The 71,305-nt window shown below is 44.3% G+C and overlaps 5 protein-coding genes and 1 pseudogene across 10 annotated transcripts in view; 4 read left to right on the forward strand and 2 right to left on the reverse strand.

Moving 5' to 3' along the window:
• The first annotated feature begins 1,366 nt into the window (after positions 1-1,366).
• Positions 1,367-13,710, forward strand: IFIT3 (interferon induced protein with tetratricopeptide repeats 3). The gene is made up of 2 exons (XM_043596161.1): positions 1,367-1,478; positions 11,770-13,710. The coding sequence occupies exons 1-2, from the start codon at positions 1,474-1,476 to the stop codon at positions 13,232-13,234; spliced, it is 1,470 nt and encodes a 489-aa protein (XP_043452096.1). The 5' UTR covers positions 1,367-1,473; the 3' UTR covers positions 13,235-13,710.
• IFIT1B (interferon induced protein with tetratricopeptide repeats 1B) lies at positions 1,379-24,601 on the forward strand. Its single transcript, XM_043596162.1, has 2 exons — positions 1,379-1,478; positions 22,001-24,601. Exons 1-2 carry the CDS (start codon positions 1,474-1,476, stop codon positions 23,418-23,420), a joined length of 1,425 nt encoding a protein of 474 aa, XP_043452097.1. The 5' UTR covers positions 1,379-1,473; the 3' UTR covers positions 23,421-24,601.
• A 1,659-nt stretch (positions 24,602-26,260) lies between these two features.
• LOC122492600 lies at positions 26,261-26,935 on the reverse strand (annotated as a pseudogene).
• A 6,636-nt stretch (positions 26,936-33,571) lies between these two features.
• On the forward strand, positions 33,572-41,625 carry LOC122492675 (interferon-induced protein with tetratricopeptide repeats 1-like). Its single transcript, XM_043596163.1, has 2 exons — positions 33,572-34,202; positions 39,901-41,625. Exons 1-2 carry the CDS (start codon positions 34,198-34,200, stop codon positions 41,315-41,317), a joined length of 1,422 nt encoding a protein of 473 aa, XP_043452098.1. The 5' UTR covers positions 33,572-34,197; the 3' UTR covers positions 41,318-41,625.
• A 4,291-nt stretch (positions 41,626-45,916) lies between these two features.
• Positions 45,917-59,105, forward strand: LOC122492677 (interferon-induced protein with tetratricopeptide repeats 5-like). 2 transcript variants are annotated; one of them, XM_043596171.1, is made up of 2 exons: positions 45,917-46,242; positions 56,121-59,105. In XM_043596171.1, the coding sequence occupies exons 1-2, from the start codon at positions 45,920-45,922 to the stop codon at positions 57,559-57,561; spliced, it is 1,764 nt and encodes a 587-aa protein (XP_043452106.1). In that variant the 5' UTR covers positions 45,917-45,919; the 3' UTR covers positions 57,562-59,105. The 2 variants fall into 2 exon arrangements, with proteins under 2 accessions (XP_043452106.1, XP_043452107.1); XM_043596172.1 differs by lacking the exon at positions 45,917-46,242 and adding an exon at positions 46,253-47,362.
• Positions 59,106-66,602: 7,497 nt separating this feature from the next.
• The window catches only part of ZNF248 (zinc finger protein 248), a 20,586-nt gene continuing 15,883 nt past the window's right edge, over positions 66,603-71,305 (reverse strand). For 4 of the 5 annotated variants that reach the window (XM_043596175.1, XM_043596174.1, XM_043596176.1 and 1 more), the window contains one exon: positions 66,603-70,863. In XM_043596175.1, coding sequence (XP_043452110.1) covers positions 69,365-70,863 — 1,499 coding nt within the window. In that variant the 3' untranslated portion in view covers positions 66,603-69,364. The remainder of the gene's footprint in view (positions 70,864-71,305) is intronic. The other variant, XM_043596177.1, reaches the window with a different exon arrangement.

Here is a 71,305-nt window from a genome sequence, read left to right on the forward strand (position 1 = left end):
TAGGGAGCCCAGAAATAAGGCCCCAATTTTATGGTCAATTACTCTATAACAAAGGAGGCAAAATATACAATATATAAAGACAGTCTCTTCAACAAATGGTGCTGGGAAAACTGGATGGCTACTTGTAAAATAATAAAACTGAATCACTTTCTTATACCATACACAAAAATAAACTCAAAATGGATTAAAGTCCTAAATGTGAGACCATAAACCATAAAACTCCTAGAAGAGAGCAAAGGCAGTAATTTTTCTGACATCGTCATAGCAACATTATTTCTAGCTATGTCTCCTACTACAAGGGAGACAAAAGCAAAAATAAACTGTTGGGACTACAACAAAGTTAAAAGCTTTTTCACGGCAAGGGAAACCATCAACAAAACAAAAGAAAACATACTGAATGGGAGAAGATAGCAACAAATGATATATCTAATAATGGGTTAATACCCAAAATATATAAAGCACTTATACAACTCAATACCAAAAAAACCCACAATCCAATTAAAAAATGGGCAGAAGACCTGAACAGTTTTCCAAAGAAGATGTACAGATGGCCAAGACACACATGAAAAAATGATCAACATCACTAATTACTGAAATGCAGATCAAAGCCACAAAGAAATATCAACTTACACTAGTTAGAATGGCTAAAATCAAAATGACAAGAAATAACAAGTATTGGAGAGGATGCGGTGTGGAGAAGAAGGAACCTGCGCACTGTTGGTGGGAATCGAAACTGGTGCAGCCACCGTGGAAACAGTATGGAGCTTCCCCCCCAAATTAAAAATAGAAATACTATGAGATCCAATAATTCCACTAGTGGGTATTTACCGAAAGAAAATAAAAACACTAATTTGAAGGGCGCCTGGCTAGCTCAATCAATTGAGTGTCTGATTTCGGCTCAGGTCATGAACTTGTGGTTCGTGAGTTGGAGCCCCACGTTGGGCTCTTTGCTGACAGCTGGGAGTCCGGAGCCTGCTGTGATTATCTGTCTGTCTGTCTGTCTCTCTCTGCCCCTCCATCACTTGTGTTGTCTATCTCAAAAATAAATATTAAAAAAAAAATTTAAGTTGTTTTGTTTTCAAACAAGAATAATAAAATATTCACTTGCAATTAAAAAAAAAAAAAAAAAAAAGCTGTTTCCTGGGACTCGCCCTGGACTGATGGTCAGATTCCTGCGAGCGCCTTCACGTTCTCTCAAAGCATCGTTAAAGGATGCTTCCACTGAGTTACCAGAGATTTCGACCTTCAGTCTTCTTTTCCTGAAATCTGATCAGTTTCACTTTCCAGTTCCCTTCCCTTTCACGGAGGCACTGGCTCGGAAGCAGGGAGAAAACATCAGCTGACGCGTCCCCCGCCCTCACGCCCCTTATATAGCTCCTTCAGCAGGGACTTGGGGCTCACTCGGGACGTTTCCCAAGAACGGATCAGCTTGGGGACCAGATTTTCAGAACGGAAGAGGAGCAGGTTGCAGACATGAGGTCAGTGACATAGAAATGCGTAAGCGCCCCTCCCCTGATCTTGAATGCAAATTGTAAACGGAGCTGCTGGGGGCAGGCAGGGTCCTGTGTTGTCCCGCGGCTTTTGGATGAACCGTGCGTTTATCGGTGTGGGCGCTTTTTATTTCCGGGTCTTTTCCCCGGTGTACACACACTGAGGCTTCCGGAGCTTCTAGAACTGCTCCTCTAGCTGGGAGCCCAGAAGAGGGAAGGGCTCAGCAGGAGTGTTAGACCCACTCAAGCACAGTTTGTGGATTCCAAGTTGGACCTGGGAGGAGTGATGGAATTACTCTTTATGGGCTTTTTTGTTGTTGTTGTTGTTTTCTTTGCAACGACTGAGAGGCTTTTTTTCTTGTCGTTTTAAAAAGAAGCATTTCTTTTCAGCAGATATTAAAGATGGAATTGGTACTACAAACTCCACTCGTGTGTTGAGGAATTTTGCCCTGAAACGTTGGGTCAGTTCGAGGTGGGAAGTGGAAGAAATAATTCTTCCATACGGGCATTTTCCCATTTTTTATATCAAAACAAAACCAGAAGCAGAGAGTGTGTTTTTATTTCTGTGATGAGAGCTGGGGAGCAGCAAACAATTTGCTCTTCAAAACAGAATGACCTAATCTCTTTTTTAGTAACAATCTAATCTCTAGTGGATGGAAAGCAGGTCGGTGGCTGCCTGGGATGGTGGAGGGGGCTGGGGCTGGGTAGGAAGCAGAGTGGGGAATCTTTGGGAATGATGTCAATAGTCTGTAGGGAGATAGTGGTGCTTGTTGCTTGTCAAAGCTCAAAGCTCATCAAACTCTACACTTAAAATGTGTGCATCTTATTGTATGTAAAGTATAATCTTAGCGAATTTGGGGTTTTGTTGGTTTTTTTTGTTAAAGCATGTGAACATGCTTAAGTTCTGCCATTAGAGCCTCAGGAAAGATAGAGTTGAGAGAAGGAGAAGCCATTTTCACTCAAACACCATGGGGAGGGAGGATCCCAGTGACCACACCCTGGGAAAGTCCCCAGGGCTCCTATTTGGGAGTGGGCCGGGTAAGAGGAAGTCACTGCCAAGTGCCTCAGGTTACCCTTTGCTATGTAACAGGTTCCAAGTTATATATGTGTCTCCATGAGTGGGGTTAACCAGAAAGCCTGGCCCTGCCCAGTGCCCTGTTAGCCAGTTTGCCCCAAGAGGTTTTACAGTGGCCTGTGCTTAGGTGTGTCCAGAGTCACTGACTTGAGGAAGTCTGGGGGGCGGGGGTGGTAAGGGGTTCTCTGGACTCTGCTGGACGGGTGCCCACATCAAGTTGCCCTGTTCCCAGAGGCTATATAGGGCCAGGGCCAGGTGGGTCTGCTCCTCCCTGGCAGGGCTAAAAATTGCCAAAGGGGAAAAACCACCTGGGGAAACACTTACTATCTTCGGGCTGGCTGATGGGCGCCCTCCTCTGCCCCACTCACTGAGGAACTCCGTTGCTGCCCCGTGCACTAAAACTTCTTTTAAAATTGTAACACTAATAGACCAGCGATTGTGAGGGTAACTCTTTCTGCGTGGTCAGCAGTTGGTAGTGTGCTCTGTGGAAGGCTTTCTGTGTGTTATTTCATATCACCTTCCCAATAGCCCTAGGAAGGAAGAACTGTGATTTTTATCAGCCTCATTTTCTATTGTTTATGAATATAATTTATTGTCAAATTGACTTACATACAACACCCAGGGCTCCTCCCAACAAGTGCCCTCCTCAATGCCCATCACCCATTTTCCCCTCTCCTCCATCTCCCATCAACCCTCAGTTTGTTCTCTGTATTTAAGAGTCTCTTGTGCTTTGCCTCCCTCCCTCTCTGTAACTATTTCTTCCCCCTCCCTTCCCCCAGAAGAAACTTAACTTCTGTTAAGTTTCTCAAGATCCACATCTTGAGTGGAACATAGAAAACATATAAAATCTGTCTTTCTCTGCCTGACTTATTTCACTTAGCACAATACCCTCCAGTTCCATCCACGTTGCTGCAAATGGCATGATTTCATCCTTTCTCATTGCCAAGTAGTATTCCATTGTATATATAAACCACATCTTCTTTATCCATTCATCAGTTCGTGGACACTTAGGCTCTTTCCATAATTTGGCTATTGTTGGAAGTGGTGTTGTAAACATTGGGGTACACGTGCCCCTATGCATCAGCACTCCTGTATCCCTTGGGTAAATTCCTAGTAGTGCTATGGCTGGGTCATAAGGTAGTTCTATTTTTAATTTTTTGAGGAACCTTCACACTGTTTTCTAGAGTGGCTGCACCAGTTTACATTCCCACCAACAAACAGGACAACCTGGAAGAAATGGACAAAATCCTACACACCCACACACTACCAAAACTCAAACAGGAAGAAACAGAAAATTTGAACAGACCCATAACTAGTGAAGAAATTGAATCAGTTATAAAAAGTCTCCCAACAAATAAGAGTCCTGGGCCAGATGGCTTCCCAGGGAAATTCTACCAGACATTTAAAGCAGAGTTAATACCTATCCTTCTCAAGCTGTTCCAAAAAATAGAAATGGAAAGAAAACTTCCAGACTTAGTCTCACTTTCTAGATGAGGAAAATGAGGCTCAGAAGGCAAGAGAGTAGGTGTCAGAGCAGAGTCATTAGTGAGGTACCAAACTCTAGGGCCGAGCATCTTCTAATTCTGTGGACCAAATCCAAGAGGGTGGAGGGTCTTAATGCTTTTAATTGTGCTCACACTAGAGACAAGGGGCAGGAGTTAAAGGACTGGGCCTTCGAGATCCCTATTTGGAGAATGAGGACCACTCTCTTTGATGGAAACTCTTGGAGTGCACAGAGCCACACATTAGAGGAAGGTAAAAGCAGACCTCCCCAAGACATAGTTTCCTACAATTTGGATGGAAGGAAAAAGGAAGATCATTCAGGACCATTTCCTCATAAGGAAATGAGGCTAAATAATGTGATTCCAGAAATATTCCAGACTAGGTCAAAGAGGTAACAGAACTCCAGGTATCTTGTGGTCATTTTCCTCTCTTCTAGATGGTCTGCCTCGCTCTTTGATATGCTACATTATCTCTGACAAGTAAGTGGGAAACTGCTTTTCAAAATCCCTCTAGAATAGTGCTTCTCAAAATGCGGGACGGGGGCTCCTCCAGGTACACAATTTCCCTGGTGCTTGTATGAATGCAGATTCCTGAGCCCGAGCCCACACCCAGATTTCAACAGAAGCTCTGAGAATAGGGCCTATATATATATATATATATATATATATATATATATATATATATATATATATATGTATAATGCCTTTTTCCAAACCCCCAGTGTGCGTGGAACCCTGTTCCCGGTGGGAATGACCTCAGCTCTGACAATTAGGTTTCAGTTTCTCCTCAGTGGGCATCCTGATAGCATTGTATTGGTCTCATTGTCCTTTTCTGTTTGATAAAAGCAGAGATCTCAGGGCTAGCTGGCATCCTGGTTGGAAGGCCCTTCAGCAGTTGCTTCTGATCCACAAGCAGAAAATAAAATCAGCCTGGACCCCAGCTTTTCAGAATTGAGGGAAATAGCCATCATGAGGTAAATGTTCCCTACTTTTCTGATAGGAAGTTGAGAATTTCCCACAAATCTTCAGCCTTGCATGCAACTTCCTGAAGTATGTTGATGCAGTGCTTGCTTATAGATGAAATACACAATTATCTAATTCGATCATAAATCTCTCTTAGTTTTGTGGCCATTTCTGATTTACAGACACTGAGGGAAGTGCTTCCAGGAGAGCGGGGGGGGGGGGGGGGGTGGGAGGAGAAGAGACTGGCAGGTGGAAAGGGGCAGAGGGCCTGGAGGGCACCACTGTCCCCCAGGAGAGTTCTGGAGGTCCCGGTCCCTCTTTTGTTTCTTTTGTGAAAAGACTAAGTCAGTGAATTTTGTTGTGGTTGTTGTGGGTTATTTCAAAAGTGTGGTTACTTCTCTGCTAATGACTAAGCCAGCACTGCATTTCATAATGAGGTTGCTCTTACCCAAAGTTTGCTCTTTCGGAACTGAGAAATATGATGAAGGGGCGGAAAATACGCCACCCCAAAATGTGCCGCTTTGGCATGTGGGTTATTTTGAGCCAAAGGCAACTGAGACCCAACAGACTCAAGAAAACGTTTACCTCTCTGTTAACTGCCTGAGAGAATTTAGATACGGGGCCTGACCCCAAAGGGAGCTGTTACCAGAGATAACTTTTTATCTGAAAGACTTACATGCACGGCAGGGCAAAAGGCTGAGTATCAACCGTCTACACTCATCTTTTTGGGAATTGCTGTCCACCACTTTGAAATTTCAGGACCCAATCCACTACTTAGCTGAAGATGGCATTTGAGCCTCAACTGCCTGACTGCCTTTGGGCCTCATGCTTTTATGGGGCTCCTACACCTACAAAATTAAATTTTTCTTCCCTGTTCATCTGTCTTATGTCAACTTAATTATTAGACTAGCCGAAGAACCTAGAACGGTGGAAGGAAATTTTTCTGAGCTGACAATGTCTACCTGACACGCCCTCTTACTGACCTGCTAGGCGCCCCCTGTGGACTACAAACTGTCACAAACTGTAGCAAATGTCCTATATCACAACTAACCTGAGTGCCCAGTTAGAACACAAATTAGCAGGCCCTGCATTCCGAAATCCAGATTGAATAGATCAGAAATAAGGCCTAAACTTCATACATATACATATAAAGAGTGTTTAGAGCAACTTTCACAAACATATACAAGCTAAATTAGTAAGTGAGGAAGCCATGGCATATGGGGTATTGGTTTTTAAAAAGGGAATTGTATTTTTTATATTTTTTAATCAGAATTATCTTCAAATGTTTTATTTTGATCTACTCAATTAATGATGTTAACATTATCATAAATATGTAATTACAGTGACATGTGTAAATATGTGAATTAACATATAAAAATATGTAATAAAAATCCAAAGAGGGGAGTGAGGAACAGAGTGTTTCATGTACCTAAACTACACAGAAGAAAAGGGATAAGAATTGCTAAAGTAATTCTATTCTTTTCTTTCAGCTTTATTGGGGAATAATTGGCACATAAAATTCTAAGATATTTAAAGGATACATCATAGTGATTCAATATACAAACACACTGTGAAAGGGCTCCCTTTTTCCATTAGGTCAGTTATCACCTCACATACTTGTGTTGTTTGTTTGTTTATTTTTGGTAAGAATATTGATGTTCTACTCTCTCCACAAATCCCAATTATATATACAATACCATGTTATTAATTATAATCACTATGTCATACATTAGATCTTCAGACCTTATTTATCTTACATCTGAAAGTTTGTACTTTTGGCAACCTCTACCTATTTCCACACTCCACCCCCCACAACCACTTTTCTACTGTTTCTATGAGTTTGACTTTTTTTTCCTTTTTTTTTTTTTTTTTTTTTTTTAAAGAATCCACAGATAAGTGACATCATGCAGTATTTCTCTTTCTCTGTCTGGCTTATTTCACTTAGCAAGATCTCCTCATATTCCTTCCATGTTGATGCAAATGGCAGGATTTCTGTGTTTGTTTGTTTGTTTGTTTATGATTGAGTGATGCTGATCAGAAAAGATGCCTGATATGATTTGAGTCTCCTTAAATTTTAAGATTTTTTTTGTGGCCTAACATATGATCTGTCCTAGAGAATGTTCCATGTGCACTTCAGAGGACTGTGTATTTTGTGCTGTTGGATGGAATGTTCTGTAAATGTCTAAGTTCACCTGGCTAAAGTGTTGTTTAAGTTTGATGTTTTCTTATTCATTTTCTGTCTGGATGATCTATCCACTGTTGAAAAGGGATAGAGAAGTCCCTTATTATTACTGTATTACTCTCTATCTCCCTTCAGGTCTATTAATATTTGCTTTATATATTTAGGTGCTGGTGTGTTGGGTGCATAAACATTTATAAACATTATATCCTATTTTTGGATTGACCACTTTGTTGTTAAGTAATGACTTTCTTTACCTCTTTAACTTGAAGTCTATTTTGTCTAGTATAAGTATAGCAGCCCCTGCTTTCTTTGGCTTTCATGGAATATCTTTTCCATCCCCTCACTTTCATCTATGTGTGTCCTAAAAGCTGAAGGCAGCATGTGTTAGGTCTTCTTTTACATCCATTCAGCCATTCTGTGTCTTTTGATTGGAGAATATAGTCCATTTATATTTAAAGCAATTGTGGATAGTTATAGACTTATAGCCTATAGACTATTGCCATCTTGTTCATTGTTTTCTGGCTGTTTTACAATTCCTTTATTTCCTTCCTTTTCTCTTGCTCTCTTTCTTTGTGATTTAATGCTTTTCTGTAGTAGTGGTGTGCTTCTATTCTTTTCTCTTTACCTTTTATGTATCTAGTACAGGTTTTTTCTTTGTGTTTACCATGAGGCTGAAATAAAACATCTTATATTTATAACAGACCATTTTAAGTATATAACTTAAAAGTTTGAATGCATATCTTTTTTACTCCTCCCTCCCCCTACATTTTATGTTTCAGATGTCACAATTTATATCTTTTTAACTTGTCTATACATTAACAGATTATGGTGGTTATAGTTATTTAAAAAAAAAACTTTTGTTTTTAATCATTATACTGGATTTATAAGCAATTTACCTATCAAGGCAATAGTGTTTTAAAGAAAATCTCCTGGACTCTAGCTCCAAGTTTCATGTTTCTTCTTATCAAGATATCAGGACTCATGGTCCAATATACTTTTCTCCAAATCTTACTTCAAGGGGGTATCAGGTGTCAAATATATAATCAAATTGGAAATGTACAGAGGAAACCTTATGAAAAGTCAACAGAACTTAATTAAAATTTTCAATAAGTCTTATAATCATGAAGCCACTTACACAGTTGGCTCTCTTCCTGAACAAACTGCCCTTTGTTAGCATACATTCGCTAGCATGGCTAGCTCTAGCATTTGGTGAGGTGGTGGTAGGGATGGAGTATCCCTAAGTGTTCCATCTTTGGGGCTGTCTCTCAGGTTCAGGAATATAGAGGGAGCTTTTCTACTTGCCCTACACTTCATGAGCCACTGACATCTCCTGAAGCTTATGTATAACAGGATTGGAATGTGTTTCATCTTGGAGAGTTGATGGAATATGTTTCATCTTTATCAATAAGTGCCTACACTTTTATTCTGGTAAGATCCCTCTGGTTTACTAATATTTCAGCCTGTGTCATCACCACGGGAAAAAAAGATAGCGAGATAGTGTTATCAAACTGGTGTTATAGCAAAAACAACCAAAGTCACCTGCTATTCTGCAGGCTCACTGAGAAGTTGGATGAATACACTCTATGGCTGATAGAGTGTTCACCTATTATTTCCAGGCACCTATATCTACAGATACATTCTACCGATCTGAAACTCGTGCCTTCCTCCAATGCCCTAACTGGGAAGTCAGCAAAGTTAACTAATGCTGAAACACAGAAATGCCTCTATTATGCCTTAGTTGCATAACAGTTATAAACATATTTGTTCAGTGATCATCTTTACAACTTGCTCTTAATGTTTACTTTCTAATACTTGCTACCTTGAGTTATGATCTGTAGTCCTTCAAACAGGGCAGCTAGAATCACCACATGAAGCCAAACTGGAAAACCCTAGAATGGAGATAAAAGACATTGGCATTGTGGTGCTCTACCCAGGGACCTAGAGAATGATAAAGATGGCCAGGAATAGAGGCATGCACATAAAAGGGTATCTAGATAGACAGCAACTTCCCCCTTTTTCCTTGTCTTGGGTCAATTGCCTTGCCTCTGTGTCTTTCACTATAAGGCATTTCACATGTGATCACATTGGGCCCAGAAATGGCCTAGATGAGCACTGCTGGAGAGACAGACAGAAACTAGAGCAGCAGCAGTAGTGTGTGGACCGGTGCTGGTCCTTGGGAAAGTACAAATAAAGTCAGTGGCTCCTCAGTGAGCAAAATGTATTTTGACAAGTTAAAGAACTTCCCTTTATTCTCATTATATCTTTCTTATTTCTTCAGGGATAAAAATGCTTCTTTCTTTTTGTTTTTTAATCCAGTGGTGGCAAGCATAGGTGGTTGGTGTCTTTTGGAATACATTTTCTCCCATTGTCATGATTTTGCCAAATTTAAGTTGGCAGCCGTATTTGACTCAACTTCTTTATGAAGTTGTGCTAGTCTGTGAAACCCAAAACTATGGACAACAACTGGGTTTAATGATTTCTGGAGGTTCTTAACTATCTTGTGGTGTCAAGAATCTACTGGTAGAAAAGGGGAGCACAAACTCAGTGAAACATCCTCCGAGTCCCAGGCAAAGAGTGATAGGAGAACACTTTGAGAACCTGGTAGTTTATCCAACTGAATAAGGCCAGTGATCTCCCTTGGCATCCTCCATCTACAAAACTCAGATATGTTGATTTTGCTTGTTTGTTCCTCAAAATTAATTCATTCTGTCTGGGGATCTGGCCTGTGACGGGAAAAATGCCCCAATCAGACTGAAAGTGAGCGCCCATGGGTCTGTGTGAGTGACTGTAGGGAGATGGTGAAGATGAAGGGAAAGGGCTCAGTCTCCACAGCACAGTGTAAAACACCCCTGGGCTTCCGTCTCTTTATGTGGCTCCTTCTAACCAGTCTGTGGGCTTCTAGGCCAGAGAGAGCAAGGATAACTGACTTTACTTTGTCTTGGCATCCTTCAAAACTAACAAAGTGACACAAAGGAGTAGCCCTGTAAAGGGTCATTGGATCCACCTTGCCCAGCATGTGAGGACTGAGCCCTGACTTCTAATGGAGCAGGACAAGAGATCCAGGTCTTCTCTCTGCAGTGCTCTCCTCCCACCTGCCCACCTCACCTTGCAGATCTGCCCACACAGTGGGAGGGACGTGCTCCATGGGCTCTTGCACAGAGCACAGCTACAGGCGGGTGAAGCTAGGGAGCATGAGGAAGGTACCTCCTCTTCTGTCGAGGACAACATAGGGTGTGCCTTAGTCAGGGCTCTCCAGACAAACAGGATCACTAGGAGATACATGTATGTCCATGTAAGCTGCTCGGAGATGTCAGGCCCCACCCACCAAGGCTGGGAAGAGGCAGCAGGCATTTGCTAAAGGCAGTTGTTTCAGGCTCTTCCATGTGTTTGCTGACCAAGAAGTCAACCGTTCAGAGCACCGCAATAGAGGAAACTCGGGCAGCCAACTATGGAGCTCAGATTGCATGAAGGGCTTTTTCTTCAGCTTCTACGCGAAGGTTAGGGCAGGATGGACTCCTGGATGCGGGACTCTTGGCTGTCCCACCATCAACTCTGCCCTGAACTGTAGTCATCGACTTCGCTCAGATCATGAGTAGGCTCAAGTAGTGGACTCACAACGTTTGAACTCAACTATTTTTTCTGTTACTTTGTCCATTTGCCAACAGCAAAAACAAACTGGATCTTCAGCTTTATCCCCATTTCTTGAAAGGGAAGAGCCTTTATACAACCGGACATATTTTTTTGTTTTTCCTCACTGAGAATTTTAACCCTCTTTTTTCTTCTTTCGACAACAATTTCTAAACATGCTTATTTTTACCTACTCTTTTCTCTACTTTCAGTAAAATAAAGATTAAAGATTCTTACCTACTGCTGGTTTAAAATATATATGTGTGTATGTATATATTTATATATACATATATACAAAATATATGTGTATATATATTTATAGATACATACCATATTATAAATATATATTACAAATATAGTATTTATATATAGTATACTATACACACACACACACACACAAAATGAAAGAGATTTATTCTCAGGAATTGGCTCACATGATCATGGAGGCCGAGGACCATAATCACGGGTCACTGTCCACAAGCTGCAGACCCAGGAGAGCCAATGCTATAATTCCAGTCTGGGCCAAAGGCCTGAGAGCTGGAGGGACAATGCCATAGGCTGAGGTCCAAGTCTGAGGGCCCGAGAACCAGGAAGGCCGATGTACAGGCTCCAGTCTAAGGGGAGGAGAAGACACATGTCCAGCTCACACAGCCAGGCAGACAGAATTCACACTCCCTCTGCCTTCTTGTTGTACTCAGACCCTCACCAGACCGGGTGGTGCCCAGCCAACACTGGGGAAGACAGTCTGCTTTACCCCTGCCTCCTGAGTCAGATGCTGGTCACAGACACACCCAGAACTGATGTTAGACTCGAAGTCTGGGCCTCCCACAGCCCTGGCAGATTGACACACAAACTTAACCTGTAACTGCATCCCAGGACGCGGTGCCTGGCAGGTGCACATCACAGTGACCGTGTCTATTTTCTCCACAGTGAGGTCAACAAGAATTCTCTGGAAAAAATCCTCCCACAGCTGAAATGCCATTTCACATGGAACTTACTTAAAAAAGATGGTGTCTCGCGTGATCTAGAAGACAGAGTGTGTAACCAGATTGAATTCGTAAACGCTGAGTTCAAAGCTACAATGTACAACTTTTTGGCCTACATAAAATACTTAAATGGTCACAACGAGGCCGCCCTGGAGTGCCTACAGCAAGCTGAGGAGCTGGTCCAGCGAGAACACTCTGATCAAGCAGAAATCAGAAGGCTGGTCACCTGGGGAAACTATGCCTGGGTCTACTATCACCTGGGCAGACTCACAGACGCTCAGATCTATGTGGACAAGGTGAAGCAAGTATGCGGGAAGTTTTCAAATCCATACAGTATGGAGTGCCCTGAGCTTGACTGTGAAGAAGGGTGGACACTGCTAAAGTGTGGAGGAAAGCACAACGAAAGGGCCAAGGTATGTTTCGAGAAGGCTCTGGAAGAGAAGCCCAACAACCCAGAATTCTCTTCTGGACTGGCCATCGCAACATACCGTCTGGATAATAAACCACAGAAGCCATTCTCTGTTGATGATCTGAAGCAGGCCCTTGAGCTGAATCCTGACGATCAGTATGTCAAAGTACTTTTGGCCCTGAAATTGCAGAAGATGAATGAAGAAGCTGAAGGGGAGCGGTTGGTCCTAGAGGCCGTGGAGAACACTCCCTGCCCAGCAGATGTCCTTCGCAATGCAGCCACATTTTACAAAAATAAAGGTGATCTAGACAAAGCTATTGAACTGTTTCTAAGGGCATCGAAATCCATTCCAAACAATGGTTACCTGTATCACCAGATTGCATGCTGCTATAGGGCAAAAGTCAAACAGATTCAGAGTGCAGGAGAATCTGAAGCTGGCAAGAATGGAGAGAAGATTGAAGAACTAAAGAAACATGCTATTGACTATGTGATCAAAGCTATTGAGAAAGGAGTAGGTCCACTGTATGCATATTCTGATGTCACCGACCTCCTGGAAAGAGAAGACTGTTTTCAGACAGCTTTCAGTAAGGAGCTCCCCAACACTGGGAGGCTACAACCCCACCAGCACTATTGCGACTTTGAGGGGCATCATGGGAAGTCTGAAGATACTTCTGTCCAACGTGATTTAGAGGGTGTGCCCACAAGCACAAAACCAGCTGAGAAGGGAAAGATGAAGTGCCCACCACAGAACATAGCTGGAAATCAGCTTCCACAAAATGCACCCAATTCTTGGTATCTCCAAGGATTAATCCACAAACTGAACGGAGAGCTGCTTCAGGCAGCCAAATGTTATGAGAAGGAACTGGGCTACCTCTTAAGGAATAGCCCTACCGGCATAGGCAGCTTTTTCCTGCCATCCCCTGAGCTTGAACAAGGCAGTGAGGAAGCAGGCCGGGGCCCACACAGCCCCGTTCTCAGAGCTCCCCCAACCCTGAGCTGAAACACAGAGGAGGGACGGGAGCACAGTCAGGGAGCGTGGGGTGCTGGTCTCGCTTATTGCTTTAGGGCACATCTGAGGAGTTGTTTCCTCGTGTCTGTCTCCCCTGTGCATATCAGCCACACACACTTCCCTAGTCCGCAGGTCTTATAACAAAATTAGCAGTGGAAACAGTGCATCAGGCCTGCATGCTGCTGAGTAATTCTCAGTTTGCACTCGGTTCACTGGATAGCCCCCATTTCTGCCCTTCTTGCCAAGAGTCTTAGCTCGCCGCTGCCTGCTCCCAGGTCTCCCGCCCTCTGCCCCACTGCTATCTAGCCTTCTGGACCCCCTGAAAGACCACCTTTTGACTAATCCTGGAATATTCCTTCTGTCTGACTCTTGGCTTCAGCCATGTATATATATTCCTGATTGTGATACTACAATAAATACGTATTCTTGATAGTGATGCTACAATAAACCTTAAAATTTTGACTCAGGATAAAGCAGTTGTGTGCTTTGCGTGTGTGACGGAGAGTAATATTAATTCCCAAAGTTTCTCTTCAGGACACTGTCTAGGGACAGTGGGTAACTGCTACAGCCATATCATACTACTGTCAACGTGCCCTTGTTAGCTAACACTCCCCTATAGCCGGCCTGCCCTTGGCCATGGGAACTATCTCTCTTATTCCAGTCCAGGGGCCCCGGCGGAGTGCAGTGCCCAGCCAGAAGCTTCTGCAGGGTTGCTGTGCACCCAGCAATGCCTGGACAATTGCCCTCCTGACGGTGTGTAAGAGGTGCCAGTACTAGGCTGGCTATAGAGACAGAGATCTTCACCCGCCCGACGGTATGAAAATATTCAAGTAGTCCCTCCCAGCTGCGGAGACCCACAGGCTGGTGCACCATGCAGCTAGGAGATGTGCCAAGGACCCTGTCCACCTCTCCTCAACCCGTTACAAGGTCTGCGTTCGTATGCTTCTCTAGTGGTATCATCCGTTTGTCTGGGTGCAGAGGAAGATTGTTAGGCACCAGATCCCAGACAAGACAGAGGGACTGGCAATCCCACCTCCTTTATGAGTGGGCAGTCAGAAATTTGACTCTTTCCTTGTACACAAGGGGAGTTCTGGGAAGGTGTTTCATAAGCCACACTGGCTGTAAAAGCAGCAGACTTGAGTGAGGCTGCCCCCCACCCCTGAATTATCTGTTGGCTCCAGCAAGGCTGGGAGAGCCTCCAAGTGCCCAGCAGTGAATTGCTGCCTCCTGGCCAGCCTTGGCCTGGAGCAGCCCATTCCAGAGGGGTTGCTGGGCCCAGGTAAAGAATATTAGCATGGAAACCAACACTGAAAGCGTGGAAGAGCATGGAAGGGTGGCTGGGGGTAAGGTGGAGACTGGCAACAGGTACAGCTCTGGGGTAGGTGAGGAATTGCCCATCTATATGCAAACACACATGCTCAAGGACACAAAGATTTTGAATACTGGTGGCGAAGGAGGACATTGGAAGTTTCTCCAACAGGGGTACCTGGTCCCATCCCCGGAAATCACACACAGCTGATTGACACAAGGATCGTGGCCACCTACCTACCCTGTCCCTCCATGCTCAGGGTCCCATCCACCTTCCAGATGGTGCTAAGGCTCCCAGAATTGCTGTTGATCTGTCCTGACCTACATACCTAGGCTTTGATTTATTTTGCTGCCTGGACAATTTTATGGAAAAAATGCCTCTGCACCCTCAATCTACTGTTGTCTGAGGGAATGTCCACAATCTGCACTTCCTTGTGTGTGCCCCTGATCTCACACAGCCCGCCTCTGGAGACCCAGAGGGAATAAGAAATCGCTGGCTTTTCACAGACATCCACTCCTTACCACCTGGGGCCATACCCAACCCTACCCAACTAGTAACTCGGTGGGGACTTAGAACTTCTCGACCAGTGCCATTTTACCACCTAGGCTGTGGGGCAGGCTTGGCTGGTGGCCACATAGCATGTCTTAGCAGATTCTAGGGCTGTCCACAGAAGAGACAATTGGAGGAATGGGAGTCTGTCTCCACAGGGGAAACCATGGACTCCTCCCCTCAGGCTTATCAGCTCCAGGGAAGCATGGACTCTGTCTCCTTTGCTCACAACTATATGCCCATTCCAGCAGTGCCTGGAATGAACTGAGCTCTCAAAAAATTTTGAACACATTGTCTCCATTGACGGCTATGACACTGCCATTACCACCAGCTCAGTGGCTCACTGTGTGAACTCACCTCTTCTAAAACAACTTCTCTGAATCCTAGGGGAGGGTGCTGGGAAAATAAAAGAGTAAGTGTCCCAAACTACAAAACAGTAACAATAAAAGCATGGCAGGTTTCTGTACTGGCCTCTGAACTATGTTCTAGGATCTGTGCTAAGCCCATTGCTAGCATCTAAAACCAGTGTGGAAGGTATGAGGCTCAGAAAGGTTTGGTAACTCGTCCAAGGCCACACAGCTAGAAAGAGGTATCGCTGGGACTCAAGTCCATAGCTGTGTGACACCAAGACGCTCTGCTCACATGCATTTCTGTACTTTCTCACATGCTGTGTCCTCAGTCTGTTGGCACAACCAAGAGGTTTCAGGCTCTACCGTGAGGGTAGACCCCTGACTTGTGTCTCTTCCTATCAGTTCCTCCACTTAATCCAAACCCCCCTCCCCCACACTCCCGTGTGTGATTCCGGAATCTCCTGGCTTTCCATTTTACTCCTCTTTCCCACTGTCTTTTGTAATCCAGTGTCAGATTTTTTTAATTCATCCTGATACGGCAAATTCACAGGACCTTGACAGTGGTAATGCTCCTCAAGCTACATGCAAAGGAATTTAGAATTACGTCCACGCAGGGCTGCACCGGCCTCTCCAGAACCACCAGCAGCTGACACAGTGAGCTCCGTTTTGTAAAAGTTGGGCCTGGACAACCAGGATCTCTTAAATGCACGGGGAATACTTTCCTTGGACTTTAAGATTTTCCTCTGCAGTCCATTTTTTATTCACTCTCATAGGAAATTGGGAAGGGTGGAGAGAGAGCCACACTCAGCAAGTCTTGGCCTGTCCTTCCTCCCCCTTGCTCCACTAGATGGAGTGACTGTTCCCTAACTGCCTGCTGTATTGTGTTCTCCAATGAGAATTCTAGGAAGTTGGCATCAGAGTCCCCAAGATACCACCTGGGTCCGGTGATTCACTAGAAGGACTCACAGGACGCAACATACAGTCCTATTCATGGATTAGACTTATTACAACAAAAGGATACAACAAAAGCAAAATCAGCACAGGGAAAGAGTGCATGGGGTGAAGGTCAAAGAAACCAGGCACAAATCTCCCAGAGTTCTGTCCCAGTAGAATCAAACAGGATGTGCTTAATTCCTCCAGCATCAAATGTGACACATCTGAAGCTAGTTGGAGCCTCAGCGCCCAAGGGTTGTATCAGGGACCAGCCACACAGGTACCCCCTGCTTAGCACATATCAAAATTCCAGACTCCCAGAAGGAAAGCAGGTGTCGGTATTAACCAGATTGTTTGCACAAACTGTTTAGGCACAGCAAACCAGCCTGATCAGTTAGAGAATGGTGGGAGCATCCCAAAAATCCAAGTTCCCAGATGTCAGCCAAGGACAAACCTTGCAAGCAGGTCTTTCTAAGGATCATAGTCTAAGGCCTGATATGTTAACCCTTTTCTGTACAGTTTATGAGTGCCACCAATGACTCCACAGGCACCAGGCACCCCAGGTATCTATCCCTTTACCCTTCATTCCCAAACAATGCTTTCACCATGTTTCAGTGAGTCAGGGTCCTTCAAGCATGCAGTGAGGGGACCCATGGCCACCCTCAGGTTTGCCCATGTGTTAAAAGGACTCCCAGACTCAGCATGCAGCCATAATTACAGGCAAGTTATATTATAGTGTAAGGGAAGAAAACAAATCTTTTCCCCCTACAGTACTCCCAGGTTCTCCAGCAGGGGCCCTGCAAATTAGACTGACGTCAGATTAGCAAGAGAAAAATAGCTGCTTATTAACTGGTATATCCACACACATGGGGGAACTCAGGGATGCATAACTCAAAGGGGTGGGTAGAACTCGAGCTTCTATAGTGCAGGGGAGGAAAAATCTTTCTCCCTCTACCCTCCTATATTCAATGGCTGGGCTCATGAGTCAGTTAGACAAGAGCCAGGTTAGTAAGAGAAAAAATAGGTTTAATTACATACATACACACAGGAGTTAACAAGGAAAACATGGCTTCCAGAGGTGCCAGATGACTGAGGCTTATAAACCATCATGCAGGGTTGATAAGTCATTGGCAGACCCAATTCCCTTCAGCTCATATTCAAACCTGACATAATGAATTTGCTGACATCATGTCAATGAATTTTTCCTTTTATTAAATTTTTTTAATGCTTATTTATTCTTTTTTGAGAGAGACAGAGAGACAGAGCGTGAGTGGGGAAGGGGCAGAGAGAGGGAGACACAGAATCCGAAGCAGTCTCCAGGCTCTGAGCCGTCAGCACAGATCCTGATGTGGGGCTTGAACTCATGGACCATGAGATCATGACCTGAGAGGAAGTCGGACACTTTACCGACTGAGCCACCCAGGCGTCCCATCAATGAAGTTTTCTAAGACTTCATGGCCTCTAAGACTTCTGTCTCCATGAACATGTGGAGCCCAGAGGGGACAGAGGTCACTGAAGTGGGATGCTGAAGGGGCTGCACCAAGCACAGGACAGCCTGGAATGATGTTGACAATGCTGAACTTTACCTGAGCCCTGTGCTTCTAGACAAAAGCCATGGTCAAAAAATCTGCCCACCCCCAACTTTGGTGTCTGAGAATGTGGGGAGTTTAGCTAAGCTACTCCATGTTATTGCTGTCTCAGTATCCATTTTGTTTGGCCAAGGAGCCTGAGTGGGGCGTTGAACTAACATTAGTCTTCGTGTGCAAGTACATGCCCTAGATAGCAGCCTGCAGAATTACAAGCAAATGTAGGTTCCTGATATGATATCTCCCAGCAGCCTGTCTGAGCAACAACCTTCCTGGCCTCCCAGGGCCTTCCCCTTCTGCCCTCCTCCCCTTAGAGAAGCCCCTGTGGAGCTGACCGAAACCCCACTCTTTTGAGTTTGAAGGGACCATTCCGAACCTACGCCCAGAACCCCAAAGCATTTCACTCACAGCCCATGATAAACGCTTCCTCTCTGCCTGCAGCCTGCCTTGACATCCCTATCATGTGGCGTCAGGACCTGTGAGGAATAAACCTGTCCAGTTCAACTTCTCTTGTGGTCTTCTGTGAAACTGCAGAGAAACACCCTTTTCCGTATTACTTAGATAAAACTCGGGATGGGACCCCTGTCTCCCTCTGTTGAGGCCACAGACTCTCCAGATTCTCATTATGCTTCTCCTAAATGATCATCTGAATTATTTGTTCCCATGATCAATCAAAACAAAGTGCCTGTACCTTTAATCAGACTGACTAGAGGTTTATCAATTTTGTTAATTCTTCCAAAGAACCAGCTCCTGGTTTCATTGATCTGTTCTACTGGGGTATTTTCATTTTTGTTTTGTTTTGTTTTGGTTTGGTTTTGATAGCTTTGATTTCGGCTCTAATCTTTATTATTTCCCTTCTTCTGCTGGTTTTGGGTTTTACTTGCTGTTCTTTTTCCAGCTCTTTAAGGCGTAAGGTTAGATTGTGTATCTGAGACCTTTCTTCTTTCTTTAGGAAGGTCTGCATTGCTATATACTTCCCTCTTATGCCCGCCTTTGCTGCGTCCCAGAGGTTTTGGGCTGTGGCGTTATCATTTTCATTGGCTTCCATGTACTTTTTAATTTCCTCTTTAACTTCTTGGTTAAGCCATTAATTCTTTAGTAGGATGTTCTTTAATCTCCAAATATTTGTTGTCTTTCCAAATTTTTTTATTACGGTTCATTTAGAGTTTTGCTATGAAACCCTTTATTGTGGTCTGAAAATATGCACGGTATGATCTCAGTCTGTTTGTACCTTTTGAGGGCTGATTTGTATCCCAGTATGTGATCTATTCTAGAAAATGTTCCATATACACATGAGAAGAATGTGTATTCTGCTGCTTTAGGATGAAATGTTCTGAATATATCTGTTAAGTCCATCCGGTCCAGTGTGTCATTCAAAGCCATTGCTTCCTTGTTGATTTTCTGCTTAGATGTTCTGCCCACTGCTGTAAGTCAAAATGCCTATAAACTTAACTTGGCCAAATCTCTCTCTCTTTCCTCACGAGACCCTTAAATTTGACTTGCCCCCAAGGCTAAACAAGTATTGGAAGGCCAGACAATCCCTCTCAAAGCTTGGCTAACAACAAGGAAAGAGATTTCCTGATCTCTCCACCCTCTCCCTTCTTCCCTGACACCCAGTTTCTAGAAGTTTCTAGAACACCCAGTTTCTAGCCTTGTTTGCACCTCTATGTAAAGGAAAAGCCCTCTTCTGACTAAACCTTTCAGACATTAGCAGATCTTAAGATCAGAACTGTCTCCCTTCCTTATTGCAAGTCTTCTTTTTTTTTTTTTTCACTTAATAAACTCAATTTCTTAGAGCCCTTTTGGGCATATAGAAAAATGTGCAGGAGGTACAGAGTTCTAATATACCTCCCTCCTCCACACCCTCACCCCTCCTACAGTTTCCCCTATTATCAACACTTTGCATTTGTGTGTATATTAGCTCCAACTGATGAACCAATATTGATACTTTATTCCTAACTGAAGCCCACAGTTTACATTAGGGCTCACTCTTTGTATTGAGCACATCACCACCCATCTACCATTGCTCTATCATCAGAAGAATTATATCGCCCTAAAAATGCCCTGTGCTCCAACAATACCACTTCCCCTAAAGCCTTGGCAAACACTGATCTTTTTACTATTCCTATTGTTTGGTTCTTTCCACAATGTCATGAAGTTGGATGTACAGGGTATAGCCTTTTTAGGATGCTTCTTTCACATAGCAATGTGCATTTAATGTTCCCTCATGTCTCCTTTAGCTTAAGAGCTCATTTGTTTTCACTGATGAATAGCATTCCATTCTGTGGCTGTACCACAGTTTGTTTATCCCCTCACCTGCCGAAGAACATCTTGATTACTTCTAATTTTTGGCACCAACAGGAGTACCAAATAAGCCAACTCACTGAGAGGAAGTGGGTATAATCCAGCTCTGCACCTCTGCTTCTTTGAGTCCGATCCCCAGGTGGTATCTTGCCTGTCCTAGGAAAAGTGAGGGGCTAGATCTCACCTACAGACCATGGAACAACTGATGACGTTCAGGGGGTATAAGTGCCAAGCCACCTGAAACAAACTCATGCCTGACTGGACGGTAAGGGCAGAATCCACACAGCGAGGCCCCTGTCATGTAAAATGTCCCATTTCCAGAGTCCCAATCTGGTGGTCAGCTGGCACTTTCACAGTTACATATTCCTCTTATCTGCTTCTGCACGTTTACTGTGACTTGAGATACAAGTGCTGGTTTGGCAATCCTTCTGGAAGCCTTAGCATGTGCAGCTAGCATCACTGCACCTTTGCATAAGTAGCCTCAAAACTGCCAGGGCCTGGCCTGGCCACTGCATATCTTCTTAGGAGTATTCTCTAAGTGGGGAGCCAGCAGGACTATGATTCTTCAAAATACTTCAGCTGAAAGATTAAGAGTTAACCCAAGAAGGTGTTTTCAAGAAGAGAGAAAGAATCCTTCCTCTGTGATTATAAAGCAACCAACATCTACTGCTTTTGTTAAAATTAAATGCTCATGGATCTGTCTCCCACCTAGATGGCAAGTCACCTGAGAAGAGGAAATCTGTCATATCCATGTCCCAACAGAGCACCTGACATGTAACTAATGGTCATTCATGGCTTGCAGACTTTAGAAATGGGTAAGGAAGGAGCTCATGGCAACGAAGGCCGCCTTGGACATGCCAACAGATCTGGGCTGAAGCAATAATATAGAAGCTCTCTGAACAGAAAGAAAGAGACCCACACAGCCCGACACTATCAGCAAGGCCCCGGTGCTGCTGGACAGCACCCCACAGCCAGGACCCTGTTCCCCTGTCCCACATGCACATTACATCAACATCAGACAAGGCCACCCTGACACCATGAGAGACCAAAACAAAAACAAGGCCACTCCATAAAACATGTCTGAACACAGACAAAAAAGATGAATGCTGTCCAGATGGGTCCTACACTGACCCAACACCAGGTGAAGTTCTCCCCACATTTCCTCTGACAGCACTAGTGGTGCGCTGCAACGTTGAGGAGAGAAGGGTTTTGCAATGCTGAGGGTGGGGCTAAAATTGTTTTGACATTAGCAGAATTAATCCCTTTCAGGTTGCCTTTTAGACTACATGTAACCTACCTGTTGGCGCCATAAAGCGATGAGCGTTTCCTCAGGGTTTTCAACGTTTATTTATTTTTGGGACAGAGAGAGACAGAGCATGAACGGGGGAGGGGCAGAGAGAGAGGGAGACACAGAATCGGAAACAGGCTCCAGGCTCCGAGCCATCAGCCCAGAGCCCGACGCGGGGCTCGAACTCACCGATCGCGAGATCGTGACCTGGCTGAAGTCGGACGCTTAACTGACTGCGCCACCCAGGCGCCCCTTCCTCAGGGTTTTTAGGCCAACCTGCTCTCTGTCCTAATGACGCGACCACAGAACCCAGGGAGGCAACAGATAGGGGGAGGCAAGGACACTGGAAGGTATCATTTGACCATTCAAGTCCTGGCTCCATTCCTATTAGACTGAATTCTCCTAAAAATACAAATAATTGTTGTCTACTTTTTACAGTGACGAATCAAACGGGAATCCCATTGAAGATAGCCTGGTTCAGCTGAGATGCCACTTCACCTGGGAGCTGCTAGTTGAAGACACTGAGATGCCCGATTTAGAGAACAGGATCTTGGATGAGATTGAGTTCCTAGACACCAAATACAACGCGGGCATACACAACCTGCTGGCCTACGTCCGACACCTGAAAGGCCAGACTCGGGAGGCCCTGGGGAGCCTGAAGGAAGCCGAAGACCTGATCCAGCAGGAACACGGCGACCGATCGGCTGTGAGAAGCCTGGTCACCTGGGGCAACTACGCCTGGCTGTATCACCACATGGGCAGGCTGGCGGAGGCCCAGACTTACCTGGACAGGGTGGCGAACACTTGTGAGAAGTTTGCAGCCCCCTCCTGCTACAGGCTGGACTGTCCTCAGATGGACTGTGAGGAAGGGTGGGCCTTGCTGAAGTGTGGAGGAAAGAACTACGAGCGGGCCAAGGCCTGCTTCGAAAAGGCTCTGGCAGCGGAGCCTGAGAACCCTGAATTCAGCACTGGGTATGCAATCACCATCTATCGCCTGGACGGCTTCAACAAAGCGACCCAGGTCAGCGACGCATTTTGTCTGCAGCCTCTAAAAGAGGCCATCGGGCTAAACCCAGAAGACGCGTATATCAAGGCTCTGCTCGCCCTGAAGCTTCAGGACGTGGGCCAAGAAGCCGAAGGAGAAAAGTACGTCGAAGAGGCCCTGACCAACATGTCCTCGCAGACCTACGTCTTTCGATACGCGGCCAAGTTTTACCGCAGGAAAGGCGCTCTGGATAAAGCTCTTCAGCTCTTAAAGAGGGCCCTGCGGGCCACGCCCTCCTCCGCTTTCCTGCATCACCAGATGGGGCTTTGTTACAAGGCACGCATGATCCAAATCAAGAGAGCGGCAAACTGGCAGCCCAGAGGACAGGATAGAGACAATGTCCACAGATTGGTTCACTTGGCTATATGTGAAATTCAAAAGACTCTGATGCTAAGGCCCACATTTGAGTTGGCTTATGTTGAACTGGCTTACATGTATGCAGAAATAGGCCAACACACAAAGGCTGAGGACGCCTTTCAGAAAGTGTTGCACATGAAGAACATCAACGATCATCTGCAACAAGAGATTCATTACTGCTATGGCCATTTCCAAGAACTTCACAAGATATCTGTGGATAAAGCAATCACCCATTATTTAAAAGGTCTCAAAATAAGAAGCATCTCCCGCACCAGGGAAAAAATTCTCAGCGCCCTAGAGAAGTTAGCTAAAAGACATATTCATCAGAATGTACGTGTGGTGGAAAGTTTCAGCATCCTTGGGCTCATCCACAAATTGAAAGGGGAAGTGAGTGAGGCCCTGGTGTGTTATGAGAAGGCTCTCAGGCTGGCTGCTGACTCCAACGCCATGGTCTGAAACAGAGGTCACCATTACTTGTTTAATGTCATAACTAAATATAGCCAACACCTTCCTGATCGCTGCTTTCAGGAACATGTGACATGCTGAAATACAAGAGTTGATACAACACAGGCTCTGCTGCCTGCTGAGCACCGCCCCCCCCCCACCATTTTCTTTCCCCTCCTGTCCATGTGTAACACATCCCTGTACTCATTGGCCAAGGTCGCTTGATGCTTTGGGGGGCACCTATCACCTGCTAGGCCAACGGAAGCTCTTTTCCCTATGGCTTTGCATGGGGAAAGGGTGCATGGGTGGCTTCCGTCCTCCATCTGCCTGGTCTCTGAAACAGAGGAGTCTTAAACAGGGAAGATTTCAGCCCCTCCTGGGCCCAGCACACCGATCACACGCCAGTGTAGCTCTGTGCACACACCCCTGTCTCTGCAGGAGCACACACACAGGACGTCCGTGCCTTGGTCCAAAGACACTTCCGCTGGTTGGCTCACACACTCAAACCATGAATTCCTGGAGACAGTCATCCTGAGCCAAGAGCATGGGCTGCTCATATACACATGCACCACGTGTATCTCTCTCCACACACACTGATTCTGGAGCTCACACAGGCCTATTCCTGCGGACTTGTGCACATACACATTCTGTATTTGGAAAATTCCTGACACCGTAACCCAGTCAGAAGTTTAAAAAAAAAAAATTAAAAAAAAAAAAAGATTTACTTTTCATGTGGCCGGGCGTGCTGACCTACCAGATCTAAAAGCAAGGCAAATGAGCAAAGATGAAAGAGAAAAGAGAAGGGACTTCAGGAGGTCACTAGAGTGTTCCAGTCCCGGTGTCCATCTCCCAAGGCCTTCCCACAGCCAAGAACTGCTGGCCAGGAAGCCAAGTCTATAACCTCATAAGAAACTCAAACATTTCGGGACACGTTTGTCCAGCCGCTGGCAATCGCAAAGAATCTGTGCATTCCAAACACGTCGCTGGACGTGTACTCACCCCTAAGAAAAATTAAAATGTACTGGGGAAAGACAAATAAAGGAAAAGCCCGTTTAGGAGGTGCAAGCCAAAAGTGACAAATACATTAATGCAGTTTTTAGGTGCTGGCCCTTGGGGTACATCATATAATCTTCTTTTTCCCTAAGATATTTTCTCCAAAAGCATTCAGTAAAGTTAGAAACTTGGTAAGCTAACAAAGTCTTTGAGTGAGTTTTATTAGTGAGATTTTTAAAAGGTATATATTCCAGGGGCACCTGGATGGCTCAGTCGGTTAAGCATCCGACTTCTGCTCAGGTCATGATATTGGGCTCATGGGTTCAGGCCCCGCATCCAGCTCTGTGCTGACAGCTGGGAACCTGCTTTGGATTCTGTGTCTCCCTTTCTGCCCCTCCCCTGCTTGCACTGTCTCTCTCTCTTTCTCAAAAATAAACGTTAAAAAAAAATTCTTTTTTAAAAAAAAAGATGTGTATTCTTGGGGCACCTGGGTGGCTCAGTCAGTTAAGCATCCAACTCTGGATTTCAATTCAAGTCATGATCGATCGGTTTGTGAGTTCAAGCCCCGCATCAGTCTCCGTGCTGACAACGCAGAGCCTGCTTGGGATTCTTTCTTCCTCCTTTTCTTTCTCCCTCCCCGGCTCAAGCTCATGCTCTCTCTCAAAATAAATAAGTAAACTTAAGAAAAACATATATTCTATGTTTGGATGGAAGTAGAAAAACACAGAAGCGACTTCTATAAGCAATAGAAGGTCTGAGGCAGAAGCTTCGGGAATATAAACACTACCAAGAATTTTTTCAAGTATTGGGTAGGGCTTTACTTTTGCAGGCCACGGAATTGTAAGGTTGGTTTTTCCCTGAGGGCTGGAACTGACCTATGGGGCGGAGGGTGGCGGTCACTCAGATGATACCCGGGGAAAACAATTAATAGCAATAATTAGCACCAAAATTACTGCCCTTTCCAATTTTGTCGCTCCTAAACCCAGAATGGATTTATTATATTGAAGCAACAAAAAAAACCTACTGGGGCAGAAATACTGTCTTTTTCTTGTAAACAAGATGTGACTGAAGTCATCGCAGTATGCATGCCGACATGTTTCATCAGCGAATTGCCTTCTTACACAACAAAAACTAAAGTAAATAAATGGATGGAGACTTGATGGATGAATAGATTTGCAGCTAAGCAAATGTGTAAAATGTTACTGTAGGATCTAGGTAGTTGAGTATTTAGTGTTCATTGTAAAATCCTCTCAACTTTTCTCTGATGTTCAGGACAAAACTGTCAGGATAAAAAGGTCAAAAAGCCGTATCTGAAAGGTAAACCAAAATGAGGCAAATGAGCCAAAATATATACGGGCTAGAAGATAAAACCACACAGGATGAGAAAATATTCTAAGTGATTTGTTTGAAGCACCAGGTATCTATGTTCCCCTGACGTGGGACTTTGAACACCACGGGAACAGCCCCTCTGAGGGGAGGATGGGGCTTCCTTGCAGCCCGTGGCCTCATGGCATGAGACAGGAGAAACAGGCTTGTCTCTCCTGCTCTCACTAAGGACTGAGGGGACCCATGAGTGACTCCACCCCCTCCACCTCTCAGCCGGGGAGAAGCCACCTTGGTGACACGTTCTGTCCTAACCATTCCAGTACGCGGAGAAGGAGAGGCCCGGCCCCAGCATTACAGGGTGAGGTGTACATGGTAAAGAAGGGGCATGGTTTGGATTAGGCCATGGGCTGCCCCCATCTGGAAGCGTCCGCAGCGTTGGGGGGGCGGTGGAGAGCACAGTGATTGGGCCTCTGCCCCACCTTGTCCCTGGCCGAGCAGGCAGAGTAGGGGACAAGGATGGGGTACACTGCGTGTCACTGGTGATGTCCCCCAGTTTGGCCCCACAGCAGGCTGGCTTGCTGGCTCCTTGCCGGCTGCCCCAGCCACAGGACCTGAGGAATAAACGGGATGCTCCGAGACACTGCATCAGCGTTAGACGTAAGCCATCCCCAGAGCTTGGTGTACATCCTGGGTCCGTTGGGGCAGCGCGGTCTTGCCAGTCCTGACGGCCCACATGGGCTCAGAGGCCAGGACGACCTTGCTCTGGTCCTTCGCGTCATCCACAGCGACCTTCTCGGTGACGCCAGCTTCCCTCTCATGTAGCTCCTCCCCAGTGCAGGCGATCACTCCCAGTCCCTCTGCAAGGCTGTGGGCCACTTTCTGTTCCATCAGCTCACCTGACTCGCCCAGGACAGCCCACGTGGCTCATGCCAGGACTGATCACCCTCTGCAGCAGCTCTGTGCAGCCACAGCAGTCTTGGGATCCCTGCCAGGGGCAAAGTCCGTGTGACAGTGGGGGGTGCACAGACCACCTCAGTGTCTGCCCCAGTTTCAGAGTAAGGATGAGTTCCCCTAGCCTCTTCTTACAGTGCTCCCCACAACAAAGAACTTCCTGAGGGCGCCAAGGCACTGGAACCCACACACCGAAGGTCAGCATCACCCCCCACCTCCCAGAGATTTTTAGCGTACTGTAATTTGACTCTACAGTTTTAGAAAAATAGATCTTAGGGACAAAAAGAACAGAAAAAAAAATCTTAAACTCTACTCAGCAATCATTTTGAAGGTTGTTTTGTGGATTTTGTTACTCTGAGGCTGTTGTTACCCAGCCTCATATGAATAGAGCATATGAATATGGGTATCAGATACTCCATTCAGGAGAAGAGATACACAATTAGGTTGAGTAAAACTCCTATAAGCTTGAATCAATAAGATGAACTCGTGATATATTTTGTCTTTAAAACATACACACAGTGCCAGTGTCACTTTCCTGGTTTCGATACCGTATTACAGCTATGTAGGAAGTAGCCACTCAGGGGTGGGGGTCAGGGGGGAGTTGTGTAAAAGGCATACAAGACCCCTCTTGCTACCTCCTGTGAGTCTGTAACTATTTCAAAATAAGCTTGAAATGTAAAAAAGGGAAATCATAAAAATTCAGTTCGTACTTGACTATGTTGCAATGGGCTAAATGGGGGGTCAAGGTGGCCTGAGAGGGTGCGGGAAGTACCCGAGATGTGAAATTCATCAAACCGTTCACAACAAAGGATTCCTGGTGTCTCTGAGTCCTTCCCCACGGATATGATTGCAAGTATTTGGGGAAAATCCCAAAAGCCAAGAAGATCCTTTTATAGAAGGGTCCAAACATTCAAAATTTCATTCTTTTTCCATGCCATCTTGTGGGGTCAGTAAGAGGTGGAGGAGTTAACTGTCCATTATGCAGGTGGGGAAATGAGGCTCCGAGTAATGAAGACACTGAACGTGAGCCACACAGAACGGCGAGTAGGTCCAGGGTTGGTGTCTCAGACCACTCAGTCAAAGAATTTCAGTTTTACAGTAGATTCCAGGGGTCATCTAGGCCCTGGTTCCTCCCAGGTGTACATAAAAATCACCTGAGGATTTCTTTTTAATACAGAGAAGGGAGGGGGGCATTCCCAGACATGTATTTGACTGGCCTAGGATCGGGCCTAGTTAGCGTTATTCTTAAAACCTCCCTAGATGCTTCTATGGTATAGTAAGGGTTGAGATCCAATAATCTATCCCAAGTCAGTTGTTTATCACCTGAGGAAACTGAGGTCATCGAGGTGAAGTGGCTTATATCAGCTGGTCAGTCACTCAGGGAGCTGGTCGTAGACTCCCAGAAATGGACTCAGAGTCTAGTGCTGAAATTTCATTTTCTGTAAGTTTCGTTTTCTCCAGTTCTTGATTTCTTTCCTAACTGAACACACACATACACAGACACACACACACACACACACACACACACACACACGCACACATAGGTATGCATGCGTGTGTACTTTATTGGCTATTTCCTCTCTGCTTTGTCTAGTGTCACTCATGGGGCAAGATTCTGAATTACCTATTCACTCTGAGTCGGCGCTCATTCGAACTGGAACCATTGCCAAATTCACAGTGATCACAAGATACACATTCTTTCTGCTTGTCTACAATCTATTTAGTGCATTTGGAAAATTACAAACTAATTGCTTTTCTCCACAAGAACTCCAAAGACACTTTTCTACCCCCAAAAAGAGAGCTTTTCTAATGCATGTAGTTCAGCGTTTGCTTATGGCCTGAGCATTTATCAGAACACATGGATAAATGTGTCTTATGTATTGAGAAATTTTTACTTGTGCAGAACTTTCTGGCTAGTTCAGGATGCCTCCATGGAGGCTTATATTACTGGTGAGAGCTGAGATGGGAGATGAGCTGGGCACTCTGTTGTCAAACCACAAAATCTTTCTCTTACCTCCTGTCCAAGTGATCAGGGATTAAGAGGCGTTCTTGGTATTTGGTCCATTTCCTTCATTCGTGAACCAGGTGGCTTGTTTATTTCTGTCAGGCTGAAACCAATAGTAACCACCAGAATCCTGATCACTTCAAAATAAGAGTAGGTTTTTATATTTTACAGTAGATTCCTTCTATATTTAGGAGGCTAATTGAAACTGGGGCTACTACCTCCCTCAATTCTTCCAGAATCCAGCTACCAACCTCCATGACAGGCAACGATGGCCTGAAGCTCTCCTTTAGGGTACAAGACAGATCTGGTTCCAGACACTGCTGCTAAGTGTTTGCACCACTAGGAACACCCCTCAGTAAGATCCCAGGTTCACAGCCATTGGTACTCTGATTTCATACAATTCTGTACTCACCTGCAAACTCCACAAGACCCTGCACATGGTCCTTGCCCCTTGACTCTTGATGGTAAAGCTGCAGACAAAAGACATCATCAGAACTTTCCATCTCTTACTTCAGTTCTCTATTTCTCTCATTAACCACTTGAGATTCTTCTCTTTTTTTTTTTTTTTTAATTTTTTTTTTCAACGTTTATTTATTTTTGGGACAGACAGAGACAGAGCATGAACGGGGGAGGGGCAGAGAGAGAGGGAGACACAGAATCGGAAACAGGCTCCAGGCTCTGAGCCATCAGCCCAGAGCCCGACGCGGGGCTCGAACTCCCGGACCGCGAGATCGTGACCTGGCTGAAGTCGGACGCTCAACCGACTGCGCCACCCAGGTGCCCCGAGATTCTTCTCTTTCAATAAGTTTCTTCTGTTTTTATTTTCAGGCCACATGAAAAAACATGGCTGACAATGGTACTCAAATATATATGCTACAGGTCCAACACTTCCAAGATCCAGCTTTCTAGGGAAGCAAGTCTAATTGTCTCCTCTTAACAAATTTCTTTTTTTTTAATTAATGATTTTATTTATTTATTTTTCTTTCTTTATTATTTCAATTTAAATCCAAGTTAGTTAACATATAGTGTAATACTGATTTTAGGAGAATTCAGTGATTCATCACTTACATATAACACCCAGTGCTCCTCCCAAGTGTCTGCCTTAATGTCCATCCCCCATTTAGCCCATCCCCCTACCCACCCACCTCCCCTCCAGCAACCCTCAGTTTGTTCTCTGTATTTAAGAGTCTCTTATGGCTTCCATCCCTCTCTGTTTCTATCTGATTTTTTCCTCCCTTCCCCTATGTTCATCTGTTGTGTATCTTAAATTCCACACATGAATGAAATCATATGATATTTGTCTCTCTCTGCCTGACTCATTTTGCTTAGCATAATGGCCCCCTAGTTCCCTCCATGTTGTTGCAAATAGCAAGATTTCATTCTTTTTGATCACCAAGTGATATTTCATCATATATATATATACATATATATACATATACATACATATATATGTATATATATGTATATACATATATATATACATACATACACACCACACCTTCTTTATCCATTCATCAGTCGATTAACATTGGGTTCTTTCCATAATTTGGCTATTGTCAACAGTGCTGCTCTAAACATCGGGGTGCATGTGCCCCTTGGCATCAGCATTTTTGTAACCTTTGGATAAATACCTAGTAGTGCTTTTTCTGGGTTGAAGGGTAGTTCTATTTTTAGTTTTTTGAGGAACCCCCATACTGTTTTCCAGAGTGGCTGCACCAGTTTGCATTCCCACCAACAGTGCAAAAGTGTTCCCCTTTCTGTGAATTCTTGCCAACATCTGTTGTTTCCTGAGTTGTTCATTTTAGCCACTCTGACCTGTGTGAGATGGTATCTTGTTGTGGTTTTGATTCGTATTTCCCTGATGATGAGTGGTATTGAGTGTCTTTTCATGTGTCTGTTAGCCATCTAGATGTCTTCTTTGGAAAATGTCTACTCACGTCTTTTGCCCATTTCTTTGCTAGATAGATTATTTGCTTTTTGGGTGTTGAGTTTGATAAGTTCTTTATAGATTTTGGATACTAACCCTTTATCTGATATGTCATTTACAAATCTCTTCTCCCATTCCATTGGCTGCCTTTTAGTTTTGCTGATTGTTTCCTTCGCTGTGCAGAAACTTTATATTTTGATGAAGTTCCAATGGTTCATTTCTGCTTTTGTTTCCCTTGCCTCCAGAAGAAGTTGCTATAGCCGAAGTTCCTCTTAACAAATTTCAAGCTGAGGCTGCAAAACAAAACCAAAAAAAAAAAAAAAGTTCCATTTCCCTAATGGAGCTCCATTTTGTGACCCTTAGCAATCATAGCTCCATTTTATAACTCTGTTCACATCTCCTCCTTTTGATCAAGATCTTTCTTCAGAAAGCTCTGATGATCAATAAATTTTCAAAAACATTGATGAATAATTTTATGTTTTGGGTCCTTCATCGCAGGAAGGTTCATTTCTGGTATGTCATGTCCCACTGAGGAGAGAAACAGGTGTAGGCAGGAGTTGTTGACCTAAGGACAGTGGCTACATTTGAGCAACAAGGAGCCTCAGGGAAATGGATCTTAGGCATTGTCCTTCGTCATATCTGTCAGTTGAGGAAAGATGTCAGGAGGGAAGGTTTGGTCAATCATTTCTAGTCTCTGAGCTATCGTCACAACATTTTAGGAAGAAACAACAAAAAGAAATAAGAAATGCTGGGAATGCAAGCTGGCGCAGCCACTCTGGCTGCTATTTTGTCTATAGCTTATCACTTGGAAAAATTATCAAAAGGCTTTGTTCAACCTACTTTTTAAATTCATTCCCTTGCCTGACCCTCACTTACAAGCATGTGGACAAGTTGATAAAGGTTGGAATAGCCAGGCTCCTAGGTCTGACTGACTACATGGAATTCTTTCACAAATCTTAGCAGGTCTTCAAAGGCATTGGGAAAGTCCTCGGTAATGGCTTACAGTTCTGTCTTAGTCCGAGGAGCGTAAGGAACTGATGAAGTCTCAGAGCCTCCTTCCTTAGATCTAACTGGGAAAGGATGCCTGCAGGATCTACATGAACGCCCAGGCTGTCATTATAGAAAGGCAGTCCAACTCATCTAGGATGTGTACATGGAGAGTAGGAGACAGAGGGTGGGAAGAAGGGGTGGGGAAGGGGTGGGAACAGCAGGGGTGGGGGCAGAACAGAGGAGGAGGGGCAAGGGGTTGAGAGGCATCAGCTATTTCTTCTATTCTTGAGAGCCTCTTAGAAGAGTCTGAATTAACTGCTGGGAATGTAGACTTAGCTCCTGAAGGGAAGCAAACTTTCCAGTGTTTCTATTGGAATCTCCATTTAAAATAAGCCCCCCACTCATTTTGTTCGGTTGTATAACTCCTTTTCAGTTTATGCATGCAAGTAACCTCAGTTTGGACTATCAGAAGTGCCCCATGTTGGCCAATAAGGCTTTAAATCATCGTGGGGAATGCGAGTCTAACAGGCAAACATTTTTCAGCAAGAAGAGCCGTCTTCCTTACACATAAATCCTGCAGGAGCTCCGGCAGGGGGCTGGTTATCAAGAGTCCCCTTAGGAGAATGATCTCCCCAAACAGAGTATTCATCAACAAGCTGAAACCCAACTCTTCCACTCAAAATGAGTGAAAACAGAATCCTCTCTTCAGAAATGAGAGAGGACAGAAGCCAGCAGCAGAGGACACCCAAACAAAAGGGAGGTTTGGGCCCAGGAGGACTTACCACCAAGAACAAGGTTGCCAGGGGAGACGGTGGAAAACAATGGCATCCTGCAGGTACTTCACAGGTGCCCACTGCGGCTTGGAACAGAAGGCAGTTGCTCCGGACCCCACTTCTCTGACACCATGGAATGTCAACGGATCTCAGACTGTGTCTGTAAAAACAAGCAATGCATTTATTTGGGGTCTTGGGGATTGCGGTTTGGAAGATAGATTCGAGAGGGATCAAACAACTGGGGGAAGAAATTAGGAGTTTCTAAAGGCAAAAACCACAAGTTGTTTTAAAAGAATAATGATTGGGGCGCCTGGGTGGCGCAGTCGGTTAAGCGTCCGACTTCAGCCAGGTCACGATCTCGCAGTCCGTGGGTTCGAGCCCCGCGTCGGGCTCTGGGCTGATGGCTCAGAGCCTGGAGCCTGTTTCCGATTCTGTGTCTCCCTCTCTCTCTGCCCCTCCCCCGTTCATGCTCTGTCTCTCTCTGTCCCAAAAATAAATAAACGTTGAAAAAGAAAAAAATTAAAAAAAAAAAAAGAATAATGATTGATTCTGACAACATGTGAGCTATCTGATACATAGAAATGTTCCAGAAATGGTTCTGTGGTTAAGGCCCAGGTTCTAGAGTTCAGTCTCCATCCAGGGGCAGATATGCACAAACTCCATTTTCCTAAAGATCTCCCAGCTCCCTTTTGGGACCCCCAGCATTCTCCAAGTCCATCTCGGGACTCCCTGTTCACACTCATCTCAACATGGAGCTTTCCCAGGACTAAATGAACTGTGTCTGGGGATAAATTTGCGTTGCGGGAGCGGCTGGAGAACCCCCACTCTATGACGTGTATCGGGAGGGTGGGACAGTTTCCAGTGAAAGGTAGAAAGAAACAGGGACTTGGCAGACAGCACCAACAGGAGCCTCACCCCCAGTTTCAGCACTTTTCTCGTCTCCCTGTTATCACAGACACCCTGAGCACAGAAAGTGACGTGGGCCAGGATGAGGGATGCCAAGCCTGGCGCCGTGGGCGCCTCCAGAACTGGACAGGGCCCTGAGCAGCTACGAGAGTCACGTCTGCTGAGTAAGGACACTTTAGACGACTACCATAGAGGGCATTAAAAATACTGTCATTAAGGCCTAACGTGTTCTGTCTGAAGTCTCAAGATGCTAGCACATACACTTTCTCCATTCTAATGAACAAGGAAGAGGTGACAAGCTCTTACTGCCATTGGCCATTCTCAGGAAGGGTATGCAAAAAACAAAGCAGAGAAGAACTGGTAAAACACAGCCTCTCAGACAACTGTGGCAGATTTGGGTCAAAACTCCAGCTTGGAGAGATGCAGAATTTTATGCCACGAAAGGGAGGCTTTCTATTTCCAGATGAGCAAATGAAGGCACAGATCTGGGGCAAGAGTGTGGCAAGGTCCCGCAGCCAACTTCCCCAGGCCTCCCTGGCTCCAGGGTCCGCGGACCCTACGTGCCTGGCACTCCGCACTCCCAGCTCTGCACAAGGCCACGCGGAGCCTGAGACAAGAGTTAGCACATCGGTGAAACTGCTTTTCCTCGGCCTCTTCTCAGTTTCCAGACAGACCAAAGAAAGCAATCCTGGTTTTGTTTTCCCCAAGCAGGAACTCTGCTCACTAGTTTCACTTTCCACTTTCAGTTTCTATCTCGGTTTCCAGTCTAAATTGTCAACAACACGCCCACAGGTTACGTCATGAACTGTTCATCTTTCTTATATTGCCCAGGATGTGGCTCACATCCTGAAACCCCAGTCTCCTGGCTGGATCTCGGAAGAGCCCACAGCTAAACAAGGCCCTGCAGAACTGGCAGCCATGAGGTAAGGACTTCTCTGCGTCTCTGCCTGTCAGTCTGAAGTTCTGGGAAAAAAGGCTAATCAATACTATCTCAAAAGACTTGATTTCAGAGATGTCGAGTTTCCTTACTCTTCCAGGTGAGCGTCTGCTTGGAGACTGAGTGTCCTTAAGTCAGGCTTTTTCTTTTCTTTTTTTCTTTTTTTTTTTTTCTTTTTTTTTTAGCATCACCCCGAGGAAGCTTACCTCATAACAAAGCCCAAAGAAGCAGAGGGATGTGGGAAAAGAGTTTTGCAGGGAGGGAGAAAATGATCCACGTCTCTGAAATTCTCTTCCCCAAACTCCCTTCTGTCTGACCGAGGGAGGGAATGGACAGTTTGTCTGGAAAGGGACACTGCTTTCTGCTGGCTCCTCACCTGGGGAAAAAGGACCCCCACAGCCGTGTGAGCCACAGTCCTGGGCTCTCCCCAGATGTCTTGAGGAAAATATTGTGGGCAAATGGTGGCAGAAGCTCACCGTCTAGGGAACAAGGCCCTCCTCTGTAGACTACTGGTCTCACTCTCTGTGCTGCTGGGCTCCTATGTCAGGCCTTCTCAACGTCCCTGCATTTAAGATTAGCAGATGACCCTCTCCCCTGGGGAAGCCTCTGGTCTGCAGATACCCTCCTGTCGGTGGGGCTGGACTGCAGTTGTGGCCTCGTGTGGGAATTTCTATGCTGTCCAAACTGAATCTTGAGTTAAGTAACCCTTAATATCAACAGATTTTTTAAAAATTGATTGATATTGACTTGCAAATTTCCCCTCGGTGCTCCAGCGGGCAAAATTTTCAAGGGGCAAAAGTTCCAGAAAGTGCCTAATTACAGGCCTATGATCAACCCTCCTCCCAGGTCCATTGACAGAGGGGGTTGTCACTGACAGGGAAAATAATAATGATAATAAAGTAGCTATCGCTTCCTGAACGCTTATAAAGTGCCAGCCTGGCTTCTGAAATTACTATGTAAATTATGGGGCACCTGGGTGGCTCAGTCAGTTAAGCATCCCACTCTTGGTTTTGGCTCAGGTCATGATCTCACAGCTTGGTGGGTTTGAGTCCCACGTCAGGCTCTGTGCTGACAATGCGAAGCCTGCTTGGGATTCTCTCCCCAACCCCCTCACTCTCTGCCCCTCCACCACTTGTGCTGTCCCTGTGTCTCTCAAAATAAAGAAACTTTAAACAATTTAAATTATGATGTAAATTATATTTAATTATTTAAAAAACCCTCAAAAGACACCTACGAAGCAGGTACTCATATCACCCTGATTTTGCAATAATGAATCTTAGATTTGGAAACATTAAGATCACACAGATAGTAAGTGGTAGAGCTGGGACATGAGCCAGAGGCTCTATTCAGTGATACCCAACTTGACCTCTACACCCGTGCTTCTTAAAGTGTACCAGTGGAAGGTTTGTGAGACTATTTCAGATGGCACTCCAATTGGTGTTTATGTTTTAATGTTTTGTTTATTTCAACATGTACTAACGAAAAATACATACATCATTTGAAGAATTTCTGTTCAGGTTACCAGTACAATGTTTCATTGTGATAAGATACATGTATGATAAAATTAGCCATTTTAACTATTTTTTGAGTATGCAATTTTGTGGTATTTAGTGCATTCACAGTGACGTCCACCCATCACCAGTATCCACTTCAAGAACATCTTCCTCACCTGAGGGGAAATCCCGTACCCCTTAAGCAGTCACTCTCCACTCATCCTTCGCCCCAGGCCCTGGCAACCATTAATCTGCTTTCTCTCTATGTCTTTGCCCCCCGTGGATATTTTTTTTTGGTAAGATTTAAAATTTTTTAATGTTTATTTATTTGGGGTTGGGGGGAGAGCGCGGGGGGAGGAGCAGAGAGAGAGAGGGAGACACAGAATCCAAAGCAGACTCCAGGCTCTGAGCTGTCAGCACAGAGCCCTATGCGGGGCTTGAACCTGCGAATAGGGAGATCATGACCTGAGCAGAAGTCAGATGCTTAACCCACTGAGGCACCCAGGCACCCCCCCCCATTGTGGATATTTCACAAACAAAGAAGCATACAATAAGTGGCTCTTTGTGACTGCCTTATTTCACTTAGCACAATGTCTTCAAGGTTTACCCATGTTGTAGCAGGTGACAGAATATCCTTCCCTTTTAAGGCTGAATAATACACCACTGTATGTATTTACCACTTTGTTTAGCGGTTCATCCGTCTATGGACATTTAGGATGCTTCCACCTTTTGACTATTGTGAACAATGCCTGCTAGGAATAGAAGTATGCAAATCGTCTGTTTGAGTCTCTGCTTTTACTTATTTTGGGTACATACCCAGAAGTGATACTGCTGAATCACATGGCCGTTCTGTTTCATTTTCTGAGGAATCATCACCATTTTCCACAGCAACTGTCCCATTTTACATTCCCACTAGTAATCCCTCCACATCCTCGCCAACACGTGGTTTTTGTTTTCTGTTTTGTTGAGGGTAGCCATCCTAACGGGTGTGAAGTGGTGTCTTGTGTTTTCGACTTGCATCTCACTAATGATGGGTGATGTTGAGCATCTTTTCATGTGCTTCCTGGCCATCTGTGTGTCTTCTTTGGAGAAATATCTGTTTTAAGTCCTTTGGCCATTTTGTAGTCACCTGTTTTTTTGTTGTCGTTGAGTCATGAGAGTTGTTTATATAGTCTGGATATTAATCTCTTATCAGATATGTGATTTGCACATAATCTCTCCCATTTTAGGAGTTGCCTTTTCATTCTGTCAGTAGTGCCCTTTGATGCAGAAACGTTTCTAATTTTGATGAAAATCCAATTTACCTCTGTTTACTTATGTTGCCTATGCTTTCAGTGTCCTATCCAAGACTGCCAAATCCAATGTCATAAAGTTTTTTCCTATTTTCTTCTAAGATTTTTGTAATTTTGATCCATCTTGAGTTCATTTTTTTATATGTATACAGGGTAAGATAAGGGCCCACTTTCATTCTTTTGCAAGTGGATATCCAGCTCTCCTGGCACCATTTGTTGAAACATGTTTCCCCACTAAATGGTCTTGGCACATGTTTCAAAACTCATTTGGCCATTGTTATGACCATTGTTATGGCCATGTTATGGAATTGTGAACCCCTACCATCTCCCCAGATTTATATGTTAAAGCCCTGACCCCCAGTGTGACTGTATTTAGAGATAGGGCCTGTAAGGAAGTACTAAGGGTTAAATAAGGCCATAAGGGTGGGCCCTTAATCTGATAGGGCTGATACCCTTGACAGAAGAAGTGCATGTAGACGAAAGGTCACATGTGGACTCCAGTAACAGAGCCCTTCTCAGGAAACAAATCAGTGGGCACCTTGATTTGGGACTCCCAGCCTCCAAAACTGGGAGAAAAGAAATATCTGCAATATCTGTTGGTTGTCTGTGGTACCTCATCTGTGGTACCTCATCATGGTAGCCTGAAATGACCATTGCAACCATATATGTAAGTGTTTATTTCTGGGCCCTCCATTTTGTTCCACTGCTCTAGGTGTCTGTTTTTATGCCCATCCCACACTGTTTTGATTGGGGTAGCTTTGTAGTAAGTTTAGAAATCCGAAAGTGTGAGACCTCCAATTTTGTTCTTTTTCAAGATCATTTTGGTTATTCGAGATCTCTTGAGATTCCATATAAATTTTAGGATGGATTTTTCTATTTCTGTAAAAAACATGTCATTGGGATTTTGATAGGGATTGCACTGAATCTGTAGATTGCTTTCGGTGGTAGTGACATCTGAACAACATTAAAGCTTCCAGGCTGTGAACACAGGATGCCTCTTCCTTTCTTTGTGTCTTCTTAATTTCTTTCAGCAATCTTTTGTAATTTTTAGTGGACAAGTCTTTCGCCTCTTTGGTTGACTTTATTCCTAAGTATTTGATTCTTTATGATACTATTGAAAAAGAATTGTTTTCTTTTTTTTTTAATTTTTCATTGTTTTATTTTATTTTTGAGAGAAAGAGAAACAGAGTGTGAGAGGGAGAAGGGCAGAGTGAGAGGGAGACACAGAATCCAAAGCAGGCTCCAGGCTCCCAGCTGTCAGCACAGAGCCTGACGCGGGGCCTGAACCCATGAACCATGAGATTGTGACCTGAGCCGGAGTCAGACACTCAACTGACTGAGTCACCCAGGCACCCCAGGAAAAGAACTTTCAACCCAGAATCCTATGCCCCAAAAATATCCTTCTAGAATGAAGATTAAATCAAGACGTTCTCAGATGAGGTGCGTCTTGCTGGCTCAGTCAGTGGGGTGTGTGACTTTTCACCTCAGGGTTGGGAGTTCTAGCCCCACACTGGGTGTACAGATTACTTAAAAAGAAAATCTTTTAGGGGCGCCTGGGTGGCGCAGTCGGTTAAGCGGCCGACTTCAGCCAGGTCACGATCTCGCGGTCCGTGAGTTCGAGCCCCGCGTCAGGCTCTGGGCTGATGGCTCAGAGCCTGGAGCCTGTTTCCGATTCTGTGTCTCCCTCTCTCTCTGCCCCTCCCCCGTTCATGCTCTGTCTCTCTCTGTCCCAAAAATAAATAAATGTTGAAAAAAAAAATTAAAAAAAAAAAAATCTTTTAAAGTGAAAGTGAAAAAGGTGAGTGAAAAAAAGGCAGTCTCAAAATGCTGTGTAACTCCATCATATGACATTCTTGAAGTGACAGAGTGATAGAGATGAAACAAATTACCAGAGGCTAGGGATGTTTGGAGAGTGGGGAGCGAACAGGTGTCACTGAAGGGACAGTGTGCGGGAGATATTTGCGATGATAAAATAGTTCTGTATCTTGATTGGGTGCGTGGATTTACTCACGTGATGAAACGACACAGGACTTACACACATTGTACCAATGTTGGTGTCTTCATTTTGTTATTGCATGGTACTTGTGTAAAGTATTGGAAGAAACCAGGCGAAGGGTACACTGGAGCTCCGTACTCTCTTTGCAAATTTCAGTGATTCTCTAATTATTTCCAAATTATAAGTGGAAAAAAAATTTGGTCAAACAAATATTCTCTTTCAGGTGGTCTAAATTTGTGGCATAATCTACGGACTAAGGTCCTGAGGTGAATACTGTTTTATAAGCCTCTACGTTTCTCTTTCTTTTTCTTTCTTTCTTTTTTTTTCTTTCTTTTGAGAGAGAGTGTGTGTAAGCGGGGGAGGCACAGAGAGGGGGACAGAGGATCGAAAGCAGGCTCTGCGCTGACAGCAGCGAGCTCAATTCAGGGCTCCAACTCACAAACTGCGAGATGATGACCTGAGCCGAAGTCGGATGCTCAACTGACTGAGCCACCCAGGCTCTATGTTTCTAACTGGTTTCTGTCCTGAATGTAAGAATAGGAAAATAGGAAACTCTCATTATAGCATGTAATATGTGCTCTAAGTACTTAACACACATACAGGCTTATTAACTTTCACCCAACCTCAGACTCAAGTGCACTGAGTCTTTTCCTATCCCCATTTTACAAACGAGACTCTGAAACAGAGAGAGGTTACTCGGTAAAAAGTGGCGGAGCCAGTGTCTGAGACCAAGCAAACTGCATTCAAAGTCTGTGCGGATCTTAGGAATGTAGGGATTCTAAGGAAAATCAAAGCAGGCGTGCCCTTTCCAAGGCCAAGTCCTAAAGATGAGCTGTTTTATCTGGCTTCTTTCTATCGACCGTTCCTCACTTAACAAAGAAAACTTGTTTTTCTCTTTTGCAGTAAGAACGATGATGAGGTCAAAGGTAAGCTGCTTCAGCTGAGATGCCACTTCACCTGGGAGCTGCTAGTTGAAGACACTGAGATGCCCGATTTAGAGAACAGGATCTTGGATGAGATTGAGTTCCTAGACACCAAATACAACGCGGGCATACACAACCTGCTGGCCTACGTCCGACACCTGAAAGGCCAGACTCGGGAGGCCCTGGGGAGCCTGAAGGAAGCCGAAGACCTGATCCAGCAGGAACACGGCGACCGATCGGCTGTGAGAAGCCTGGTCACCTGGGGCAACTACGCCTGGCTGTATCACCACATGGGCAGGCTGGCGGAGGCCCAGACTTACCTGGACAGGGTGGCGAACACTTGTGAGAAGTTTGCAGCCCCCTCCTGCTACAGGCTGGACTGTCCTCAGATGGACTGTGAGGAAGGGTGGGCCTTGCTGAAGTGTGGAGGAAAGAACTACGAGCGGGCCAAGGCCTGCTTCGAAAAGGCTCTGGCAGCGGAGCCTGAGAACCCTGAATTCAGCACTGGGTACGCAATCACCATCTATCGCCTGGACGGCTTCAACAAAGCGACCCAGGTCAGCGACGCATTTTGTCTGCAGCCTCTAAAAGAGGCCATCAGGCTAAACCCAGAAGACGCGTATATCAAGGCTCTGCTCGCCCTGAAGCTTCAGGACGTGGGCCAAGAAGCCGAAGGAGAAAAGTACGTCGAAGAGGCACTGACCAACATGTCCTCGCAGACCTACGTCTTTCGATACGCGGCCAAGTTTTACCGCAGGAAAGGCGCTCTGGATAAAGCTCTTCAGCTCTTAAAGAGGGCCCTGCGGGCCACGCCCTCCTCCGCTTTCCTGCATCACCAGATGGGGCTTTGTTACAAGGCACACATGATCCAAATCAAAAGAGCGGCAAACTGGCAGCCCAGAGGACAGGATAGAGACAATGTCGACAAAATGGTAAGGTTAGCCATAGCTCATTTTCAATTTGCTCTGGAACAAAAGCCCACATTTGACGTTGCTTATATACACCTGGCCGGTATGTACATAGAAGCTGGCAACCACAGAAAAGCTGAAGACATTTACCAAAAATTGTTATGTTTGACGTCCCTCGACGAAGAAAAACAGCAAAAGGTACATTTCCACTATGGTCAATTTCAGGAATTTCAAAAGAAATCTGAAGTCAATGCAATTATCCATTATTTAAAAGCACTAAAAACAGAAAAGGTGTCACTGACAAGAGATAAATGTATTAATTCTTTGGAGAAACTGACTTTAAGAAGACTTTCCAGAAATGCATCAGACATAGAAAGCTTGAGCATTCTTGGATTTATCTACAAAGTCAAAGGCGAAATGAATAAAGCCCTGGAGTACTATGAACAGGCCCTGCGGCTGGCTGTGGACTCTGGGAACTCTGGTACCTGATCCTGGGTGTGGAAATATGAACCACATTCACATTTTATTTGATTTTAGGTAAACATGTTAACTCTAACCATTGTTTCTGCTTGCTACTTTCAGAAACATATTAAGCAATCCACTGCAGTGATGCAAGTTTTTAACCATTACCCAAACCTGGTAAAATATTGGTTCTATTCAGAAAATACTGAAACAGAATATATACATCTCTGTTACGTGAGAGAGGAACCATTTCTCTGCGAATGTTATATAGTCGAAAAACCATTTGTCGAGTAGATTCGTAGCAAATAAAGGCCTGGATCTACATAAAACAAAAATGTTTCATTCATTCATTTTATCAACAAATAGTTTTTGGTGTTAGATACCAAATATGGTGATGTAGCGGAGGAAAAAATCTTTTTACGCTACCCATTTTAGGTTCATTGGCCAGGACTCCATAATTAGAATGACAAGCACAGATTAACAAGAGATAAACAAACAGAGATTTATGGATACATGCACCGCACACACACAGGGGAGCACCCAGTGATGAGTAACTCAAAAGGGTGGCTAGAACATAGCATCCTGGCAAACGAACAATGCATTTTTAGAGAAGGGATAAGAAATTTTAGAGAAGGGAAAAGAACCTTGAGTTTCTAGGGTGGCAAACTGTAGGAATGTAAATATTTGGGGGAGATTAATGGAAAACAAGGGCTAGTTGAGAAGGTTTGTTATGGGGGCCTGGGTGGCTCAGTTAGTTGAGCGTCCAACTTCGGCTCAGGTCATGATCTCACAGTTGGTGAGTTCGAGCCCTGCGTCGGGCTCTGTGCTGACAGCTCAGAGCCCCAAGCCTGCTTCGGATTCTGTGTCTCCCTCTCTCTCTGTCCCTCCCCTGCTCACTCTCTCCCTCTCTCAAAAATAAATAAAGATTTTTAAAAATTAGGAAAAAAAAAAAAGAAGAAGAAGGTTTGTTATGTAGATTCCTCCAGCAGTGACTCTGGGCTGATAAGGGTCTACACTTGTCTCAGGCAATCAACTTCTCACTTTCCTGGTGGAGAGGGTAAGGGGACACCACTACAAAGTTCTGTACTGCTTGTAGGCAGGTAGGGGGAGTGTGCAGAGCGTTTCTTGTACCCTGCTTCTTCTCAACTGTCCTCAGTTCAAAATAATCCCTACACCAACATGGCATATTTTGGGGCGGCATACTCTGCTGCCCTTCAGCAAAGAAAGCAGACATCTCCCCAAACCTCCTGAAGTTTACATCTAGTGAGTAACAAGTACACAGTCAATTACTTGTTTGCTGTTTGATGTTCCAAAGCTTTTGTTCCAAAGCAGTTTCTCTTCTTTCATGCCACATGTAGCACTGTTTATTCAGTCAATTTCTGGTATTGATTGATCAAGAACACAGGAAAAGGATGCTAAATGATCTGAGAGACCATCAGTAACAACCACCTTTGTGACATTTTATTAAAAGGGGTTGCACACCAAGCAGTATTTTTAAAAGGAAGAAATAAGGAAACAATGTGTCTTTTCTCATCCAATAGTTTTAAAAGGAAGAGATAAGGAAACAGTGTGACTGCTTTTTTCATCCATGTATTTTTTTAGGGGGAGGATGTATTAATTTCCCACTGTGGCTGTTAACAAATTACCACAAACTTGGTGGCTTAAAACCGCAAAAACTTATGATCTTACAGTTCTGAAGGTCAGAAATCTGAAATGGGTGTCACTGGATGGAAATCCAGTGGCAACGGCCACAGAGGTATTGGCAACTGCCTCCAGAGGTCCTAGGGGACAATCCTTTTTTGCACCTTTTCCAACTACTAGAGGCTGCCTGCATTTCTTGGTGGGGATCCGTAATCCACAAGAACACAAATCCTCAAGGAATTCATACACAGATTGCGAAAGCCTTTTGATTTCTACTAAAATTCGTTAGGAATCGAAGGGAGCAAACTTCATCATTGAAGGCTAGACATCAGAGCCACACAGATCCGATCTTCTCAACATACTTGTAACTAAAACAAAAGACTTGTTAGATTTAACAAAAATGGTATCTTACAGTGCTTGAGTTTGGGGAGGAGGCCCAAAGTGACACTTTGGCACTAAAGTGAGTCTAACCACTGGGAACTCTTCCAGAGAGAGAAACATGAAAGGTAAATACTGGTCGGATGACTGGTTAATCTACTAGGCAGCTCTTCCCAGGTATTGCTATACATCACTTGCAGCCAGAAAGCAGAGCTCATTCATGCAACATAAATCTCTGGATTATGGATGTGTTTGTGTGAGGGGTGCTTGACGACCCAGAGGTCACAGTCATCAGAGTGTCTTATAATCTAACACCATCTCTCTATCCCCTCACGTCCCCTCCTCTGGAAGAGGTGTCTGCACGCTGAGGGCTCGGAAGCTCTAATGTGTGGAACAGCCTGGACGCTTGCAGGGCCAAACAGCAAGCAGCAAATCCAGAAAAACTGACTTACATGTATTTCTTAAAAGCATTACTTAATTTTCGGTTTCCCAAGAAGATTTTAGATCAATTGCCATGTTTCACTTTCTGTTTCCCTTTGTTGCTAGTTGCTGCATCCTGCATGTTGACTACAGTACGTTCAAAAGACAACACACTACTGGTTTTACCAAGAATCCACCCAATCCAACAGTCTGTGAAAAAAGATCAATAGTCAAATTCCCTAGTAATTCTGGCACGTTCAACACCCACTCAACAGCCAGACGTTTGTTTCTTCTCAATCCTGAAAATGTATATTCCTTTAAATTTTTCACAGATGGTTTTTGCCTTTCTGAATTTGAATTCCTAAACAATATAAGTAGATAGGCAGGATTTCCTTTCCCTTTAATGTTCACTTCTGGTTGCTTAGTTGCTATCGGTCTAAACCTTAATAAGCAAAGACGACCTTTTGGCCTGGATATGGATAAGAGAAAGGAAGAGAGAGAAGCAGGAACAAGGAAGGAAACATAATCCACGCACTGAAAATTTTTTCAAACACTGGAGCGCCATTAAATTTTTCTACATCCTTGGTAAGGAGGGTATTCTGGCTTTATTCTTCCACCCACAGCAAACTGTTCGGTACCTTTTCTAAAATGCAGCTTCCTTGAGGCACCTGGGTGGCTCAGTCAGTTGACTGTCACTCTGTCTCGGCTCAGGTCATGATCTCACTGATCGTGGGATCAAACCCCACTTGGGATACTCTGCCTGCCTCTCTCACTCTTTCTGTCAAAATAAATAAACATTTTTTAAAAACAAAATAAAGGATGCCTGGGTGGCTCAGTTGGTTAAGTGTCAGACTCTTGATTTCGGTTCAGGTCATGATCTCAGGGTTCGTGAGATCATGCTCCACATCACTCTCCATGTTGACAGCACAGAGCCTGCTTGGGATTCTCTTTCTCACTCTGTCCCTCCCCTGCTCGCTCTCACTCTCTCTCTCAAAAATACATACACACATACATACACACATACATACATAATAAATAAAATTTTAAAAAATAAAATGCAGCTTCCTGCTTAAGTTAAACATTACAGTAGCCTTCAGGCCCATGCCATTCTTCCTCTGATCTCATTTCTTAAGACCTCCCCCCTACCCTTACTGCTCCAGCCACACCATCCATTCATGGCAAATATGTTCCCACCTCCCTGGGGTTTGTACCTACTGCTTCCCCTGCCTGAACCATTCTTCCCTGGCCCCATAACCACTCTCTCCTTCACCTCCTTCAGATCTTTACTCAAATGTCACTAACCCAGTGAAATCTTTCTTCCCCACCATATTTGTAACGGTGAAACGCCCTGCACTGTAACCCTCTCCATGCTTTTTCTCCATAGCACCATCTCACACACAATACTTTATTTGTTCTTTATTATCTTTATCTCCCACACTAGGAATGAAGTACGCGAAGGTAGATCCTTTGTCTGTTTTTTTCATTGCTGCATTGCCTGTGTCTTGCACAACGTCTGCCTCTTAGCAGTTGTTCAATGCAGTTCACTGAATCCACGAAAGAATGACTGAAGTCACAGGGGGACAAAAATTTTAGTGTGTGGGTATTTGGCATTTTCGGCTCAGATTCCCGATACCACCCTGATCTTTATTAGAAGTTGTTAGGCGAAGCACGGTTGGCAAGGGCACAGAAGGCAAGCACTGTCCTACAACTCCAGGGAGGGGTGTATAAATCTCTCCGCAAAGTTATTAAGCAATAGCTATCATATTTTAAAATGTGTATGCATTTTGGCTCCCACGTTTCTCTAACTTTACCCAATGGGAATAACAGGTGCACTACAGTGCACCTGTGTTGTTTGTTGAATCAAGACGAGAAGCAGAGACTTCTTTCCGCTTAGGATGCAGAAAGACGAAAAGAGCATCGCTGCCACCCTTGCAACAGAAATAACGCGGAGCAATCTCCTGTCACTTTATTTAAAAAGGGGGGGGGGGGGGGGACACGAGGACTCGGCAAGGCAGGCGAGAGCCCAGACCAAAGCCAGAGGCCCTGCTGCAAATACCACACCGAACCGCCCGGAGCCTCGCAAACCTCTCTCCGGCCCCACTCAGCTCTTGCAGAAGTTTCCGTTTCTTGGAGCTGGATTCCGCCGGGTCGGGAAGCTGAGACACCATCTACGTTCCAATTCCCGTTCGCATGCCGCCTTTACAGAAGCCAACTCGTAGCCTCAGAGAGCGCGCAGCTGACGCCCGGAGGGAAGCGCACTCCCGCGCCGCCGGCACTTCCGCGCTCCCGTCCGCGCGCACTCCGCGCCCTCCCGCCTGCACGCGCACACGCACCCGCGCACTTTGCGCTCCCCCGACCGCACGCCCGCGCCCCCGCGCACTCCGCGCCCTCCCGCCCGCACTCCCGCGCCTGCCGGCGCCCTGGAGCGCGCGCTCCGCAGCCGGGGCTCCACTTCTAGAGCAGAAAGCCCGAGGGGACTGCCGCCTGCCGGGACGGTCCGCAACCACCACGAGGTGAGGGTTTTCTCCGCTTCTGCTCCCAAACTCCGCGTAGGCCTTGGACTCCGTGGCCCGCGCAGCGCCGGGGCCCTTCCAGGGGCCGAGCCCCCGGCGCCCCGCACGGGCGTCGGGTTTAGGTTGCCCCCGCGAGCCCGGTCCCCGCCGAGGGAAGGGCAGCCCCAGTCCCGGGACGGGGAGGGGAGCCGGCGGACGCGACTCGTCACCGGGTCTGCTGCTTCTGCCCCGGTGCCTTTCTGACCTCGGGGTCTGAGTTCTTCCCTTCCCGGGAGCCACGACTCCTGCTGGTCCGCCCAGTCGGCTGTTTTGCGCGGATGCCTGAGGCTGTCTCCTTTACCAGCTGACGCGCGGGGCAGGGTGCTTCTCACCCGCTTTGGATCCCCAGGCTTCCGCAGCCTGCCCTGCGCCCCATCGGTGAACCTCCGCATTTAAATGAGTTGAGGGACGGGAGGCTAAAACCTTGTTCGAAGTCGTGACTCTGAACACCTCCTCGTTGGATGCCCAGAACATTTTGTAAACTCGGAGTCCGTTTCTTATTCGTAAAACTTAATGGCACCCAATCTTAGGACCGCGGAAAGAGTTCATTGCTTAGCATGAAGAGTTTTGCAAATGTTGATTACTATTACGTGAAGTAGAAGAGGAAATTGAATAAGCGCCCCACTTCCAACAAGTTTAAGAAGAGAGGGAGTTCGGGGTGGGGGGTGCCAGAACAAACAAGAAGGAAAAGGGGGTGCACTGTATGTGGAACAGGAGCGGACCCCACTGGGGACAACGAAAGACTGCTCCTTCCTGGCTAAAACTCAAAATTGCCTAAAGATAAATGTCGCCTCTTCAGACACAAGAGCCTCTCTCTGCCAGCTTCCCAGAGACAAAGTTTAAAGGTTAAGTAGACTGGGTTTAAAAGTAAAACTTATCATGGTATCCAGTTGTGTATAAATTCCACCGAGTCTGAGCGAAGCACTTCAGTGGCTGAGTGAACGTCCCTTTGAGATGTCACTGTCACGGCCACATTCCTATTGCCGATGCGGTCTCCTCAGCCTCCTTGGGCTGGGCCGGTGTGTAAACCTCTGGAGCAGAAGCGGATGTGCATTTCACTCTGCCCACCGGCAGGGGCCTGGTAAGCCCAGATCGCCATGAGTCTGGACAGGCTGTTAAGGGGAGGTCTTGCCCAAAATTTTGGTGACGTTGCACCAGAGAAAGGAACAACTAACTACCGAGGGATGATCATACCAGGTTTCCCAGTCAGGACCGTAAAAGACAGCCCAAACCCTGTATTCAAAATCCAAACACAGAGCCAGACAGAGTGCATGCCAAGACACAAAGACAAGTGGGGTGGGGAGAATTGAAGTGGGGGGTGGGAGGTAGTTTGGAGCCATCAGCAGGAAGGGAGGGACTATCAGGAACTCCTCATCAGGTATCCAGGTGCTTCTGATGCTAAGCCCAACCTCTGGGCTGGACACGTCAGAAGCTGCTAGTATGTCACTACACTGTCATTCATTCAACAAATACTTAGTGAGCTTCCATTATCTGCCTGGAATAATAACTAAATGCTGGGACACAGAGGTGCAAAAAGTAAGATCAAAACAAGGTCCCTATTTTCATAGGGCTTTTATTTAAATGGGGGAAATATACATACGATAAATGAGTAAATAATATAATTCAGAAAGTGAACAGAGCTGTAAGGAAAATAAGTGTAATGGGCTAAGAGAGTGACCTGGAACAGAGGGGTCTATTTTAGATGGTTCTGCCTCAGGCACCCTCTGGGGTAGGGAATATTTGAGCTGAGTTACAGGAAAGAGCTAGGCATGCAAAGATTTAGAAGCAGAGCATCCCGAGTAAAAACAACAGGTATAAAAGTCCTTGAACTTGATGTGTTTGAGATAGGAAGAAAAGTCAAAATGTCTAAAATGTCAGTAGGAGGGAAAAGGTCGGATGGGTAGGCAAGGCCAGGTCCTTTAGGGACTTGTAGGACCTGGCAAGGGCTGGATTAATACTAAGGGTGTTGGGTAGCCATTGGGAGATTGTAAGTGGGAGACTTACATGATCCAGTTTACATTTTCAAAAATATAGTAGGGCTGTATTGGGGAATCAAGACCAGAAGGAAGCAGGGAGACCAGATTTTTGCCCCAGCTCAAAGGAAAGGTGATTGTGGTTCAGAGGAGGAAAACAGCAGTGGAAGTGGAGAGAAGTGGATGGATTTGAGATGTGACAGAATTAACAGAACTTCGTACTGGAATGGATGAGGGGTTGGGAGAGGAGGAATAGAGGGATCAAAGATTACTCCTAGGTTATTTGGCCTGTGGAACTAAGAGGTGCCAAACAAGATGGGGAAGACAGGAGGTACAGGATCAAGGCGCCCAGGTTTCTGTATTGCATGTGTGTATTTGAGATGCCAACTGAACTTCTTTTTTTTTTATGTTGATTTATTTTTTGAGAGAGACAGACAGAGAGAAACAGAACACAAGTGGGGGAGGGGCAGAGAGAGAGGAGATACAGAATCCGAAGCAGGCTCCAGGCTCTGAGCTGACAGCACAGAGCCCCACGCCAGGCTCGAACTCACCAACTGCGAGATTATGACCTGAGCCCAAGTCGGCCACCCAACTGACCGAGCCACCCAGGTGCCCCAAGGTGAATTTTAAATACATTGCATGTATCCTATATTTTAAAGCAAACTATTCTGGAGCGCCTGGGTGGCTCAGTCGGTTAAGCGTCCGACTTCGGCTCAGGTCATGATCTCTCAGTCTGTGAGTTCGAGCCCCACGTCGGGCTCTGTGCTGACAGCTCAGAGCCTGGAGCCTGTTTCAGATTCTGTGTCTCCCTCTCTCTCTGACCCTCCCCCATTCATGCTCTGTCTCTCTCTGTCTCAAAAATAATTAAACGTTAAAAAAAATTTTTTTTAAATAAATAAAAAATAAAGCAAACTATTCTAAAAAAAAAAAAACCACCTCCAATTTTTATGGTAAAAAGAGGTAGTTTAACACTATTGCGCTTTGAGTCAGGCAGAGCTAGGTTTGATTCTGAGCTCAGCCACGTTAGAGCTGAGTAACCTCGGACATGTAATATAAACTCTGTCCCCTACTCCTCATCCACAAAATTGTGAAAATAATAAAATGGCATAAAAATTAAACGTAATTTGTAAGTGCCTGGCGCGCTGCCTGGCGTGCAGTAAGCTAGTGATGCATGGCAACTTCAGGTTTCCTTGTTTGTGGAGTTCTCCTCTGATTTCAGACAGTCTATTATAAATAGTGTAACATTTACACCATTGAGCCAAATCTGCAATGAGCCCAGCTCGTGTGTATAAGGTTGTTTTTTTCAAATCCATCTTTATTTGCCATCTAATTTAGTTCTTCACCTTGAATAAAATGGCAGAGAATTTTAAGTTAAAGGAGAGCTCTAACCTGGTGTGTGGGAGCTCTTTTATTCCATTGAAGTCCAACAGGCCCAGTGTCTCCAGTGTCCTGTCTCACACAGGAGCCGCTGGTCATATACAGTTATTTAAATTAATTAAAAGTAAACGAAATTTAAAATCCAGTTCCTCAGGCATCCTAGCCACATTTCAAGTGATCATGGTCACTTGTGGCCAGTGTCCCTCATATTGCAGAGCATGGATAAGAACATTTCCATCATGGCAAGAATTTCTGTGGGCAAGCTCTGGCTAGGACCTATAGTCACTAAAGTGTGGGACCGGTATACTGGTGTGTATGTATATACACGGAAAGTGAGAATAAACATAAAAAAATATATAAAATTGAAATTAATTGCAGATTAACTTAAATGTGTACTGAAGATAATATTAAGTCACTAAGGATTAAATTTAGTTTCTATAAAAGTTGGAAAACTGTTCATGGAATAGTATATTTGGTTGTAAATATGAAATGGTTTTATCTGGCCAATTACTACTACTCGATGTGCCACTAATCCAGTTCTCGAACTCTTCTGTCACTTTTGGCTAATTAAGGCAGCCCCTTCACAATTCCTGAAGACTTGGTCGATTCACTGTAAAGCCTCAGTCTCTTATTTGATTCAAAGCACTCTTCTCCTGCTATGCAGGACAGGAAAATGAGAAAATACTATACTGTAGGGTGACTGGCAAGGCAGGGGTGCAGTGTTAGTTAGAGTGGTCAGAGATACCCCTCTTGGAAGACCTCACATTTGAGCCAAGACCAGAATCATGAGAGTGAGTAATCCCTAGACCTCTCTTAGGAAGAGTTCAGAGACTGAGGGTGTAAAAAGCAGGTGCAAATGCCCTGAGGATACAGACCTGGCAGAGGAAAGAAACTTTTTTAAAGGCCAGTATGACTGGAGGGCAATGAAGGAGAGGAGATTGTACAAAATGAGGCTATAGAAGTAGACACAGGACAGATGAAGAAAGGCATGGCGACCGCGGTTAGGAGTCTGAGTCTGGAGATAAAGGTGTATTAACATTGTATAGCTTCACTTCTGCTTCACGTTCCATCTTTCTCACAGTTATCCCCACCTCTCTCCTACAAGCGTCATTTTCTCCCTTGATACTGGATCATCCCCACGGGCATATCATTAAGTCATTAAAAATTTCATGATTAAAAATGTTTTTGACAGTTCCGCCAACCCCCCTCCGGATGTAGCTCTATTTGTCTATTCCCTTAATAGTAAAATTCCTTGAAAGGAGTGACCTCTGTTGCCCGTATCCACTATTCCACCTCCCATTGTCCACCCCACCCCTGCCCAACTAGTAATGTTTTCATCCCTACCTTTTTAGTAAAATGCTCATCAGGGTCCCCCACAGCTTTGCTCCAGCCCAGTGATCTCTTCTCTGTCCTCAATCACTCAACTTCTTAGAGTCATTGTACATATCGAACATCCATCTCTCCTTCCTGAAATAAATATTTCTTCCTTAGGCTTCCATAATATCATGGATTTTTTTTCCTTTTCCCTTTTTTTAAATCTACTTCACCCATCCCCTCACCTACCTCCCCTCTGGCAACCACCAGTTTGTTCTCTGTATTTAAGAGTCTGGTTTTGGGGGGCACCTGGGTGGCTTAGTCAGTTGAGTGTCCAATGCTTGATATTGCCTTAGATCATGATCTCGCGGTCATGGGATTGAGGCCCACATCAGGCTTCATGCTGACTGGGGAGCCTGCTTGAGATTCTCTGTCTCCTTCTCTCTTTCCCCTTCCCCCACTCGTGCATGCATTGCTCTCTCTGTCTCTCTCAAATAAACATTTTAAAAAAGAGTCTTTTTTTTGTTCATTTGTTTCTTAAATTCCACATATGAGTGAAATCGTATGGTATTTGTCTGTCTCTGACTTATTTTACTTAGCATTATACTCTCTAGGTCCACCCATGTTGTTGCAAATGGCAAGATTGCATCCTTTTTTTATGGATGAGTAATATTCCATTGTATATGTATCCACATCTTCTTTATCCATTCATCTATCAATGGACACTTGGGCTGCTTCAATAATTTGGCTAACGTAAATGATGCTGTGATATATATATATATATATATATATATATATATATATATATATTACATATATATATAATATATATAATATAAATTTATTGTTTTGTTTTTTGTTTTATCTTGTTTTTTAGTAGGCTCCATGCCCAGTGCAGAGCCCAACAGCCCAACACAGGGCCTGAACTCACAACCCTGAGATCAAGACCTCAGCTGAGATCAAGAGTTGGACGCTCAACAGCGTCCGCCACCAGGTGCCGCCAGAGGGACATCTTTTAGGCCTGTATCAAACATTATCATTTCCCTACTTAAAAATCTCCCTGTAATGGCTTCCCATTAGAATTATTGTAAAATTAATATTCCTTGTCATGGACTGCAAGCCTGCACCTTCTGTTCCTGCTACTGCCATGCCTCACCTTCCACTTAACCCTTCTTCCTTCTGTCCCCTGAACACTCCAAGTCTGTTCCCACATCAGGACCTTTGCACTTGCTGGTCCCTCAGCCCCAACCAGGGTTTCTCAACCTCAGCATGATTGACATTTTGGGCTGGATAATTCACGGTGACTGGGACCTACCCGTGCACTGCAGGATAGTTAGCAGCATCCCTGGTCTTGACCCACCCAGTGTGACAACCAGATTGTCTCCAGACATTACTAAATGTCTCCGGGGAGCAAAAGCACCCTGGTAGAGAAGCAGTGGCTTAGACCATTCTGCCCTCAGATCTTCTATGACTGCCTCTGTTCCACTGTTGGGATCTGATTATTTCAATTGCCCCTTTTTACAAGGGCTATTTCTTCACAATCATAACTAAAGTACCTCCCCCCGCCTCCAACCACCACCTCTTAATACCGTTACTCTGATTATTTTTTTCTTTTTAACACTTATCACTATCTGGAATTATGCTTTCCATTTGTTTCCATATTGATTTGTTTCCATGTTTCTTTTCTTTCAACTTCTTTTGTTCCCTCTTCTTCCAGAATGAAATTGCCATGAGGAAAGGGCCTTTTTCTAACTTACTCGCTCACTACTATATCTAGGATACAACTAGGATACTGCCTGGCCTGTGTGACATTAGGTGGTCAACAAATGTTTTGATGGAAATATTACTGTAGTTCCCATAAACATTTACACAAATAGGTTTATATTTTACATACAAGAGGGTGGGGATCCCGTGTGCAACAGAAACAGAAATACACACATGTAAGCAGGGAACTTCTCTGTTTGAGAGAAGATTTAAGGAATTTTTTTTTCTGCAAATTTCTTAATTATGGCCAGTAGTAGATGTAGAATGTCTTTCTTGACTGTCTCACCACCACTATCAGCAAAACAAACAAGGAAAACTAGGAATATTACTCAGGATTTCATCAGTTGTAGACAGTAGAAACCTAATTCGAACCAGCTTCAACAAAGGAGAGAGAGCTATGTCTTCAAGCAAACAGAAGTTCAGGCGTAGACAGGGTGATCCAGGCAAGACTCTTTAGTCACTGGCATAAGCCTTCTGTCCTTCCTCCTGTCTGAGCTCTGCTTTCTGCTGTGTTAGATCCCTTCTCAGGGAGGCTGTCCCTAAGTCTGGAAAGATAGCCACTAGCAGCTCCAAGCTTATATTCTACCAGCTTACACTTTTCAGAAGGAAGAGACCTAGTTTCAGTAAAATTATATATATATTAAAATATATATATGAACTAATATATATTAATATATATTTAAATTATATATTAATCATATATAAGTATTACAATTAATTATATTAATTATAATTACACGTTGCATATATTAATTATCCTGATTAATACTTTTTTATTTTATATATTTTATATATTACATTGTATTAATATTAATTACATATAATATTATATATTTAAGTTTATTTATCTATTATTGAGAGAGAAAGGGAACACCAGCTGGCGAGGGGCAGAGAGACAGGGAGACGCAGAATCCAAAGCAGGGTCCAGGCTCCGAGCTGTCAGCACAGAGCCCAACGTGGGGCTCGACCTCACCAACTGTGAGATCATGACCTGAAGTCAGATGCTTAACAGACTAAGCTACCTAGGCGCCCCTCAGCAAAATTATATTTTAATTGGACTACCTCTGAGTGAATCACTGGGACCAGGGAACGGCTGGAATATCTTGTGCCTTCCCAGATTGGAGTGAATGGTGGATGGCCCATCTCAAATCACAGGGACTGAGAGTAGAGGGAGAGCATGTTCTAGAAAGGAAAACCAAGAGAAGGGATCCTCACCAAGCCAGAGCCACAGATGTCCACAGCACTGGACTGTGTGCACTTCCTGGGTCACTTTCACAGACCTTGGTTGGAATGCTAAGCTGTAACTGACCAGTGACTTATAACATAAGCTCTCCATGAGCAGAGCTGTGTCTCGCTCAGGGTTACATCCCCAGGGTTATTTACGAGATCTCGCACAGAGAAGGCTGTCCCTAATGAATAAGTATTTCCTAGCCCTTCCTTTCCTCTTCCTCTTCCTAGTTTCTGAGATCATGTTCCAATGGGCTCTGCAGAGTTACACTGTGCGTTGTACGAAGGGAGCTCAGCAAATATTTATGAAGTGAATATTGAGGGAGCTGATGACTTAATAATAGGTCTTAGCCTTTATTGTTGCCCACAACTCGAGAGGCCAGAAGGTTGTGGGATTTGACAGCAAAACCTACACATTACCCACCCTCCTTTTGTCCTTTCCCGATCTTTCTTTTTAAAAAAAGAAATTTTTTTTATGTTTATTTATTTTTGAGGGAGAGACAGAATGTGAGTGGGTTAGGGGCAAAGAGAGAGGGAGACACAGAATCTGAAGCAGGCTCCAGGCTCCGAGCTGTCGGCACAGAGCCCGACGCTGGGCTTGAACTCACAAGCTGTGAGATCATGACCTGAGCCAAAGTCGGAGGCTCAACCGACTGAGCCACCCAGGCGCCCCTCCCCATCTTTCTGGAACTCTCTGCTGCTCTCCTTGTTATCTATCTCAAATCATGCTTGCCTCATCTCTTGGTATACCTGTTCCTGTCTGTTTCTGGGCCTTTCTCTCCCTGGGGTTTCCCACCCCACCCCACCCCGCTCTCCCTCACTTTCTTCCTTCCTCCTCAAAAATGATACATTGAGATGGCTTCTGTGTCTCCTCCAGTGAACTTCTTTTTCTTATTTCTCACATATTCTTCTCTCCCTTCCAACTCATAATGCAGAAATGGAATTTTTATATTCGTTACTGTTTATAGATCTATTATTTTTAATTTTCAAGGCTGTTAGACAAAACATTTAAATTCCTCTCTGATTGATTGATTGATTTTGAGACAGAGACAGAACACGAGCAGGGGAGGGGCAGAGAGAAGAGGGAGACACATAATTTGAAGCAGGCTCCAGGCTCTGGGCTGTCAGCACAGAGCCCAACACAGGGCTCAAATTTGTGAACCACAAGATCATGACCTGAGCCAAAGTCAGATGCTTAACCGACTGAGCCACCCAGGCCTCCCTAAATTTGTCTCTCTAGGGGCGCCTGAGTAGCTCAGTTGGTTGAGTGTCCTACTTCAGCTTAGTCATGATCTCATGATGTGTGAGTTTGGGCCCCAAGTCAGGCTCACTGCTGTCAGGGCAGAGCCTGCTTCAGATCCTCTGTCTGTTTCTGTCTCTGTCTCTGTCTCTCTGTCCCTCCCCCTCTTATGCTCTCTCTCTCTCTCTCTCTCTCAAAAATAAACATTTAAAAAATAATAATCATAATCATAAATTCCTCTCTGTAAAAATATGCCCAGTACTGACGTGTGGGTGGCTTAGTTGGTTACACATCCGACTCTTGATTTCAGCTCAGGTCATGAGTTTGAGCCCTGCGTTGGGCTCTGCACTAACAGCGCGGAGCCTGCTAGGGATTCTCTCTCCCCCCTCTCTCTGCCCCTCCCTGGCTCTTGCTCTCTCTCAAAAATAAAGTTAAAAAAAAAAAATAGGGGCGCCTGGGTGGCGCAGTCGGTTGAGCGTCCGACTTCAGCCAGGTCACGATCTCGCGGTCTGTGAGTTCGAGCCCCGCGTCAGGCTCTGGGCTGATGGCTCGGAGCCTGGAGCCTGCTTCCGATTCTGTGTCTCCCTCTCTCTCTGCCCCTCCCCCGTTCATGCTCTGTCTCTCTCTGTCCCAAAAATAAATAAAACGTTAAAAAAAAAAAATAGGTGGTACCTGGGGGCTAGTGACTGCCAAAAGGAAACTGATACCCTGTGATGCAGAAAACCCTGCTGTCTTTCAGAACTGGCTTTGCAATGAGAATTTAATGAAATATTTCTAGAATGTAACTGGACCCAGAGGAAACCAATATAAAGTTACAGGGGCCCAGTGCTTCAACTATAAATTCCAGTAGAAGACTGGTTTGGTTGCTAAGCAGAGAACAGTGTTAGAGGTTTAAACAATGATTCAGTTCTTCAAAAATTTAAAAACGACTTTATCTTTGACAGTGAAATGCCTAAGGACCCCCTGAAGGCCATTCTGTTAGAGTTGGAATGTCACTTTACATGGAATTTACTTAAGGAAGACATTCTGTTTGATGTGGAAAATACAATCGGGCAGCAGCTTGAGTTTCTCACCACAGAATCCAGACTCACTCTTTACAACCTATTGGCCTATGTGAAACACCTAAAAGGGCAAAATGAAGATGCCCTGGCGTGCTTGGAACAAGCAGAAGACATAACCTGGAGAGAACACCCGGACAAAGAAGAAATACGGCGTCTGGTCACTTGGGGAAACTATGCCTGGGTGTACTATCACATGGACCAGCTTAAGGAGGCACAGAGGCATTTAGACAAGATAGGGGCCGTCTGCAAGAAACGGTCCAGTCCTTCTGACTACAAGTTGGAGAGTCCTGAGATTGAATGTGAAAAAGGGTGGGCATTCTTGAAATTTGGAGGAAAGTATTACCAGAAGGCTAAAGCGGCTTTTGAGAAGGCTCTGGAAGCGGAACCTGACAATCCAGAATTCAGCATTGGCTACGCCATCACGGTGTATCGGCTGGATGACGGTAACAGAGGAGGGCCTGCAAGGAGCTTGTCTCTGGGCCCGCTGAGGAAGGCTGTCACCCTGAACCCAGATAACGCCTACATGAAGGTTTTACTGGCGCTGAAGCTTCAAGATGTACATGCAGAAGCTGAAGGGGAAAGGCACATTGAAGAAATCCTGGACCAGATAGCTTCCCAACCTTACGTCCTTCGTTATGCAGCCAAATTCTACAGGAGAAAAAAGTCCTGGGACGAAGCTCTTGGACTTTTGAAAAAGGGCTTGAAGGCGACGCCCACGTCCTCGTTCCTGCATCACCAGATGGGACTCTGCTATAGGGCACAAATGATCCAGATCAAGAAGGACACGTGCAACAGGCCTAAAGGGGAGGATAAACTGAGAGTCGACAGGCTTATTGCGATGGCTCTCTCTCATTTCAAAGCAGCTGTGGAACGAGACTCCACGTTTGCGTTTGCCTACACGGACCTGGCCAACATGTACGCCGAGGGAGGCCAGTATAGCAAGGCCGAAGACGTTTTCCAGAAAGCCCTTCACCTGGAGAACATAACTGATGATCACAGACATCAGATCCACTATTACTATGGCCGCTTTCAGGAATTTCACTGTAAATCAGAAAGTACTGCCATCCACCATTATGTAGAGGCCTTGAAGCTTAGAGACCGGTCACTCCTCCGGACCAAACTAACAAGTGCTCTGAAGAAATTGGCTGTCAAGAGACTTAGTCACGACGCTTCAGATGTGCAGAGTTTATGTGCCCTGGGGTTTGTTTACAAGCTGGAGGGAGAAAAGAGGCAAGCTGCTGAGTTCTATGCTCGGGCCCAGGGGATAGACCCAGAAAATGCAGAGTCCCTTGCTGCTCTCTGTGAGCTCAGACTTTGTATTTAAATACACACTCTAGGAAATTACTTTGAAGATTTTCTCCTCATTGTGGGTTCAAGTATTCTTGTTCATTGTTTTAATCTATTGTAAATTGTGGAGCCGAGATTTTTATTGAATGTTTACTGTGTAGCAGGCATCATGCTAAATATGAATCTTTCACTGTTTTTTTCCTAATGAAAATAGTGTAATCCATTTGGCAACAAAAACATTCCAGATGTTGTTACCTTTCAAAAATGGGAGGGCCATTATGACTTTACACCTCGATCTCTGCTATTTATAATAATTTTCTGATAAATTTTTTGTCAAATTTCACATATTGCTCACTTATGCAACAAGCATAATCTTGCCGTAAGCCTTTGACCCCTAGGTCAAGAACGGACTTTCGGCAAAATGGAAAATTCTATTAGTTAAGCTCTTAACTGTGTAGCTTGCCAAAGATGGATCCTATCCAGTTCCGACTCTGAGGAAGGTATTGAACCATGAGCCCGCTAGTCACTTAAAGAATCCTTTTTGTTGAAAGAAAAAGTTCTTAACAGTAAAAAGTCTGCTGTCTGTGATGACCTCAATGAAAGGAGAAAAAAACTAGAACAGGGGAAAAAAGATTTCTTTAAATACAGAATTCCAAAATGTTCATTACGCAATTAGAAATAGTTGTGAGGAAAAAAGTGAACAATGGAAAATGCTTAGTCTCGAGTTTCTCCGGTCTTTCAACTGGAAAGTAAACCTTATCTAAATGGAATTAACTTCATTCCAACTAAAATTGCAGAAGTTTCAGGTTAAAATCGTTGCGCAGATTGAGGAATTGTGGGAGAAATGATAATTAAATGGATGCACTAGATATCCCCTTTCTACATCCATAGATTGCCAAGTTTTGGTGATTAAGTTTTGGGTCTGGGCTGGGTGGTTCTTGTTCCCCCAGTTTCCAGCCTGTGGTTAACTGTTCAAGCATTCCAAAGTTACTTCTGTGTGGCTCTTTCTTTTGCCTGAAGTTTTCAGATTGACATGTTTTCCTGTAGATCGTGCAGGAGTAGTTAAGCCCTGCTTTCCGTTTGAATATCCACCTCGAAGGGTCTACTACTCAAGGACTCTGACCCCAGGGATGCTTTTTACAATGGGATGCTACTGAAAGTGGCTTCTTTTATGTTGTTTCTTTGATTATCATACACAATTGTATCTACCACCAGTGTTAGTGGAAAGGCGTGCCGTGCGATTTGATTCTCCATACTGCCACTGCCTTAAGACTGCCGTGAATTTGTGTGTTATTTCTACTTGTTACTATTTTTATTTTTTTAATTAAATTTTCTGTTATGGTTTTGATGGGTTTGATTATTGTAAAAGTGGTGAATTCTCACTGTAAAATTTCAAATAAACAGAAGCATATGAACTTACAAGTAAGAGCACTTCCCTCACTCTAACCCAGTTCCACACCCCCATGGTAACCTGTTAACAATTTAATATGTATCCTTCCAGATATTTTTCTATGCATATTCAGACACGCATCCATACTGCAGTGTATTTCGCGAATTAAATTTTTTTAAATGTCTGTTTTACTTAAGTCTCTGCTGTGTTTATTTTGCTCATTTCATATGTTTATTCAGGAAGGAGGAACAGGGAAGGGAAGGATCTTTACTCAGGTATTTCAGAAATTCAGGACTGAAGTCCTAACCTGTGAGAAGAAGCATTTGTCACACTTTGCATCAAATATTTTGCAGCAAGTCATTTTCTCTCACTGGGAATAATGTTGTAATCAAGCTTATGTTCCCAAGTAGGGACTCCACATGCAATGAAATACAATTATGATATCAAAATAACAGTAAGTATCTGTATTTAAATATTAGACTTTAATGTCTATTAAATGACTTTAAAATTTACTAGATATTAGAACCTTGAAGAATTGGCTCACGTGATTACAGAGGCCGAGGACCATAATCACGGGTCACTGTCCACAAGCTGCAGACCCAGGAGAGCCAATGCTATAATTCCAGTCTGGGCCAAAGGCCTGAGAGCTGGAGGGACAATGCCATAGGCTGAGGTCCAAGTCTGAGGGCCCGAGAACCAGGAAGGCCGATGTACAGGCTCCAGTCTAAGGGGAGGAGAAGACACATGTCCAGCTCACACAGCCAGGCAGACAGAATTCACACTCCCTCTGCCTTCTTGTTGTACTCAGACCCTCACCAGACCGGGTGGTGCCCAGCCAACACTGGGGAAGACAGTCTGCTTTACCCCTGCCTCCTGAGTCAGATGCTGGTCACAGACACACCCAGAACTGATGTTAGACTCGAAGTCTGGGCCTCCCACAGCCCTGGCAGATTGACACACAAACTTAACCTGTAACTGCATCCCAGGACGCGGTGCCTGGCAGGTGCACATCACAGTGACCGTGTCTATTTTCTCCACAGTGAGGTCAACAAGAATTCTCTGGAAAAAATCCTCCCACAGCTGAAATGCCATTTCACATGGAACTTACTTAAAAAAGATGGTGTCTCGCGTGATCTAGAAGACAGAGTGTGTAACCAGATTGAATTCGTAAACGCTGAGTTCAAAGCTACAATGTACAACTTTTTGGCCTACATAAAACACTTAAATGGTCACAACGAGGCCGCCCTGGAGTGCCTACAGCAAGCTGAGGAGCTGGTCCAGCGAGAACACTCTGATCAAGCAGAAATCAGAAGGCTGGTCACCTGGGGAAACTATGCCTGGGTCTACTATCACCTGGGCAGACTCGAGACGCTCAGATCTATGTGGACAAGGTGAAGCAAGTATTCGGGAAGCTTCCAAATCAGTACAGTACTGAGTGGCCGCTGGGTTCTTCAGTGACCAAAGCTGCCAGGGTCCTCTGCAGAGCAGGTCACTGGGAACTGTGGATGCCACCCCAGTGTGTTGACACTGGTGGCTCCCGCTCGTCCTTGTTCCCAGCCATCTGCATAGGTCCCAGCTTCCCAGGCTCTGGGTGGGGCAGAACCAAAGCAGGCCCTTTGCCCGGTGCCACAAAAGGGCTCAGAAACCCAGTGTTCACTTGGCTCTTCCTTTCCCACCTAGAACCCTTTGTGGCTGGAAGTTGCCTCTTGGCACTGGGCAGCGCCAGCTGGCATGGGCAGGATCAGGGGCAGAAGGAAGCTGTCCTCCTTCTGTTTTTGAAGTTATTCTCAGGGTTTTTGTTCCACTGTTGCTGAAGTTTGTTAAGTGGACTCCTGAGCTCTCCCGGAGCTGTTTTGTTCATGGATAGGTGTCTTAATGTTGAGCTTAAATGGGGGAGGCGGCATCTCCTACTTCACCATCTTGGTGACATCACTCTCCAACAGAGTTTTGTGTTTCATTTTCAAATAACTCCTAATCAGCTACAAGACTGTCTGACTCATAGCTGATTGATAAATATATTTAGAACTTGCTTATTTTTTTTTCCATCTTACAACAGCCCCGTAAACTAGTTACTGCTGTCATTCACTTTTTAGTGAGGGAGAAACCAAGGATTTCAGTGGTCAAGTCACCTGTCTAGACTCAAAAATGTGTTGAGCGGTAGAGACTGGCCGTGTATGCAGACCAGACTGACTCCAAAGTCCATGCTCTTCAACAGTGTTTCGCTACACTGCTCCTATCGGACAGCCTTTAACAATCCTCCTCAGTCACATTCATGGGCCTTGTATCCTGGCATATGCAGCTGAGGAAGAGACCTTCTGGAAGCAAGGCCCATAGAGTGTACTGCATATAGGGAGCTTTCCTTACAGAAAGTAACAAAGGCGATCCCAGCTCATCCTCTGCACCATGCCATTCCTCCTCCTCTCCCCACACCCTTCCCTCCACCTTGAAAACCATGGACATCTGGCACAGCCTATCCTCAAGGGCCTTTCTTTGAAGGCAAGTCCCCAGCAGGCTCAAAACTACACACATTAATACACCCACTTGAGAAGCATTTGGAGAAATCTTGAACTCTACCCACTGCAATCCAATTACAACTCTTTGTCCCTCTGACTACCAAATTCCACAGAACCCAAAGGGCACAAACTTCCTTTCCAGTTCTCTGTCTAGAACCAGGTCTCCCAAGGATAAGAGCTGGAGTCTCACGCCTCAGCCCCCTCTGGAGTCTGGAGACAACACGGAAGTGCACATGCACAGAGCCACGAGCTATGCCTTCCCTTCCCTGGGTCATCAGACATCATTATTTACAGTTCTGGACTCGGTGCCCATTAGCCTCTATGGCCCTTCCTTTAGAGCTGCCCCAAACAATCTCTTCTCCCAGGAGGTGCTGTTTCTACAATCTCTAAGGAGAGGGTTTAGAAGTGGGCTTTAATCACAGCCTGTGTCTATACTGACATAAAACTACCACAAATAAATGTATATCACAAATATATCCATATCATTTATGATCATAAAATATTTAAGAAAAACTAAAAACAGGCCAACAATTTAAAAATGTCATATCCATGATCATCAAAACCTCTCAGAGTTAACTTTAAGTGCAAACTCTGACATTTTTATAAAGAGCATGATCCTTTGTGACTATCTCTTTACTGAATAGTACACAGTGAAGATCTTTATTAGTAAATATATTTTATATTTTATATTTTATATAAAATTCCTCCCTTACGTCCATGATAAAAAGCCAAGAGGTTTACATGCTCAAAGAAAGAAAAGATATAGGTATAAATAAGAAATGTGCAGTCTATATGAAGGAAACTATTGAACTTTAGTGCATAATAGTTTAACAGATTTTATCTTTACCGCCCATATTGTAATGAATACATACTTGTGTGTAATTGTATTTGTATGTATTCCTAATTGAAATATAAAATTTATAAAAGTTCAAAAATCGTTTCATAATTTTAATGTTGAGAATGCATGACACCAGCTGCAGACTAAATTTACTTAAAAGTGTGAACTTACGAAATCTTGATCTCAATAATCTTTCTGTAGACAAATTTTAGAGGGCACTCCAAAAAAAATGAGAAGGGTATCATATTAATGTGGAATAATGTATTATAAAATGAAAAAAGTCAGTATGTATAGTTCTCATTGTTGCTGTAAACAGAGATAAAAGATATTATTACAAAGAGCACATAAATCAAGAAACTATTGTACTACTCTTTTATGACCGTTACAGAGTAAGCACCTCAATTAAAACCAGGCCTAGGAACCAAAGGCACTTCAGGTCCTACAGATACCAGTGCCCTGAGCCCTTGGGGAGGGGGGTAGTGGGGGAAGGGTGGGCAGTCAATGGCCAAATCATTCCTCTTACTCCCCCTGCTGGCTTGCCCGTGCTGCTAAGAGGTATGAGTAAGGCCTTTGAGCTCTACTCCGGAGGATTCTCTGGGCCCTGGGGTCCAGGAGCACAAGACCTCTCCCCAAACTCAATTACTGACCACCTTCCCCACATATGGCTGCCCCAGGAACCCCAAAATATAGACCCTGGGTCCATCCGCCGCTTATCTTTTTGCACAGGCCCAGCCCAATGTAAAACAGTAAAACTAGAAATTTACAAAACAAATAATTTTTGTATGGTTCATAAAAAGTGTCCTTATGGCTAAGGACATGAGCCAACACAAAGAAAGAAATTGAAGATGATAAGTCAATAAATAGTATTAAACTGCTCAATGTCTCTAGAAAACCTTATATCATATAAGGCTGGGAAAAATTGTAAAAGAATAGGATCCATGGTGGGAATAGGTTTAGAAAACTCACATTTTCAAACTTTGGATGGATCTGAAATTCATACAGCCTTTCTGGAGTCAATTTCATCAGCACTGAAAATGAACTTACCTTTTAATCCAGACATTACACTCTTAGAAAGAAATTCAAAGAAGAAAACTTGGAGGAGTGTAGAAAGGTATATGCCCCAAGGTGCTCCTCCACAGGTTATTTATAATAAAAATACTGGAAACCACCTAAGCGAGTATCAATAGATTGTAGGTAAAACGGTACTGATCCATAAGACAGAATCCTGGGCAGTCATTAAACATGATCACATAAAGGCAGAAAAACATGGAAAAATGTTAATCACATATTGTGAAATGAAATGTTATATATAATATATATGTTATCCTAGTAATTGTAACAGAGAGAGAGAGAGAGAGAGAGAGAGAGAGAGAGTGTGTGCGTGCATATTTCCTAAAAGAACACTGAAATAGAAGAAAGCAAACCAAACACCAGAGACAAAGCCACAACCCACCTATGGATGACAAGAGAGCAGTATTATTTTTTCACTAATTTTCCCATATAAGTAAAATTGAAGAACACGTTTCAGAGAATGTAAGTCTGTGACTCCTGTGGTATATGAAAGTCATTTTATTTATGTTTTCTGAGCATACTATTTTTCTCATTACCTACTAAACTAACAGCATGCTATTTCCATAGTATTTGCTCTTCTAAAGTTACTGTGGTTCAGATGTTTTTCATCACAACCACTAACATCAGCAGTTTTAAAACTTTTGGATACATTTTATAGGAATTTTAAAATGTTTTAAACTATAATAATATAGAATATCTGCACAAATCACCAAATCATATGCCAAAAAACTCCAAAAAACATAAATAATAGTTGTTCATCCATAGGCTATTAAAAATTACATGGTTTATTTCTCTTTCGGAGCAATTACAAAATACAGCTTGCAAATCGCTGAGCATGACAGCTTTAAAGTTGTCTAATTCCAGGCAACAACGTATTATTTGGAAACGGCATATACACTTTTGCTTGCAATGTAGGATTTTAATATTTTGACAGTGTTTCTGATTTGCAAAAGTCAAATGCCCTTCAGATTCTGGTTTATTATAAATTCTGTGTGGGTAAAGAAACATGGATTACAATGCATGGAAAAAGTCCTAGGATACATGCTGGACTGAAAAATGATAGTTATTTTAGGGGAGGCAACTATTTAGGAGAGGATGGGGGTGAAGGCTACTCATCTGTTATATTCCAAAGAATACTCATGCCCTTTCCCCCCAACATGGGCAGATGGTAAGGACCATCAGCATAGGAGCGCCCAGTCACAGGAAGACTAAGGAAGTCCCACGACTCATGGACACTAGACACGGCTGCCATGCTTCTCCAAGTTCCTTTTCTAGTTTAAAGAATGTGGTCAGAGACCCAATAGAGCAGGATACATCTTCACTAGGGGCTGGAGTTCAAGTAGCTCTTTTTTTTTTTTTTTTTTTTTTTTAGTGTTTATTTATTCTTGGGGGGGGGGGACAGAGCATGAGTTGGGGAGAGGCAGAGAGAGAGGGGTGAGGAGACACAGAATCTGAAGCAGGTTCCAGACTCTGAGCTGTGAGCAAAGAGCCCGACGCGGGGCTCAAAGTCCCAAACTGAGAGATCATGCAGACAGCCCACTGAGCCACCCAGGCGCCCCAGAGTTCAAACAATTCTAACCTCCCCTCCTATTCTCTAAGGACTTTGGGGGGTTAGACCAGTGAGAGTTTTTGGCCCGTGTGTCACTACAAGCAAGATGAAAATGTAGTTCTTCACATGGGGAGAACTACCCCCATTTTGTATATGAGGAAACTGAATGTCAGTTTGAGTGTCAACCATCCCGACCACACACGGCGGAAGGCGCAAGACATCAAGCATCACTTTTCCACCTCCCAAGTATCTGGGGGGACCTTGCTCCTAAAGTGGTGTCTAAGAGTAGATATTGGTCCTCGTTGTCTGGAAGGGAAGCCTGGGGGTGTAGAATCCGAAAGGAGGGGCAGGCGGGGAAAAGGGAGGAGTCTGGGATCCCGCAGAGTCCAGTCCCTGAGTGGCGGATGAAGATCCAGCGGAAATAACAGCAATCGGAACAGGATAAGCCCTCCCCACAAGGAGGCAGAGGCGGGTAGTGCAAGGGCACAGCTACAGCTGCAGCTTCCCACTGGAGCCACAAGCAGGGTGGTTGAGGGCATCTAGGACGCCATGGGTTGAACCTTTCCAGAGGCTACAGCTCTACCTTTCCTTGCCAAGTACAGGCTGGACATGAAGTGATAGGGCACACCAGGCAAGGGGAGGCCAAGTTCAACATAGAAAATGGGCCCAGTTCCCAAAAGACAAGTTCTTGGGAGTTTATCAGAAAACAATTTCCAGGCACTGGAAATGTAAATTGCTTACTCATTTCAGAAAACCACACCTGTGACCCAGGAATTCCTTTTCTGAGTTTGCACTTGAGCACTGGCTTTCAAGCTCTGGGAGATGACCCATTCATTGTCTGTGAAATCGGTTTAGCATACAGCAACAAGTCTTTCTTTTAACAGAATGCAGTACAATACAAAGTAAGACATCAGAATATATCACACGTAATTAGGGTGTTGTTTCAGGAAACAAAATTACAGGTATGTAAAACTGTTGGTTACACATGCACACGTATTACACACATACACGCAGCATACTCTCCCTCCCTCCAGATGACCAAATGGTTCACTCCCTCCGCTGCAGCCGTCCAAGTGAGGTCAGTCCCTCTCGACGCGATGTAGAATCAAACCATGTTTCTGACAACTTTTCCTATTTTTATTTTACTTTACAGCACTATCCCCATCAGGTTCTCCCGGGAGGACGTGTTTTCTTGATAGGACTTCTGGCAGCAACAAGGACATAAACTATCTGGTCACGGAGACTTGTCAAAAATATTCTGGGATGGGTCCTCATTGGCCTATTTTGTAACAAGTGACCATTCCTGGATCAATACAAATGTGGGGCCAGGAAGAGATGGTATCATCTGTGATAAATGTCAACTCACACATTCACAAGGACAGGTTATATTACTTGGAAGAATACAGAAGAGTTGCCTTGAGCAGACAAAAAGCAATAGTCACTACACACAATATATAGTACATGCTCAAAACGCCATTATCAAGCTGACGAGGAAAAGGGTGAATTGATCAAAAAATGCAGGGACAACTGGCTACTGACTTGGAAGAATACAGAGCTGCGTATCTCACAACACATATAACGAGAAACACCACAAGAGATGTATGAAGAAAGCAATTCAACATACTACCTGCTTCATGCATGTCAACAGAGACACCTGCCACAGTGCTCAGTTCCAAAGGGAATTTACTTATGACACAAAAGCACAATGGAGCAGAAATATGGAACTTTCAACTAGTAGAGTAAGTTTATTTCTAATACGGAGACTTTACATAGGAATTTACAGAAATGAAAACACACTGAGCAGCTCATCAGCCGTTAGCTCCTCCCAGACCTGCTGTCCCCTTTCTCTGTGCCCACCTCAGCTAACCCGCACGTAGCACCGGGCCGGGTACTCCAAAGGGAGGCACCAGCAATCCAGTGCCACAATTCTGGTAGTGACAGTGTCTCCTAGGAGATGGTCTCTCCTCCGTGAGAGCAGCTCTTAATGGGCTCTGGTGACACCTGTCTCCATCCTTCGCCCCTTTAGGATTTAGACTGGCCATGGCTTCTCAGCGATGCCAGCCCCTAGGCGCTTCAGTATTCCTTGTTTCTGGCCCAAACCGCTGTGAGAAGTCTGCCATCAGAATCTTAGTTGGGGTAGCATTCTGGTTTTCATCAGAACCAAGGCTGATACAAAGAGCTATCCCTGTATTAACTTGTCAAAAGAAATCATTCTTCCCCAAATCACTGTATAGAACATAAACACTTAGAACTAAGTACGTGTCGGTACCAGCTGGAATGCTTCAGCTCTAAGTGACAGACAGCCCTAAGGATCAATAAGAAACCATTACTACTGCAGTAATGTAAAGTCCTAGCAGAAAACAGGTCCAGATGGAGTTGTGCAGCTCTATGACGTCACCTCTGAGCCAGGCTTTTTCCATTTTGTCTATTGTTCTCTTCAGGCTATTGCCCTTCAGGGCCACAAGCTATAATTTGGTACAACATACAAACATGAAAAAATCCAACATAAGAGAGACAATCTCTCCTTGTGTCTTCTCATGCCATGACAATATTTTATCACTGAGATCTTTCCCAGAAGTACCGCAGAATATTTTCCAAACATCTCACTGCTCACGTGTCCATCCCAACAAAATCATTAGAATAGCATCTCCATGATTAACTTAATCTGGATTTACTCCTAAATTGCCTGGGGGTGGGGGGATGGGGGATGGGAAGAGAAACAAAACAGAGCCCAGCAAGTAAGAAGTAGAGAATGGGTGCTGGGTGGGCAGTGTCCCTGGAACCGCTGATCAGTGTGTTCCAAGGAGGCACAGGAAACAGAACAAAGGAGGAAGAGACAGTATATGACATCCTATTATTTTAAATACAATTACATAGTTCCAGTTCCTGGGTCACATACAACGTATCATGCCTAAGTAGATACAACAACCCAATACCAAGAGAATGAAAGTGGCATTCTGGCGCATAGCACTACTTTTATTTGTGGAGAGTAGGGAGTATTCCTGTTCATAACTGATGGAGACCTGTGCAAAATTCATGGGATATCATTGTTATTAACAGCTCTTACGTTACAGACTGACCCAGAGGCAGCTGAAAAAACTCAGAAAAATACTATCTGGCTTCTTTTGGGAAGTAGTAGTTCAGGAACAACAGCCCTACTCACTCATCATATACGCCAGCAATGTCACAGAAGAGGGTGGTGATGCGGTGGTGACACAGCACAGACTGGCCAAACTACGAAGAGGCTCTGATAGTATTTACAATGAAGACTGGTGTAAAGGTAGTTAAAAAAACCTCACAAAAACAGATTTGGGGATCTTTATTGAAGACGCAGTTCAGCGATAATGGCCACAGCCATTTACTTATGGCGGGAAATGGGACAGGGGGTAAGGTATATAGTTTGTACTTTAAATTTTCCAAATATATTTTCATATATACACAGCGGTGTGCCGGTAAATATTTGACAACAGGCTGTCTGAGAAAATAAAAAAACAAAAAACCCCGGTTTGTAGGGTTTGCCAATTTGCAGGGTGTAAACACTCCCACTAAAGCCAAGCTACCCTCATGACTGAGTACAGAGGTGGGAAGGGACGGGCGGGAGCACGTGTTGTATGGTATTGTCACCATGCAGACTCGATACTGTGAGTGACCTAAAGAACAAGGCTAATAGCAAAATATTATAAAATAATTCGGAAGCAAGGAATGCTGAGTATTTATTACCTTTGTTTTTAATATAATTTAATTTTTAAATAATGATTATGTTCTAAGAACTGGCTCACAAAATTCCTGGGAATTTAACCATCAGCAGTACTTGCAAGCCATTGTGGGCTTACTCTAACACACTACTGCATCTGTGTGGGTATGTGTGCATAAATATATTTACATCTACATATATACATCTATATTTACGTCAACCCGTAGACACTGGTGGTATTTAGTGTGGGAAACATTAATACAGACCACAAGTTATTTAATGAAGGGATATTTTCTCCACAAGTTCGTTGGACTCCAATTTGCAAATCAAGTGTACATCCAATTCCTGTTATATTGCTACACCCACATTGGGCCTGCAATCGTCAGAGACTCCTCACATAAATGTTTAATGCTGCTGTGATTGAACTTTTTTTAAGCTTCAGATTCCACTGTGAGTCTGGGTATGAATGAATAATACCATCCACTGTATTTACAATAAAATTTGGTATCACATCTGGAATACGACACAACATAAATTCTAGACAAAGATTTTTACATTACTTAAGTGAATAAACTTCCCCTCAATATAAATTTTCTGATGAAAAGTTTCAGTTTTTGAGAGCTTTCACATATTCAAAATATCTGTAAGGTTTCATTCTAGTATTAATTATTTGAAGTACAACAAGATGTCGCTTTCTAGTAACATGAGGCATTCTTTGGGTCTCATTCATCTCATTTTCAAAAATGGTGTAAGACTTTGAAAGGGTGGGTGGAGACTTCTGGACATCAGGATGTTGAAAGAGCTTTCACCCTCGTGTGAATTCTCTGATGTTTCGTCAGTACTGACCTCTGACTAAAGGTTTTCCCACATCCGTTACACTCATAGGGTTTCTCTCCTGTGTGAGTTCTCTGATGTTTAGTGAGAGCTGATTTTTCACAGAAGGTTTTCCCACACTCATTACATTTATAGGGTTTCTCCCCTGTGTGAGTTCTTTGATGTACAATGAGGTTTGACTTCACACAGAAGGATTTCCCACATTCATTACATATAAAGGGTTTCTCTCCTGTGTGTGTTCTCTGATGTACAGTTAGGGCTGACCTGTGGCAGAAAGATTTCCCACACGTATTACATTCATACGGTTTTTCCCCGGTGTGTGTTCTCTGATGTTCTGTGAGGTTTGACTTTACGCAGAACGTTTTTCCACACTGCTTACATGCGTAGGGTTTTTCTCCTGTGTGTGTTCGCTGATGGTTGGTAAGGTGTGGTTTCTGACAAAACGATTTCCCACATTCAGTACATTCATAGGGTTTCTCTCCTGTGTGTGTTCTTTGATGCTGAGTGAGGTTTGACTTCTCCCAGAATGTTTTCCCACATTCACCACATTCGAAGGTTTTTTCTCCTGAGTGAGCTCTTCGAAGTTGGGTGAGATGGGACTTCTTGCTGAAGTTATTCCTATTTTCATGGTGCTCATAAGGTTTTTTGCCCATGTGTACTATCTGATGTTTAAAGAGGGCTGACTTTTCCCACGTTTTATGACTCACTTTATAGTCGTGGGGAATCTTTCTTGCATAGGTTCCCTGATGGATAATGAAAGTTGAGTCATCACAGAAGGTTTGCCCATATTCGTCATATTCATAAGGAGTCTCCCCTGTAAGAGTTCTCTGGTGTCCCAATCTTAAATCGGTATAGAAGGACTTCCCACAAAGACTGCATTCATATGGCTCCATCTCCAAATGAGTTCTCTGAGATAAACTGAGTTCTAAACTGTGGATGAAGGTTCTTCCACATGCATTGTATTTACAGAGCGTCTCTCCTATCTGTATTTTCTTGTTTGTGAAAAATGCCGCTTCCTCATGGAAGGCTTGTCCATTTTCATTATACTCAGAAGGCTGATCAAAAATTGGCTGACTGAGATCGTGACTATGATGGAGCACATTCCTTTTTTGATTATATTTATAAGATTTCCCTCCAGGAGGAGTTTTCTCATGCCTGATGTCAAGGAGCAATTTCTCATATACATTAAACTCATCAGGCTTCTTTCCAGAATAGCTCTTTCTACTAATAATTAAGCCTGAAATATTTTTCAAACTCATTTCGCACGAGTCACATATCTTATATGGAAAGTTTCTTGAAGGAACAGAATCTGTGCCCAGATTGAAAGTTTTTCTTACTCTAGCACCACTATCTATATTTAATGTTTTGTTGGCGGTAAAAGCAAGTTGCCAAAAATGTTCGTCTTCATTGTCCTGGCTGCTCTCTATCAGGTCATCAACTTTCCAGTCTTCTAGAAATGAGAAAAATAACCACATCTTATGAATCCTAGTACATTTCTAATGGAAACGAACTCACACAAACGCCCTTTTATCTAGTTGATGCTTTTGTCTTAGGCTCGGTTTCCTGGTGTGAACTAAATCCAAGCGCACGTTTTTTATCCTTCTGCTTTCACTGGAAAATAAAGACACGCGACAGTGGAAACAGGGAAGGAACCTGGCAATGACATTTAACATTTTATTATTTTTTAATTGTTTTTTAAGTTTTATTTATTTTGAGAAAGCGAGCGAACAAGCAAGCATGAGCAGGGGAGGGGCAGAGAGAGAGAGGGGGAGAGAGAATCCCAAGCAGGCTCTGCACGGACAGGCTCTGCAGAACCCGATGCATGGCTCGAACTCACAAACCGTGAGTGAGATCATGACCTGAGCCGAAATCAGGAGTTGGACGCTTAACCG

The sequence above is a fragment of the Prionailurus bengalensis genome, chromosome D2 (genome assembly GCF_016509475.1).
Source record: "Prionailurus bengalensis isolate Pbe53 chromosome D2, Fcat_Pben_1.1_paternal_pri, whole genome shotgun sequence".
In the NCBI taxonomy this organism is placed as follows: domain Eukaryota; kingdom Metazoa; phylum Chordata; class Mammalia; order Carnivora; family Felidae; genus Prionailurus; species Prionailurus bengalensis.

What these genes read in the sequence shown, in the direction of transcription:
- LOC122492677 (XM_043596171.1), top strand. Translation starts at nt 45,920, where the DNA reads ATGCCGCCTTTACAGAAGCCAACTCGTAGCCTCAGAGAGCGCGCAGCT. An exon ending in CGGTCCGCAACCACCACGAG is followed by an intron (nt 46,243 to 56,120) that starts GTGAGGGTTTTC and finishes TATCTTTGACAG; the next exon opens with TGAAATGCCTAAGGACCCCC.